The sequence below is a fragment of the Pelmatolapia mariae genome, linkage group LG13, assembly GCF_036321145.2.
Source record: "Pelmatolapia mariae isolate MD_Pm_ZW linkage group LG13, Pm_UMD_F_2, whole genome shotgun sequence".
Classification (NCBI taxonomy): domain Eukaryota; kingdom Metazoa; phylum Chordata; class Actinopteri; order Cichliformes; family Cichlidae; genus Pelmatolapia; species Pelmatolapia mariae.
The window spans coordinates 786,922-858,743 of record NC_086238.1 but is presented as its reverse complement, the minus strand read 5'-3'; the positions used below and the strand labels follow the sequence as shown (position 1 = coordinate 858,743).

General features: G+C 38.0%; 5 protein-coding genes across 6 annotated transcripts in view; 1 reads left to right on the top strand and 4 right to left on the bottom strand.

Moving 5' to 3' along the window:
• Positions 1-6,056: 6,056 nt before the first annotated feature.
• Positions 6,057-11,056, bottom strand: mtx2 (metaxin 2). The gene is made up of 10 exons (XM_063491868.1): positions 10,898-11,056; positions 9,726-9,773; positions 9,602-9,648; positions 8,795-8,867; positions 8,418-8,494; positions 8,206-8,298; positions 8,054-8,092; positions 7,851-7,976; positions 7,498-7,574; positions 6,057-7,120 (listed from the first exon to the last, which is right to left on the bottom strand). Exons 1-10 carry the CDS (start codon positions 10,935-10,937, stop codon positions 6,961-6,963), a joined length of 780 nt encoding a protein of 259 aa, XP_063347938.1. The 5' UTR covers positions 10,938-11,056; the 3' UTR covers positions 6,057-6,960.
• A 5,951-nt stretch (positions 11,057-17,007) lies between these two features.
• On the bottom strand, positions 17,008-18,380 carry LOC134640223 (homeobox protein Hox-D4b-like). The gene is made up of 2 exons (XM_063491869.1): positions 17,945-18,380; positions 17,008-17,318 (listed from the first exon to the last, which is right to left on the bottom strand). Exons 1-2 carry the CDS (start codon positions 18,378-18,380, stop codon positions 17,008-17,010), a joined length of 747 nt encoding a protein of 248 aa, XP_063347939.1.
• An 18,671-nt stretch (positions 18,381-37,051) lies between these two features.
• On the bottom strand, positions 37,052-39,190 carry LOC134640267 (homeobox protein Hox-D9b-like). The gene is made up of 2 exons (XM_063491943.1): positions 38,509-39,190; positions 37,052-37,296 (listed from the first exon to the last, which is right to left on the bottom strand). Exons 1-2 carry the CDS (start codon positions 39,188-39,190, stop codon positions 37,052-37,054), a joined length of 927 nt encoding a protein of 308 aa, XP_063348013.1.
• Positions 39,191-51,844: 12,654 nt separating this feature from the next.
• On the top strand, positions 51,845-64,903 carry lnpk (lunapark, ER junction formation factor). Of its 2 annotated transcripts, none has more exons than XM_063491598.1 (15): positions 51,845-51,975; positions 53,199-53,269; positions 54,597-54,638; positions 54,843-54,893; positions 54,986-55,122; positions 55,337-55,395; positions 55,969-56,009; positions 57,142-57,225; positions 57,319-57,370; positions 57,542-57,658; positions 57,916-58,002; positions 58,275-58,380; positions 59,038-59,108; positions 59,433-59,603; positions 62,115-64,903. In XM_063491598.1, the coding sequence occupies exons 2-15, from the start codon at positions 53,243-53,245 to the stop codon at positions 62,315-62,317; spliced, it is 1,248 nt and encodes a 415-aa protein (XP_063347668.1). In that variant the 5' UTR covers positions 51,845-51,975; positions 53,199-53,242; the 3' UTR covers positions 62,318-64,903. The 2 variants fall into 2 exon arrangements, with proteins under 2 accessions (XP_063347668.1, XP_063347667.1); XM_063491597.1 differs by having other exon boundaries at positions 57,898-58,002.
• Positions 64,904-66,712: 1,809 nt separating this feature from the next.
• The window catches only part of chrna1 (cholinergic receptor, nicotinic, alpha 1 (muscle)), an 8,150-nt gene continuing 3,040 nt past the window's right edge, over positions 66,713-71,822 (bottom strand). The window contains exons 2-9 of the mRNA XM_063491448.1: positions 69,457-69,501; positions 68,982-69,091; positions 68,634-68,829; positions 68,299-68,536; positions 67,963-68,186; positions 67,743-67,857; positions 67,517-67,641; positions 66,713-66,841 (exon numbers count right to left, since the gene is read on the bottom strand). Of these exons, the coding sequence (XP_063347518.1) occupies positions 66,713-66,841; positions 67,517-67,641; positions 67,743-67,857; positions 67,963-68,186; positions 68,299-68,536; positions 68,634-68,829; positions 68,982-69,091; positions 69,457-69,501 (1,182 nt within the window). The remainder of the gene's footprint in view (positions 66,842-67,516; positions 67,642-67,742; positions 67,858-67,962; positions 68,187-68,298; positions 68,537-68,633; positions 68,830-68,981; positions 69,092-69,456; positions 69,502-71,822) is intronic.

The window sequence follows — 71,822 nt, the reverse complement described above, 5'->3', positions numbered from 1 at the left end:
TGTCTGTCTCTCTCTCTCACTGTCTCTATCCAATAAAGGCAAAATGCCAGAAATAGATCTCAATGTCTCATTTGACAGTGAAAGACGTGCTGTGAAAACTTTGTAGTTTTCTGTATTTTACTGAAGCTGAGGGCTGGGATCCATTCACAGTGGTAAGAGTGGATTCCAGCTTTCATGGTGGAGACAGTTTTAAAGCTAGTCATATGGCATAATCCACTTCTCTGCTGGAGAACTGTATACTCTTTATGTTTCAAACACTCATATTTTTGACCAAATTTGACTAAACGCACTGTTTTCTTTTCATTTCACATGCATGACACTGCAGCTCAGTTACTGATTGTGCTGTAAACCAGACCCAGATGTAAAAGGGCCATACTGACTCTGAAGGGAACCAAGAGCCTTTAATAGACTTGTCTTGACCACAACGCTCATCGTTAATCATCAGCAGAATCACTGACTTACAAAACAGTAATATTATAGTTTCTTTAAATGTTGGCAGAAAAAATAATCCAATAACCGCTTGCTAAGAAAGTGGATTTAAAGTGTTGTGGAAGGAACCTTTCAACTGCGGTGGAAGATTTCCAACGCAGACTCTTGGCTCAAATCCATGATGTTATTCGTTTTTTGTCCTTGATTACATTCACGCTTACATTGATTTTCCATTGAGTGAGTGCTAGCACATGAAACCATCTCTTTATTTGTACAGAAAATGAATATTAACACTATGTACCTGACACTCCATTCATATTAAAATTAATGCATCTTAAGACCATGGAGGGGAATTATTTTTAACTCATTGTAAGAAAAGACATTTCAGGGGAAGCAGACAGCTTTTACTATTTATTTTAAACACGTGTCTCTTATTCCTGCAGGGTGAGAATTAAACACTGGGTGATATGTATGTAAAACTGGGAATTTCTGAGAGGCATGTGGGAGAGTATGAGTCTGAAACTTTGAAAGGTTTAAGCCTATTAGAGTAAACAACAACCTGCCTGAGACAAATCAGACTTATTGTTTTTTTTAACATGTAAATTCTGACTTTAAGTCTGCTGCAGCAAAGCAAGTTTATCAGCATAAACTGTGAAAGATGAGGCTGAACACGACAACTAGAAGCAGCATGGCTGGTAAGAGAAGACATCATGAAAGGAGACGGTAATAAAATGGTAGTACGTGTGCATGTGTTAGTGTGAGGGGATGGACTTTGACAAGAGGATTATCAACACACAGCTAATCTCGTTATTCCACTCTGATCTACATCACCCCATCACAAAAAAAACCCCAAATACATTTTCTCAATAACCAGATTCTCCTTACATACTTATAAAGTGAATCCACACATATAAACACGCATGATCACCATGGAATGTGATGGAGACACACATGATAAGATGTTTCAGGTATACAGAAGTCAACATACTCTCAAAAGCAGCCACACAGGCGTGTATTGGCAACATATTAGATATGAGTGAGAATGACTACCCTCACTGGGGCACTAGTGTCCTTTATCACTAAATTAAACAACAATGACAAAGCAATTAAAGTAATTCATTGGTTTGTGTGTGTGTGTGTTTGTGAATCAATGCTAAAGTTTTGATGACTAGAGCGCAAATGTAGTGGGCCACACAGGAAAATCCACACATGTTTCATCTTTCTAATGAGTCCTTTCTGGTTTATAACTTCTTCTTCTTCTTCTTCTTCTTTTTTTCTTTTTTTTAGCCAATAGTGAGTTAGCTGAAGAAGATTTGATGAGCTATAACAGCTGGAGCAACATGAACTGAAAGTAAAGAGAAATGCTCTCCTGGTTTCATTCAGCAATGCATTGTCATAGTATGATGTGAACTATGGATTAATGAAATGTACAGTGGTGCATTCTTTCCTTGTAGTACTCGAAGGCTGCATAAAATATAACTAAGAGCTGCCCTTAGCTTACTTTAAGAATCCTAATGGTGCTAAAGGTAAACTGCAGCAGTAAGGTTGGGATCCCCCCTGCTCTAGCATTGCACCTTCATTTGCCAGAGCATCTGTGGCAACAGTCTGGAATCTAGATCCCAGTTATGAGGAATACAGGTTAGTTTTAAATGTATGATTCTTGTGTTGACCCTACATTATTTCTGCTTCCTTGTGTTTTTTGGATTCTGTTTCTCCTCTCATTTGGAGTTTTTCTTGGACTTGCTACCAGCAATAAAGCTCATTTTGTTTGCAAACTCTATCTCCTGCGTACTGCATTTTGGGTCTCCTACAAAGTAGTATGTGAAACTAAATATAGCCTTTTAAAGGAAATGTTAGAAACAAGGAAACCTACCTGGAGAAAGAGGTAGAAAACCCTGGTTTGGCTGCAGGGAAAGGACCAAGAAAGCAAAAAATGAGATGTCGTCTGCCTGTTCTGTAGGTTACAATGAAAGTGCTTACGTTTTACTAAACTATTTCACTTTTTTATACTGTTTTTCATATTAGATCATACCATAAGAAGTACGGGTGCAAAAATGTTTACTTAAGTAAATTTCTCAGTGGCACCAGACAGGGAAATGTTTGCTTAAGTAAATTCTGGTGCATTGAAACAGCTGCTGCAGCTCCTGTGCAGGGTGTTTCAGAATGTGAACAGTTGCAGGGAAACATTTGATCACATAGTTACACTTGTTACATGTTACACTTTTAAGGGTTTAATATTTAAAGCCAATCATCTCACAGAGGATAATAGTAAAAACAACAAAGAAATTTTAAAAATATAATTGATATGTTTCTATTGGTATTTTCATGCTTCAGTTAGTTTAATGTTTTAAAAAGAACAACTAATGATTCTTTATTCAACTCAAAAGCCAACATGTCCACATCTTTTAACTCCAGTTTATAATCTTGACTGTCCTCGCTGAGTAATCGTCATAATAAATAAAGTAATATTTGTAAAATGTGTAAAAGTGCTTCCTTACCTCTAAAGGCAATGAATAAAAACTAGCTTTAGATTTAGGTTTAACACAACCTAAGAGACTGCTAATCAGTGAAGACCTCATAAGTTTAAGTCTATACATCTTTATTTTTAACAATAAAGGATACATTTCTGCACGGACTTAGAAAGCTTTTCCGCCTTTTCTCCCTGAAAATCATTGCCTGCAAATAGTTTTTGTTTCTTTCCATGAGTGTGAAATGTGAGTAGAGAGGCAGAGTTTCCAGCAGAGCTGTAATGGCAGCGAGTCTTGGCAGAGTGGTAGTAAATTGCAGTGAATGTAGGGGGTTGTGTCACGTCATATTTTGCAAAGTCAGCCACTCAGTCTCAGTGAAATTATTTTTTGAAGGGTGGGATGATTCTGTCATGTTAAAATGTAACATTCACAGATTTATTTGTCTCTCTCTCTCTCTGTGTGTGTGTGTGTGTGTGTGTGTGTGTGTGTTTCTCACACCCATATACAAACCCACAGGCACTTAGCTCAGTGTTTGACTGCCTGAGGTCTCCAGATCACTTAAACCACCCCTATGCTTTGACACCTGAGAAGACATGCTGATCCAGTTTATGTGAATGAGATTAAAGAATTACTGGGTCACAGCATCAGAAACTACACATTGCATTGATTCAACTCAGTACTTGCATACACACACACACACACACACACACACACACACACACACACACACACACACACACAAACCAGCTCATACACACCAGATGCAATTAACATGAGTGAAAAAACAACCTCTTTCACAGAAAGTCCACATTATGCATCATGACTCACTCTGAAAATCAAGCTGTGTAATTATCAGCCTCCAGACGTATTGGCTAATCTGATATCACAGCACATGTACAGATGCACATTCACATCCTTGAATACAAAAATTACATTGTCAACTTCTTCCATGATGGGACAATGATTCCCATGATTTGGCAATGATCTTCATTTTTACCTCCCTCCCATCACCACCCTCATATTAACTAATTGTGCTATCCTTTAATTTAATCTATCAAAGAGAATGCTGGAACAAATCTATAAATGTATAAATCGATCAAGAATATTATCAAAAGAAAATGCATCGCCTGTTCCAGGCCATCACATGAAATCCACAGCTGAAAATAATAATTCTAAGTGCATTTGGACTGTACAGCTCCACCCATTCAAATTCCTCAGTGGTTTGAATTTGAGTACACACTGACCCAGCATGATCAAGAAACATAATGATAACCAGTGCAACCAGCTGTGTGACTTTCTTTCTCATAATAAGAACCAAATGTTTCTCTCTCTCCAAAACTGAAAAAGCAGTTAAACTAGACTCTCTTGCCATTTGTTTCATCCTTTTTCTTCTTCTTTCAGTTTTTTTCCTAACCGCAGTTTGAGAAAATCCACGACAAATTTGCTTTGACAAGCTGGCCCCAAATCCCTTAAAGCCCTGCCACTGCAAGATACTTTGGAATCCCAATGCTGCCCCCTTCTGGACAAACTTTTTCAATACAATTTGTAGCTCGGGGTAAACCTGCTTTAGTGATATATCTTGTCCATGTTTCAAAAATATATCTGTATGCAGTTCCTTCCTGTATGCAAATATTAAGCTTGTGTGGGAGGACAAATGCATGTTTTTCAGTTTTCTGTGCACTTTTATGAGCGTAGAATTTGATTAACATCGTTTTGGTTTCTAATATTCCTCTGTCATGCTTTTGACTTGAGTTAATTTGTGATTCAAAACTGACTGTAGGTGTGGATATAAGACTGTGTTACCCTGTGATGGACTAGTGACCAGTCAAGGCTGTACCTCTGCCCTTCAACCCCAAACTCATTGCCACAGATTGAACCTGAAAACCCTTTGCCCCCTCTAATGGCCTCAGGCATTGTCTCCTTGAAGTGGAAGGCCAAAATAAGTTTGGACATAGCATGAGAACATTTTAAAGGTAACAGAAAAGTCAGAGATGTGTGGACTCGGCTGTAATCTTCCTCCCTGCAGGAGAGTAGAATCAAGGGCCATCAGGGAAAACTCTGCTCGTCTGGTGTCACCAGTTTTGACAATAAGCCCATTACTATCTCTGCACCATAAAACATTCTCGCTGTCCACTACTGTTGTGACTCTATTTTAGCTTAAAATCAGTTGATTCACATTAGAAATCATGCATTGTTTACCCTTTTTCCCTCATAAGCTCCAAATCTAGAGCTTGCAGTTGGGCAGCATGATAATAATGTGAATTGCTCTTCTAAAGATGTGCTTATGATTAGATATGTTATATTTGTTGTATTTTGTGTTGCCCTCTTGGCCAGGTTTCTTTTAAATCTCTGTGAGACTTTTACCTGGACAAATAAAGGATAAATTTTCATAACTTTTATTCACACTGTGGTTTTGCATACATTACATTTTTTCCTTAGAAATGTTCAACAATAAAAAACAAAACAAAAACATGAGAATATTTATAAGGACCTAACTACAAATGACACTGTAGGTCTGCTGACAATTTCTCAGCATTCCATCATCTGTTCAATTTCCAACCAAAACAAATTCACATTACTTCAGTCTTTCACTTGTATGGTGTTTTAGGTCTATTTTTAGAGGTTAATAATTAATCAAAACCCTAATATAGCATTAAGAAAATCTACAAATAACTGCAGACTTGACTACATGTCTTCAATAAGATGTACCTTTTTTGTTTTACCATGTATTTATCTCTGTCTGGTGCCTGGCTGATGACCTCCAAGTGTGCAGCATTTGGTCGTTGCAGGTCATTAGTCATGATGCCACAGCTCCTGGAAGTTCAAGGGTCAAAGCCCGACCTCACAGGAAACCTGGAAGACAGACACTCGCTCTGCCCGTCTGTCACGCACTCACAACCTGTTCAACTCGAGGGCAATCAGAGGTGATCAGACATTACCATTGAGCTTGTATTAGACCCAAAGGTAGAAACAGACACCCGATAACTTGGCAGCATGTTCCGTCTTTTTAAACTTCTTTCAGATTTTGTTTTGGCAACATATGAGGGATTAATCCAATAAAACCCGATGCTAAAACATACAGGGGTACCTAATGAAAGAGCCACTATATAGTTTTGTGTTATAATTTCAAACAATATCAAACAAACTTCCAAACACGTATTATTTGGGGGAGAAATGTATTGTGGCAAGTGTATTCCATCATGTAGGCACTTTCTATTCACACAAGTAAAACATGGAAAAAAATAAGGAATAAATCATGACTATGTTCATGCATTTTGTACAGAATAAAAAGCAACCTCTCTCTGGATTTTCTCTCTCCGTTTCACATTTCTTGCAAGCTTTGGGAGTGCCCTGGAGGAAAAACACAGTGAGCCATTTGACCTCGGACGTAGGTCAAGTGGAGTTCTGTTTTCTGAAATGCAGCCATGTCACGAGGCTGGGAAATCCACACCTCGGTTTTCAGCGAGGCGGTGGGTGTTTAGAAACGCACCCATGCACTCTGACACATGTAGACACCACTTCCGTGAAAAAGAGTGTAAAACATGAAAAACCCAAGTGTGTGCAGACATTCTGCTGAGGTGAACTTGATCCTGACAACAAATCTGAAAGATTTAGAAGTCTGATCAGCGTTTAATCCTAATCTTTGATGTTCATTTCAGACTGATTTAAGGTTGTATATCAGCTTTGATATTTTTTGTATTCACTTTTCATAAAGCTGGATTCTCAACGTCTTCCACTAACTGTGATGATCACAGTTACTAGCATATGTGGCATTTGTTCTCATAATATTTTGAAAAACACATTTAACTCAGGACATTTTCTTTTACATATTCTTAATACATTATGCTAAAAATTATGCTTACTTTAGGACATTCATAATTCTTAAACTTCTGGAGATGATGTATGAACAGGAAGCCAAAAGTGAAGGAAAAATAGGAGAAAGGACACGTATGCAATTTTTTTTAGGCATTTCAGCTTCTTAGGGCTACAATCTGGGGAATGAGAGAAGGAAAGAATGTACGAGAAGAGGTGATAGAGAGACAGATATGTTATTTTCAGTCCTTCAGGAGCTCTTGTCTTCAAAGTAGGTCTGTTCAATGCGTCTGCAGAAGGACAGAAGATTGCTGTAGCTCTTGATCCTCTCTGCCAGCTCAGTGCTGGTCAGTCTAGTAGTCAGTATAGTGAAGAGATGGCCAAACACCAATGCATCCAGCTCCGTAGGCCTATAACACACACGCCACACACACACGGTTAATGACTGGCACTCCTTCAGCTTTAAGTATAATCAGAAATGAGGTGTTACAGACACTGGCTTCACTTGTAATACTTTGTTTTAACACAAATCAAATATTGTCAGGGAGTACAGAACAAAGCTTTTCAGTTGATTACGAGATCATTACAATTTTAAACCACAAGGTGGTGCTCAAGGAAAACTGCTTGCAATAATTAAAAACATTTCTTTTTTGGTGTGAACGCCTATAACAGGGGTTGGAGAAAGGATTCTGGAGAACTCAGATGTAGATGTGTTATTCAGTTGCTATAAACAAGACAAATGAGAAAGCGATAACCAGAAACATACAGATAGAAATAAAATACATACTGTTTATTAAAAAAGTATGACTGTGTTCCCAGCCTCTGAGAGAGAGCCTGGCAGCATTGACTCACATCTTCATAAACCTGAAACACATGAGGACGTAAAGACTTTTAAAACATGTTTATTTACTTTATGTTTTTTCTAGACAGTCTGATGTTGATGATCAGACTGGGTTCTTTTTCCTACGTACACAAATAAGTTATACTTAAGGGCCCTCAAACAGTCTAAAAGATCAATTCTGTAAAACTTTGAAGAATTCCACCTTTAAAAGAATATCATATGAAATTATTTTTCTGATTGCAGAAAGGGAATTGTAGTGCTGGCAAAACATCAACTTTTCCCTTCAGGTCATCGCTAACCTGCTCCAGGGTTTTCCCTCCCCAGCCAATGGCATTCATCTTCCTGCGCACCTCCCACTGCTTCTGGTAGGCGAGCATTTTATTGAGAGGCCATGAGTACGGACTGCTGTATCTGGGACGAGAAATCTACAAAAACAGATACAGCTGATTAGGAGGCTATCAAGACTTTGAGAAGTTTTTTTAAAAAAGCCTGGTGTACACACCTCAGTGGCTGTAGAATCATCACACCACTGAATGTACAACTGCAGAGAGATGAGGACATGTGTGAGAGGATATTTCTCAGACACATTCATAAAAACTGTATATGTGCTGAAGTTCTAGTATCAGTATGTTATGGTTTTTATGTTTTTCATACCTCAGCAGTAAGCAGCATATTGTTGACCAGCTCCATGTACGCTTTCATTTCAGCTCTCTGAACGTCATCTAAGCCATCGCTCAAAGAATGACCCTAGGTACCCAAAAGAAGACAACAGCAGAAAGAAATATGAAAACCTGCTCCTCCACTGGGAAAAACTGGAAGCAAATTTGCCAAAAGAAACAAACAGCTTTCATCTGTACAACACTTGCCTTAGCTTTAGTAAATTGCACAATCGGCCCCAGTTCTGACACCACCTGGTTGCCCACGTGGATAAAGGGAATTTTACCTATGGACACAAACATAAAAAGGCTGGGCATTAAAATCATCACATTTAATTCAACACAAAAAGCTAACCTGCAACAAAGTAACTTCCAGATGCACCTACACGAAACCTGGAAGCAAACTTAGCATTTCATTTTATAGTGGAGCAAGACTAAAATTTCTAATACAATCCTAACTAACAATTTTCAAACCAGCTTACAGTGTACAGTTGTGTAATGTTTTAATGAGCAGTATGAGTGCTGAGATTCACACAGTGTTGAGATCAGACACCCAGAATTTGTCTCTGAAGCAGCATGTTACTAACCAGAAGGTGACATGTATTCAGCGTTTGCTCTGCAGACCACCTGAACTGGCAGACCACACATCCTCAGGTACGCCTGCACATCAGAAACGGGACAGAATTAAGCAGCTGAGAAATAAAATCACTAGGAGGACACTAGCCTGTAATGCCATGAGGTTGGGTTTGCATCTCCTCCCAGTCTCAAATAGTTCACCTGTGGGATGAATGTGTTAACTAAACATACTGTGATAGTAAATGAAAAATATTACTTGTGGTATACTTTGATATGCTTTAAAAAAAATCAGTTAACTTTATTTTGCAGCACTGCAGATTTCCTTCCATGAGTAAGGTCAAATCCAAAGTCAGAGTAGAGGTCAAAAGGTCAAATACAGATAATATCAACTATGCATTTCATACTTGATGCATTTAAAAAATATATATATATAATAATAATAATAACAAATATATATTTTTTATTTTTTTCCAGCAGTATAACAACCTAATACCAGTATCTTATTAGTTGGCAGTCAACTAATAAGATACCAAATAAGTTGACATTAAATCGTTGACAGCAGCCAATGTTCATCTGTTATCTTATATCAGTTTTGTGCTGGTTAAATGTTCAAAATTGTGCAATGAAGAACTGAAAGCTTTTATACGAGTTCAGTTTTCATTAATTAAATAATGAAAATAGTATTAAATATTTGAATTAAAACCACTAAAACATACAGAAGCTTTCCTTGTTTCCTGAGCACAACAGGCTGAGTAATTAACAAATAAACATTACATTGAGCAAGGTGTGTAATGTGTGTACATGCATGTTTGCTTTACCTGAACAGCGAGAGATGATGCGCAGTCTGACAGGAGAATCTGATCCTCTGCAAAAACAACAAAATATATAAATAGTTATATTGCTATTGACATTATGTATTGTGCCTCCATTTCACTAACTCACCCTTCAGTGGCTGGTACAAGGTTGCATTTTCAGGCCACGGCTCAGCAGCTGTCAATGTCAGAAACAGACATGCAGGCAAACACACACAATTATATGGTGATAATGTGACTCATTAACCTATAATGTTGCTTGTGGGATCGGCTGTCAACATTCTTTTACTAATTGTTCTTCGTCTACTTTTACCTCTCCCTTTAACAGTCATCCCGGTGGATCATCTGCCTTCATCTCACACCAACTCTCCTCATGTCCTCCTTTGCTATATCCATGACCATTCGTGTGGTCTTCCTTTTTTTTTTTCCTCCTGCCTGCCAGCTCCATGTTCACTACCCCTCCTCTGCAAATATCTAAACCATCTCAGCCTCACCTCTCTAACTTTGTCAAACTCCTTAACCTGATTGTCCCTCTGATATACTTAGTTCTAATCTTGTCCATCCTGCTCACTCCCAAAGAAAACCTTAGCACCACTGACCTTTGTTAGTGTACCGTCTACAGACCATACATCACAGCAGGTCTCACTACCATCTTGCAGACCTTCCCTTTCACTCTGGCTCACTTTGTCACAAATCACCCCTGACACTCATCTCCATCCACATCACCCTGACTGCACCCTCTTCTTCACCTCTACTCATATAAAGTTAATCAATAAAAGATTATAAAGAATACAGACACGGGGCGCACGGTGCTCACTCATCGACCTATGCTGTTACACCGCCGTCCTTGCAGTACAGCCTCCAGCCACCGGGGGAATCGCTGAGCATGTCTCTGTTAAAATTGATAGATTTGAGCCGTTTTTGTAACGATACGGGGTTGTCAGTAACTTTAGCCCTCTTGAACTGTTTCCGCTTGAATTCACCGTCCTCCTGCTGATTTATGGTTTTAACAGTAAACAGAAATATGGCGCTATTTACATTAGAGTCCTGTGTTACACCTGCCAAGCAATCCACGACATGCAGAATGACAGAGTGCCTTGGGGCTTTTCCAGGCCAGTCAGCCTTTGTTTAAGAAACCAAGAAAAGGCGAACAAAGGCAGCTATAGTAACAGCTAAAGGTCCATATATATAAGTAACTACATTTGTAAGGAGCTTATGTTACTGTGAACCCTAGCTCTTGCTAGCTAGCTGGCTAATATTATTCATAATCAATAGAAAAACGGGGTGAAGTCAACATATTACCTGCCATCTGCGACATGAACGCCTCTGCCGCAAGAGACATGGTGCTGCTGTTGTACTCTTATTGTTAAATAATGATTAGAATAATGAGCGATCTGAGCAACAGCACTGCTTGCAAGTTTAAGGGCAAGTACTTGTTCTGCAGTCACTGACCGGTCCGCCTGCGATTGATGTCCGTAAGAGAAACGGTTGCATTAATTTTTAGTTCCACTTTATGGACGCGCATAGAGGCTAATGTAGCAATGTTGTTATATTTAACTAGGAATAATTGGGGCTTTTGATGCATGGAAAAATACATATTATTAAAGTAGCATTTTTAATTTGGGTTTAAGGGAAAGAACTAACCGCACAAAAAGTGTATATGAAACTGACTAAAACAGACACACCATGTAAGAGAGACATGGACTCAGAGAAGCATTATTTGAAATCTGTGTGATAATTTTGTTACAGCAAACATAGGATTAAAAGGATAATGTCCAGGGCAGAAAACATACATTTGGAGGGTAAAGTCAGTAAAACCTAAATATGAATGGATTTTATCATATTTGACTGGTGGTGTGGGGTGGCTGTGGCTCAGGAGATAGAGGGCAGTGGTTCAATCCCACACTTCTCTAGTTTGCATGTTTAATTAAGTATCCTTGGGCAAGACACCAAACTCAGGTTTGGTGCGAATTTTAGGTTAATAGCGTTTGTAATATTCGTGCATTCATCCACACTCCATGGCTGCTGCTACCTAGCAGCAAGTACAATATCCTTCTTTGACAAGTGTAGATTTTTAGCAGAACTGTATTTATGTGTGTTTATACCTTTATATCTGCAAAGTTAATATACTCATTATTTTGCCCACTATTTTATTGTTGCTGTCTTATTATATTTGCTTTTTTGTTGTATTGTTATTATTTAATTCAGAGGAGTTTCTTTAAGAGTTGCCTCCTTCCCACCAAGTTTATGAACACAGAAATTAAAATCTTCTTACATATATAGTCACTTCAATTGAAATGCAGTATACAAGGCACAAACAGGGGTTGTGCAATTCTAATGAGCTTGAAAATCCATATTTGATATGACCACCTTTATTCTTCAACACAGTGTGAACTCTCTTAGACTCTATTAGTTTTAGACTTTCTTGTAATTTCTTTATTCAGAAATATTTCTCCAGCCTTCTTGAATGACACTCAAAATTCCATTTTGCATGTTGGTTGCTTTTTCTGTCAAGATGATCTCACATTGCTCTAATAATGTCGAGGTATGGGCTCTGGGGAGGCCAGTCCATGACTGATAGTGTTTCATTATGTGTTTTTTCTATCTAGACATCCGTTTACTGCATTGACAGTTTGTATGGGATCATTGTCAAAAAAATTAAGCTGCTGGCAATCAATTGCTTTCCAGAAGGTTCTGGATGGTGGATCAAAAATGTACTGTACTTTTCTGCAGTTATAATTCCATCCATCAAGATCTCCAACATTACTGGTTGAAATGCAGCCCCCAAAAATGACACAGATGGCGGTAGCATCTCACTGTTGTACCTGTCTCCTTATGATCTCTGTTTATACTGGGGATGAACCTAAAATTTCACATTTGGATTCATCACTCCATAAGACATAAGATAAGAAAATCAGTGATTACTGATTTTCAGTCCAGTTCTTCAATAGTTTGACATACATCAGCCTTTTCTTCCCAGTTTCCTTCCATTGAGATCATTTGTGCAAACAGATGAATCATCTGAAAGGTCAGATGCTTCTTTTGCATCCTGTGTCAGTTGATTTTCAGATACTTTTCACCTGCGGGAGATAGTTTTTAATTACACACTGCTCAGCATGCTGAGACATCCCATGTTTTTGTCTAATATGTGTTTGGGAATTGCATTGTTGGTGCAAAAAGACTAAATGCCTAAAAATGCTATTTAAAACGGGTTCTTTGATACACACCTTTCGTCCCTTGTGAGATGACTTTTTACTCTTAAATGATTAATATGTCAGTGTTAAGTGATGTAGAAACAACAAAAAGAAAAAACATTTCTCTAAAAATAGTCAGGTACAAGGAAAACGACTGAAAAGGCAGATGATGTCCAAATAAAAGATAAAAGCTTTATCTTTAAAAACTTACAAGAAAGTCACAGCGACTGTACTTTATCTATTTAAACATTTATCTTTTAAATTTTGTTTATTAATCCAGACTATTTGCAGAAAAATGCTGCTGCATTCGACCATATCTAAACAAGCCTGTGGCACACCCATGTTTCTGTGTTTTTCTGTAGCTATGTTATTGTCCACACCCTAATAAGAAATGCTTCACTGTTTCATTCTCATGACATTTCTCACCCTTTCCTGTTTTAAGCTTTACAATCGAACACGTGACTGTATTTAAAGTGACCTGCCATGCTCTTAATCTTGTGAGAAGTATCCAACATTCATTCCCGTCTTAAGTCTTACTTGTAGGTAGATGTAGTCGTACATTTTTACTGTTGTGTGTTCACAGTGCAAACACAGGTGGACAAAGTAACTGAGACACATTATGATGCATGGATAGATGTAACAACCCAAAATTGTAACCTTTGCAAAGATGTGTATGTTTCTGGTTCATATACCTTATTATTACTAAAGCTAATTTAGTATTGATTACATTGTATTATACACATTTCTGTTAAGGGCTAATGATAAATATATCCATGTATTTCTAATGTAAATATTTCCATGTTTTCTTAACTGGAAAAATATTATTTATCTTAACCTGAAAAAAATTCTCTTTCAGACTGTAATACTTAATGCTACCAGTCGGGGGCATTCCTGTTTCATCACAAACTAGAGAAAGATAGGTAGGTGTACACGCACAAACACATGCATATCTACAAAGTATGCTGTTCAGTATTATTGCATTCTGTTTCTGTCCATTTAAATGTACATAAAATATATGAATGTGTGTGAACTTGTGGTGTGAAATTTTAGGAATAATTGCATCTCGTTTGTAATTACGTGTGTGTCTTAGTGGGATCAGGTTTTGAATTCCAGATGTTTGACGTGTTTTTGTGGTATTCCCCTGAGTAACATCTCAAACTGCAGACATGCAGAACTTCAGAAGCTTTTCTGTTTTTAGTGAAGATCTGAACTTTGTTTGTCATGATTGTGGCAGCTCTGTGGTTGATCTTCAGCGTGTGATAGATAATCCAGGTTGCTCCGTGTCAGCCCCTTTGTGCCTATCCTGCACATGTAACCGAGTCTCCAACGGAAGCCACCAATTATTGGCACTCAGCGCTCATTTCTCTTACATATTGTTACGGGTCCGAAATTGGTGGAGAGTACAAAACCAGGACAGTCCAGAAGATTTGGGTCAGAGCAATCTTTATTGAAGTTCACGCGCGGGAAGACAATCACTGCATACATCAGCAAGGGTCTTCGCCAAAATTATACTTCAGATTGCTTTTATATCATCAGAGTATTATGACGCCCCCTCTTGCGTTTACAATCACATAATTTGCATGTACAGAACATTTATGTATTTTAAGAATTAACTGCAGACACAGGAGTTCCCCTTTTGGCATCTTCTTCCAAAGAAGGCAATAAACTCAGGCCTCTGTGGTCTCCAGGGGCTGGTCTTCTCCACTCGTCACCTGTTGTCAAGACAGAACCTCCAGTGCAGTATGTTAACTGAGTGCCTTCAGGCCTCTTCTTAAATCTGTTTCTAAGTTATATGTATATATGTGTTTTGTAAGCATGTGTGCAATCTTTCTTAAGCTCCCCATTTCCTTACCAATGTATCACCCAGACATAGCGCTGAATGAAGCTTGTGACCTTTATTTACCTGGGAAAGCTTCAACTCTTTAGGTCATAGAGCTGCACTATGTGTGTAAAGATATAACAATATAAAAATGGTTATGACTGCACCTGTGAGAGATTAATATGGTGTCAGTATGTTTAAATGTTTCAAGGCCATCTTAAAGCTATAAGCTATGTGGTTAATGCTATGACAAAGCTATGAAATCTATTGTGATAATGAAGCAATTTTCCTTTATCCTCACAATATCAACACACAAATACACACAGCCATGATTCCACTACTTCAGGGGATTTTACTTTGATTTACGTTCCTTTCCCGTAAACTTACTATACACATAGGCCTAACCGCTAATCTTGATCCTGGCACAAACAATTTCACTTAAATTGATATTCATACTAAAATTCGCGATTTGGACAAACAAAATCTACGAGGAACCCGAATTATTGCATCTGGGATTTATAAACTTCTAAACAAAGATATCATCATAGACAATACTTAAGTCTCTTAACATTGTAAGCTGGGATAGCTCGGTAGGTAGAGTGGTGGCCCCATGAATCGAAGGTCAGGTCACCTACCCTGAGGTACCCCTGAGCAAGGTACCGTCCCCACACACCGCTCCCCGAGCGCCCAATGGCTGCCCACTGCTTCACAGAGTAAATGGGTTAAATGCAGAGAGGAATTTCCCCACGGGGATCAATAAAGTATACATCATAATAATTTACATCCCAAAAAATTTTTAAACAGTAAAAGACACAGAATACCCACAAATTTAAATATTTTAACGCCAAATTTTCTCCTTAGTTTCAGCTCCGTTTAATAATTCCTCGAAAATTAGAAAACTGTAAAGATCAACCTAAATCCACCCGTGGGACAGCGTGCATGCATTTTAAAAGCTTGTCAACGGAGCCATGATGCACTAGACATTAGTCTTGGCTTATCTATGAACCCCCGTTAAGTTGTGACTGCGACAAAGACCGTGCTGCTTAAAGATGACACCGTATTTTATTTATTTATTTTATATATTTATTTATTTTATTTTCTTAAGCCGAAAATGGATATCACGATTTCGCCTTTAATTCATGGTTTCTAATCACACGTCACTTCCGTTGATTCTCTCCCGACCTCATCTTCCCCTACCGCCACAAAAAAAAAAAAAAAAATTAATCGGTCCTTCGCTTATCCTCCAACACAGACAAATATTCACACCTTTAATGTTTGAATTTTTTTATTATTATTATTTTCTCATCTATTTTTATCAAAACATTTCCACATATAAAATTATTACAGGAATACACTTTTTTTTCAAAAGTAACGAAAAAATAACGGCGAAGATGCTTGCTATAAAGAAGGAATAAAATATGCTTCTAATTAGTACAAATTAAACATAAGTACTGGCGTAGACTATGATAGATATCGATAGCATATTAAACTGGAATCAAAGAGAGAACATACCTATTTATATGCAACATCATGGTATTTCACAGAGGGCTAGTTTAATCCTCTCGGTGCGAAATCAAACAAGTTTTTTCAGAAAAAAAAGATCTCTTTGTAAAACCCTGTAACCCTGAGAAAAGAAGTTGGATTTACAGTCAGGTGTGTGCGTTAAAAAATTGTACCTTCATTTTGGCTCTTTTAAAAAAAAAAAATTATAAATGTGGGAAATAAAATCCAAGAAAAAAATATGGCTAATTTCCTTCCAAATATGAATTATTTTTGGATGCTTCTCTGTACAAAATCAAAAGCTAAAACATCATTTGTGCAGTCACTCAACACGCAATTTGGTGTTTCTGCTCTTCTACCTACCCTCTAAGCGCCAGTTTATGTAACATTTTGGTAACGTGCATATTCATAAATTAGGATTTTTCTGCTTTTAGGTAGCTGTTCTATAACCCTGTATTATGTTTACCCTGTGGAGAAAAGAAAACCCTGATTCATCCTGGTTCCACGCAGTCACGAGTATTTTGGCACCGCAACAAACGAGCACTATGTTTTTGCGTCTTCACTGGATGTCTAAATATGAAGCAATTCCCTGTCTGCACCAGAGAGATGTCCGGGCCTCCGTGAACTTAAAATATATTCATTCATTAATTATGAGATTCAATATGGATGAAACCTCAAAAAAGGAAAAAATTTAAAATGCTCCAAAGTTGAAGTTAAAAACAAGGGAAAAAATACATCATGGAATTTATAAACTTGTGTTCGTCAAAGCTGCAACTTTAAAGCAGGTGAGAATTGTTTGAGGACTGCAGTCACCCTGGATAAATTAAGCAACATCAGCTTTGGAGAATGAAGGTGCTACCATGGCTGCTTCGACTGCCACACTCTGCGCTCCTGTGTGTTCAGACAGTTATCACCGTCTTCACGCTGTCGCTGCTGCTGTTGCTGTTGTTGTTGTTGTCGGTCGCTTTCTTGTTTTTGCTCTTTCCTTTGGTGTTGGGCAGCTTGTTGTCTTTCTTCCAGCGCATGCGCCGGTTCTGGAACCACACCTTCACCTGCCGTTCGGACAGGCAGAGCGCGTGGGCCACCTCGACTCGGCGGCGGCGCGTAAGATAGCGGCTGAAATGAAACTCCTTCTCGAGCTCCAGGACCTGCTGTCGCGTGTAGGCCGTCCGCAACCTCTTTGGCTCCGGGCCCACGTGATTTGGATTAACTGTAAAAACAAAGAACAGAGGTGGTTTACAGACGCTTTAAATTTATTTTATTTATTTTACAGCTTTTATTTTGTTTTGTGTTCAGTAATGATGAGGATGGGCCTGGGTGAAGCCCCATATTAAGAATATATTTAAAATAAAAATGAGTTGATCTTTTAAAATTCTTATTCCAGATATAATCACGTAGCCTTTTCTGTCGTAATCTTCATTCGTGGTGGTCTGGGAAGAGGCCCAAGAAACGATTTTGACTTTTATCTTTAAAGGTTTGTTCCGCCGCAAGCGTTACACATCAGATACACACCATAAGCTTGCTTGCCCCCCTCCACCACACACACACACAAACACACACACACACAAACACGCTGTAGCAGGGCAGGGTCATAAAACTTTATAGGGGTTGTAATTCTCGCTGACTCTCTCTGAGATCGTAAATAACTCGACAACAAAAAGCGATGCTCACAAATGGACAAAACACTATACAAAGAAAGAAAGAAAGAAAGAAAGAAAGAAAGAAAGAAAGAAAGGCCAGACAGATAAAAACATTAACATGAGAAATACACCAATGTTGTGGAGAAATGAAATGGGGAGTGAAGATCGACTGATTAAAACGTTCAGGCTACCCTACCATGAGCGACGTGCACTTTCTTCATCCACGGGTAGACAACAATGGGCGGCTTGTCTTTGCCCTGGCAGGCCGTTTTCCTCTGCACCTGAGCGGGCTTTGCGCAGGTCATCCAGGCCTGGCACTGCAGGTCACCCACGGGGAACCTCTCCTTCACGGGCCCGTCCGTCTCTCTGTAGACCGGGTAGGTTGCACCTTGATGCTGCGAGGGGTCCTCTCCATCTTGCCGGCGATGCCCCTGCAAAGAGTGTTGATAACCGGTTTGTTGTTGTGTATAGGGAGGCGGAGGGGGCTGCATGGACATATAGCCCCCTCCATAACTGCCACTGTCCTCGGGGTTGTTGTAATACCCCCCTTGTTCATTAAAATTACTGTAATCTTCTTCACATGGCGGGAACTGCGGCTCAGCATATTTACAGCTCACCACGTAGGACTCCATGATTGATTTATAGCGAGGCTGGTAGGAGAATACTAATTTTTCTTTCTCTCCCCTCTCTCTGTCTCTTTTTCCCCCTCTGGCATGAAGCCATCCTGCGGCTGTCAAATAGACGGACGGCCGCTCGGGCCACGTGACCCTGCGGCCAGCCAATGAGAGGCGACACTTTTGGTTGTTTATGTCAGACGTAATGGGATAATTTGGAGGAAAAAAATGTTCATTATAGAACTAATGAAGATTTGCTGGCCGGGTAAGTTGCTACGGTTAGGTGTTTGTGGACACTGAAAAATAATCCTGACAGTCTAAAGTGTTAATATGAGTAATTCAAATCTATCTATCTAGCTAACTATCTATCTATCTAACTATCTATCTGTCACCCTCTGCCACACAGCCCCTATTGAAGACGCACTGACTGTAGATTTATGACTTTTAGCTGACTGACTTTTACCCCCACAGATGGCCGAAGCTGAAAAATTAATCTGGCCCATATTGAGGGACGGCGGGGCCATATTTGGCCTTGTGGCCAGTCAAAGGATGGACAACAAAACGTGGCCGGTCAGAAAGGCCTCAAATAAAAGAATGGGATAAAAGGTTCCCAGACAGTGACTAGTAGTTGGCTTTGTTCGGCCGAGGTCAGGCCGAGGTGTCCCTCTCACCAGCACGGCTTTTAAAGGAGGGGGAGAAAAATGCATTACTTGGCTTTAAAAAAATGATGCTAAATCAAGCCGAACGAGAGAAAAATGCGACGGCTTAAAAAATGAAGCTTAATGCAAAATTGGGTGAAAAAAGGGTGAAAGAGATAAGTGGGAATATGCTAAATGTGTGCCCTCACACGAAGAAAGAGAGACATAATGAGCGTCATTGCGCAAGGAATTTTGCTCTTTTGCTAAAGTGATCCCTTTAAAAATGGTAAATCGCAAATGTCAAGGTCTTAATAGATCATCTTTACACCCAGCAATCGACCATTAATCCGTATGAAATCCTTCAAGATTTCACGAGGATTTCTTTGGCTGCAGCTGCTCTCCGAGGATTTGGCAAGACTGATGCGCAGCCAAAACCTCAGTTTTACTACATGAACTACTTTTACTCCTGCCTATAATACTCCTGTAAAAAGATGATGGAACATATTTAGGCATTAAAGAGTTCCTATGGAGGATGTAATGCGTTTGAAGCCTTTGCCATGGCTGACAAAATACAACTGGACTTGTGCATCTTTGGGCTTAATGGCTCTGATCTAATGAGTCATTTAGACAAAGCAGCCCTTAAAGAGTGACTGATAAGCAACCAAATAGGTAATAGAGTGGCCAGTTCTTTTTTCTTTCTGTCAGAATATTTTTTTTTCTGTGTCACGATCTAGTGCCATTTAAATAGGCAGCTCTTCCATTGTTGTTACATTGGATATTTTTCAGCCGAAGCGTTTGTAGCTTCAGTTTCTATCAGACAGTTTTTGTTCCAGCTGAGATAAAGGGAAGGTGTGCACAGATTTTCACTGAAGAGTTACAGATTTACTACATTTGTGAATGGTCTGCAGAGGTGGTGTAATCAGGGCAGCAAACAGAGTTGCATTTTTTTTCATAAGCCAGGGCTTTATCAGCTCTACACCCCAGATCAAGATACTGCGCTGTGGTTCTTGTTGAGATGCTGCACTTAATATTGATTTTATGATTTGTGACTGAGCAAACCTTTACGCTACCATGCAGGAAATTAGATCCAGCGGCATGATCACAATTCATGCCGTGAAACTCAGTATGAGCAAACCATCCTCCCCGATTTGCCAATCCATTTGTATGCAGCAAAGCACAGAGTCACTTCACGGACACTTTTCTGTGCTTGACACTGCACAAATGTCAAATAATCCTTCTAATCTATGAAAGTGTGGAACTGTAGGGCTGAAGAAGGACACGTTCCTTTAGCAAAGCTAGAGCACAGTAAAGAGTCATCCCTTTTTCCTCCCCTGTCGTGGATTTTGATGGATGGTTAGTCATCGCCCATAGACTCCCCAAGAACCCAATCTGTGACTGAGGCAGCTCCACACACATTCGGTTCTACAGGGTATATATAGGCGAAGGTTCACTTCATGGCTGGCTGCTGATGACTTCTTTTTGTTGTTGACAGAGATTTACACTCCTGTGCCCTCATTCTGACTTTTTTCATAGAGGCCATTGTGTTGACTAATGCTCTGCGTAAGAATAATTACAATGCCCAAAATCACTATTCAGCCAGTCCCTTCTTTGTAAAGATGTGCGTGTACCTGTTGTTAAGTGTCATTGTATAATTTATTGAAACCATTAATGGTGCTTCAGCATGTACCTTCTGACATCAATAACTCATTATAAGGTATACCACATTAATTCTGATACATGTGTGCAATTACTGTAAACTGGTGAGGCCATCATCCACTAGCAAGCTCAACAAGAACATCCTGAGACTTCAGACTTCTCCTCGGATTAAATAATCATAATGCTCTCCACACAGGCACGAATTGATTCCCTGGATCCAGAAGGTTATCTGGAGCTGGATTAGTTTATGATATTTTCTTGAAAACTACAAGGCAGTGTCTTCTAATTATTCGTATATCATTTTAATGTGTACTTTTTAAAGATATGCTGCAAAATGTTTCATTTTGTCCCACCTAATATTGGTAAATGTCCTTGAAGTTAATTACTTCTAAATTGGCTCTACAGTTTAACATAAAACCATAAATTCTAGGCAGGTCAGCAATAATTGGCACGAGGTGAATTTCAGGTTTATGAAATTGGTCTTGCTGCATGAAAAATAGCTCACCTTCCACTGGAAAGAGGGCAAACAGTTGCCCATAAGGTAACTGCAGCTGAGTATAGTTAATGTGAACTTGAGATGGTCACCTTGTCTTAGCCACATTCTCATTTGTTAATTATTATACAAAGTGTCAGAGTTACTCTGATATCAATTTTATCGTTTGAACACAATTCACTGAAGTTCTGCAAGTGTGACTGTGAGCCTGACCCCGCTTTCTCTTCCATGTCTTTACTGAGGCACACTGTTTTGGCTTTCTGAGGTAAAAGCTAGCTTATCAAAAAGACTTTGTTACAGTAGAGAAGTTTGTTACTGATGACCTCACTTTGTTAAACAAGTATGCCACATTTCTTTACTTTAAACATTAGAAATCAACGAGGAGGCGATCTGTTCTGTTGCACACCAGCAGTTAAAAGTTGCATCTCTTTCATAATTTAGCCGGCCAAGCTTTGATTGTAGTATAACTGCCAAATTGCAGGTGGTCTCCTGCCAAGTTTGCTGGTAAACAAACTACCAGCTGCAGTGAAACTAATCCACATTAAAATAGTGGCTGGGGGTAATTTCCAAACTTGGCCTCGACCTCAGATTTATTGGACTGAACTGAAAATTGCAGCGCTTCAGAGAACTTGGCCCTGAAACTGAATCTAAATTTCTCATTAGTTCCTGCTGAAATACATTTATGGTGGTCCACAGCGCCTCTAAATGTTTACAGCTGAACATCTGCCGTCAGCTGCCAGTGAACGCACCACAGTTTATACCCAACTATATTTGAATTCAAGTTGTGCACTTGCAATTGACAGCATTAGTCATCATGTTGACTCTTTTTGCTTGTTAAATTTTGGGTAAGATGTATGTGTTACATATGTATTGATTTGTCTCACGTGTCAATGCTCATGCTCCACTGAAGGCAACATTATCCACGCCTTTTTTTTCCATTCCCACACACTTCACCTCTTTATACAGTAATGTATCATTATGAATATTGCTGACGTCTGCATTGTTTTTCGAGTTGTATTGCAAATTTGGTCAAGATGCCACATAGAGTTTCTGTTTCCATTTCTTCCCCTAGGCGATTTTCTGTGCTCTGGCAGACGCTCATTCCTTGTGTTTACATGTTCTAAATTCCCATGGCTGGTTGAATGAGTGCTTGATGACAACTCCGGTCAGAACCATTTGTTGCGAAAGCAAAAAGCTCGCGTTGCATGGAGTGAGAAGAACAGCAAAACTTTATGTAGAGCATGATTGGTTTCTCGTTAAACAGTGGGAAAGCTAAACAAAAAAAAAGAGCGAAGCAAACACTGATCCATAACAATTCTGATTGATTTTGGGTGAAAAATGAAACTGCAGAGTTTAGGGCACCTTTCTGCTGATGTGGAAAATACAAATGGTCAAAAAAAAAAGAGTTCATTCACGTTGAACTATTAATCCCGAGTTTTTTGTTTTGTTTTTTGACTTTCATTTTTCACAGTTATTCTTGCGCTCCGACACTGGAGTCATTAGCTTACACCTTTGAATGGTGTTCCCTAGCTCTGAACTTTGGTGGATTTCTTTTACAGACAACAACAACGGAGCGATGCTTCGGTTTCTCAAAGAGCATTCTTCTTTAAGAATGTAGCCTAGCTGCCGTCAGGTCGCCAGAGGGTCAATCAGAATCGTTGACCGCTGGTTCACCGTTTCATTAGTCCCCGCGCTGGACAGGCCAACGCAGGGGCTCGAGGTGGGGACCACGCAGAGTTCACGCGGCCTGCGGGAGTCGCGAGCCTATTGTTCCGTGGGTTTCTCCCTCCCTCTCTCCCTCTCTTTCTCTCTCTCTCGCTCGCTCGTTGGATAGTTTCCTCCGATATTAAGGGTTAAAGTGGGAGGATGCGTGCGTGACCGTTATTTGAATATGATCCACTGATCTAAAAAGGGATTCTCTACCACATGTATGACTTATTGCTACTTTGGCAGCGGTTTAATCAACCTTCTCGTATCGTTTTTCCATTATAGGTTGATTATTGATTAACGCTGTAAATCTGGTAGTATAATTAGACGTCTTTAATGTCCCGGTTCACTCCGGTTGTAGATTTAATTCAGTCCAAGATGATCGCCTTGGATACTCTCGCTGCAGACTTTGTGTTCATGTGATACTCCGAGTACGTAATTTTTCACCAGGCTGTCTTTGCAGATCTGAATCCAACACTCGGGTCTGCAGATGATATAACCACAAGCAGCAGTAACATAAGCACTTATCCGTATAAACAGCCTATTGCCTTTTAGAAGATCGCATAAATAAATTCTCCTCTCATCCCGAGTTTGACATGAAGCCATTCAGTTGTGGCTTTTCTTTCTGGGGTCGTTTCACTTTTTCATCTTAGACAGGCTGACCGCGGGCTCACCCCTCCACCCCCGGCCCTGTGCCGGGTCAAAGCCGAGCTGAGAGCTGCTTTAACCCGGTTTAGACATTAACTGCGAACTCCAGCCCCGCATGGGAACCCAGGCACCGTCTCGAACTGACCAGTGCGATCGAGCAAAACCCGGAAAATCTGGCTGTAAATTAGTAAAACTAACTGTAAAATTAAATGCTGAGGGCAGTTTAAATGAGCAAGCACTAATGGCAAGACTGCAAAAATATTTTTGGAATTAATTTATTATCTATAACGCCGGAAACGATCGTTTTACATTTAACAAGATACACTTTATTAACTGTGAGACTAAAATGATTTACTTTAAAATTGTTTCAAATATGGTCATTTTTCACTAAGAGGGAATAAATCAACTTTCAGTACAAAAACAACAATATTGACCTCATAATTCTAATAAAAAAAATTATAAGCTTCTTTTTTAATTGATTTTTTAAGTTTGTAGTTTCCATAAACGCATGCGTAAAACTACAATTATATCAAACTACATCAAAATAAGACACCCCTAGTTTTAAATCCTCAAAAATCACACAGGCTCCCGCAACAAATGAAAATAGCGCCCATAAATATCTGTGAACTGAAAAGTTCTCGATGTAAAGACGCTGCACCAGTTCGAAATGGTTGCCGGATTCTAAACAATTTAATTCTTTAATTTTACGGAAAAAATAAAATGACATATTAAAAAATATATACAGTTAAGCCAAAATAAGAATAAGTAACACACACACACACACACACACACACACACACACACACACACACACACACTGCTTTTGTTTCCAACTATCCGTCTTCAGAAGACTGAACTCACTTTTAAGTTAAAATATGAAAAAAGATGCCTCAATTGCAAAATTTGTTGTTGCAGCTTAGTGAGGCTCCCCTCTCCGCAGTCGTAACCATTATTTAGTTATTTAAAAGATTAATGTCCCTGCTGCCATGTATTTTTTAAATTGTCATGCCTCTCTGGAACGGAGTGCCCAGCTGTGAGTATAATCAAAATTTTCCCCTTGCCATAAACCGCTGGGTTATAGTTCTCTTCTGGCTTCTGTTTATAGCCTATAGGGAGCGGGGCTTGGCGTTAGAGAGATAGCTGTAAAATTTAACATCTCAACAAAGACGCCATAACTCCTGTTATCTGATTGCGTTTATATATCCATGCAAACATCAGCCGAGCAACGACAATAGTAAAATCATTTTGAATGCGCCAAACAGAAGTGTAGTTCCCAAGCAAGCGACTGGTTAGTTTTGCATTATTGCACTTCTCCAGCCTGATTAAATTATTCCACAGGATATCAATATTAATATTATTATGATTTGTTTTATTATTGATAATAATAATAATCTAAATGGGAGGTTATATTTTCGAAATGTACACAAGCAAGATAATCCTCAACATATGGAATAAAGCCGCCTCAGAAAGGATGCAGGCTACCGTTTTCCGATTTAGGAACACACACACATATGCCACATGGAAATCGTAAACCCACACACCCACACACACACGAGCACGGATATAGAGTTTCATGTTAAGGACTTCCTACAGAGCACGTTAAAAATTCTGACTACTGTTATCTTTCTTCCAGAATCAGAGGAACAGCTTTTCGGCATCAATCATTTGTCCGCAATGAGCTAAATGCAGACAGCAACATTAAACCTATATGATCCTAAACAGTCCCCCACTGAAAGAGGGTTTTTTCTCCTTGAAAGAGGTGAAAGTGGATAATTTTATTTTGAAGAAAATCATATATATCTATATATATATATATATATATAGATATATATATATATATATATATATGAAAGCAACTACCGATATATACTGTGTACTGGAGTATATACCGGCAGTTTCAATATTAGATCTGAGACACTCAATATAAAGCAAACAAATATTTCTTCAGAGTCCATGTTTATTCTTTCTACTAAAACACGCCTTAAATTGAACTAAATGGGAAAGTCAACATTTTTCTCACAAATTCGATGTAAGTTTACTTTCAGTCCAAACTTATTTATTGCTTCAGTTAATTCGATTATATATTGGACTACAGGTGGCTCTCTGAACCGCTCTCTCACTCTACCAAGGGCCCTCGGGGGTCTCCCGACCACCGCTTTCATTCGGAGATCACTTCCCCCACCCATGTCCTTCCTGCCCCCCTGCCCCATAGTCATAACTTCATATCTGCGCCAAATATGAAAAACGAAACACACTTACTTGCTCTGTCCTGCTCTCGCGTTAAAACGCGATCGTTCGTTAGTGTAGTGTAAAATCCCGTTAGAGCGGATCGAAGCTGAGTGTGGGGACCGTCTCCGTTGTTTCTCTCAGCAATACAAAGCGCATTCTGTTGATTTCGGACAAATATCGGCTACCAATCCCATCTGGCCGCCTGTCGGCTATTCTCTCTGAGTTATATTTTGGGGCTTGTCAAAGCTCCGGCAATAAAACACACTTTATTACCGTCACGTGCTCAGCTTTTTTTTTTCTTGCAACTCCCACAAGGGTTCATAAATTATTAGGCCCTGCACCAGAACCACTTTATTCGATAATGGCGCCAAAGGAAAAAAAGGGGAGCTTTAATCTCTGGGGGTTGTGCTGTTGGAGATTTAAAAATTAACCGTTTTGTGGTCTTTTTTTTTTTTTTTATAGAAATGCGTTTTCCTTCTCACTTAAATGTTCTTTGAATACGGGTTTCTCAATTTATTGAAGCTTCAAATCCTTTTTATCTTTCATTTCTAAAATATATTGATTTTTCCCCCCATTTTCAATCTAACTCGTTTTTCTACCATTATAATTTTCTTTTAACAGATACATTTTCGTGCATAAAATACTTTGTGTGCGTAAAATGGGGAGTCCGCATGCTGTCACTCCCATGAGACTCTCATGTGGTTTGCACTGCAGTGCTTTCCTCTAAAACAAGCAGAGACTGAACGCCTTTTGCATTTTCCGGATGTGTCTGGAATGCTGTTTGGAGCATTTGTTTCCTGCTTTGATTTCCGTAAATGGGGAGCAATAAAGCCATAAAAGTTGCTCTGTGAAAACAGACTGGACACCGGTATGCTTGCTTTAGCAGCTATGCGGCTGCTGGGCACAAACAAGACATTTAACCAAATGTTACACAAGAATCTCTCTAATGAAGTAGCAATGCTTCAAAAACCTAATAACCGAACTTACTGCTACTAATAATAATAATAAGGAAAAATATGAATAATGGTACAAAAACAATGGTAACACATAATTGAGCCTAATTCAACCACACAGGCTACTGGTGCGTACAAGCCAATAACACTTCAATAAAACGCATTTCATCGGTTCTTTTAAACATACCGTTGTTCCTTGTCTGGCAGATTTTATTGATTTTAGTTTTGGGTTATTCCTCCCTTGAAAAGATGATGCACAATACACTCAAATATTCAACATCTTGCTAATAAATAATTATGAATCATATTAAGCCAAACTTTCACTGATCAACGGCGTTCGTACGCGTTTTGTATAAATCTTTCCATCACTGAAGCTTTAGTGGTGCTTTTAAAACCACAAGCCACTTGACTCCCTGATTTATAGCACCTTGGCTTGGCGTCTTGCCTAATGACTCCTCCTAGCAGCTGTAACATAAAATCACATCCAGACCAAACAAAATGATCCCGGGACACTAAGCGGGAGAAAGTCCCCCTGCTCCAGGTGCATTCAATGTAAGTGGGAGAAAAGAACGTCATAACGGGGCTGGACCGTGAGGAGGATGAAGATGGTGTTGCTACCCCAGTCTGAATACCGGCTGTTAAAAATCCATAGAGCTTCAATTTGTGCAGCTAGCTGAGGCCATTGTTTAAAAATGTCATCCTTGGGTCTCTAGCGCCATCTAGTGGTCAAACGACACCGAATAGCGCCAGCTCACATGTATTGGAAGTCTGAAAAGGATACAGCCTTTTCTTATGTTAGTAGTTATATATATATTTTTTTAAATGTGCTACAAATTTGATAATGCTCTTGGGCTTTGTGTTACTGGCTTTTAAAAGCCATTCTCTTTTCTGTCTTGAATGAAGTGGGATTAAACTGTCTTCTGTATTTTTCTATCTATGTGTGTGTGTTAGCACAGTGATAGTCCATAAAGGTGGATGGATATTTTGCAGTATCTGCAGTGTGCGCTGCAGTGTGCATTGCCGATTTCCTGGCAAATAGGACCCCCTGCTGGTTAATAATAACATTAGCACTCCAGGCCTAGCAGTTCCCCCAAATTGGTCTATGTTTTTGTATCATCAGTTTTTGTCTAAGTTAAGAAAGTTAGATGACAGGATCAATAAGGCAATCACTGCTTGTAAATAAGTATTTGCATTCAGTGATAATGGCCAATTTAGCCGAGCTGTGTGAGTGCTGGGAAATAAGGACATTTTATAAAGAAACACATTGTTATTTAAATGCTCAAGCATGAGCTGAATTTGTAGAACTGTGCCGAACACCAAAGACGAGCCATGACGGAAGGACTATTGAAACAGAAATAAACACCAGCCCGCATGATCAAGCCTGAAATTTGATAGTGTTTAAGCTACTTAAACCTCGACGTCTGCCGAGGAAAACTGTGAAATGAAGCCCTCTGGACAAACCTGCAATCTGTTTTTGTCTTCAAAAACATCCAGTTGAAACTTGGGTTTTTGCGCCGCACTGCAAGGAAAGAGAAACGGGCATGTTTTATACCTCACACACACAAACTCATCTCACACATCTTTGTCATTCTTTCTCAGGCTTTCTTTCTGTCTGTCACAAGCTTTAATTTAATGTATGCCTCGTTCTCTGCGTCACTATCTTCCCTATCTCCTTTTGTCTCTTTGTTTCTGTCTTATACGCATTGACACACACACACACACACACACACACACACACCCAGAGTCTTTGCCGCATTGCAGTAGGTTGTAAATACTCAGTGCCAGCTGAGCTTGAGTGAGCAGCACCAGTGAAATACTGTCTTTGTTTCTCTGTATCTCCCACACCCCGCCTGCTGCCCTTGTGGAAAAAAAAATGTAAAATTCAAAAAAGGGAGAAAACACTGTCTTTCTGTCTCTTTGTCTCTCTGACACTTGCCCTCATAAAAAGGGACATCAGCGAAAACAAAAACATGGGGGAAAGCATTCCTTCTGTCTGATTCTGCCCATCTGATTAAGTACACTTACAGGGGAAAGAAGGAGAAATTGAATTTCTGACATAAAGACCTTGAAAGGTATCAGCACTGAGACAGATAGCAGAACAAGCACTAAAGATAACATGCAAGAAGATGATATTTTGTGATAATACTGCCAGATAATCCCCTGAGAATGAAAAAAAACTTTGCTTTCTGGGGCTATTTTTGCAATTTGCCTCAAAAGAGCCACCAGGTGTCCTGTTAGCGTTGCACCCCAGTGGTTCATGGAGTCATTTACAGATAAACATTGCATTGATGGCTGAAACAGACAAATATGTATGAACATTGGGCTAGCATATTTATATGCATGTGCACATTGTCATGTGATCTTAAAGAGGTATGTTAAAGACTCAGAGGAATCAGGCCTTATATCACCGTCATGTACATCATGTATATTTACAATTATATTATTGTTTTACAATATAAATTTTAAATGTATAGTATTTATATAGATTCAAATGATGCATTTTCATATTTGATTTAAGGGAATTAACCCAATTCAGTTATATGCAAATATGAAGAATGCTGCTTCTCTCTTTTTCCCTTATTTTTTTTTAATTAATTTTTTTTACAATAGTATTAATATTTGGTTTCATCATTTGGATAAAAAGAGTTAAAGAGGAGTCTGTTTCAGTCTGTTTCTTGTGTGTATAGACAGACCCTGAAGCATTAATACCATCATTACAAATTCAGTTATTTAGTAAGGGTGCAAGGTTTTGCACACAGTGCACAAAGTTAAAAATTTCTGCAGCATAACATGAGAGCTTATTGAACCTTGGATATTAGTCGGCAGAAAAACATAACTACTGTGAGGACTCAATTACATTGCTGAATTACATTCTGGATAGTTCTAGATAGTAAAGAATTAGTCAGAAGTAGTACCTGACATCATCAGTCTACTGGACTCCATTTTCTTCCGCAGCAATCTGAAATAAGCAGGAAAAGAAAAAAAAGAAAAAGAAAGGATGATTAAATCAGTCAGAAATCAGCGCAAATAGCACGAGGCTTGTAATAGGCCTACACACAATGAAAAGAGTCTAAAAATACGTCTCATTTTCAGCACTGCTTTCTTGACAGCCTGTTGGTTAGAAACTTGTCTTATATGTGTAAACAAGTAAACCGTATATATGACGTCTTAACGTTCAAACGAAACATTTAAAGAGTTATTTAAAAAAAGACCTTAGGGTGAGAACAGTATTGCAGAGAGACAAAAATAAAAAGTGAGAAATTGTTTACCGTCCATGGAGGCGCGCGGATGCCGAGAAACACTTCTGTGATGTCGAGAGCGCGCGAGGCAAAGCTGTCTGCACACTGCACGCGCACACATGACAGCGAGCGGCCAATGGTGAACAGGGTCAGGTCGTAAAACGCTTTTACGACCTGTGAGTTGTGCAAAGAGAAAATTGGAATTTGTGGCAGTTGGGTGCAAAAGAGAGCCGCATTTCCAAACAAACAAACACGCGCAGGCAGGGCTCCAGATAAATCTAAGAAGCAGTTTTAAGAAGGTTTAAGCCATTATTTATTTAGACCACCATCATCCGATGACCACCTCTGATACTAGCTGTTATTTAACCCTTAAAAATATAAATGTTGTAAGAAAAAAAAAGTCAGCTCCTTTAGGCTACATTACACTTACAGAACAAAACGGAAGGCCCCAGAACCTTCAACTATCTTGTAACTAGAATTTTAGCTATGACGAGAACAACCTGTCTTGATACACAGTTTATTTCCGTGTATTCATGTCGGGTTCGCCGCAACAGGAATATCAGTGTATTTTATTGGAAGATTGGAGTAATTAATAACTACCACAATTTCGGCCCACATGTTAAACTAATGCAGCCCAAACTTCGTAATATTATTAATAATAATAATTTTGCCTTAATTAAATTTGTTGATTAAATCATTCGTGAAGCGTTTTAAACTGGCATTTTTTTTACCCTTCTTCGAAGACATCTACACAAGTGCCTATATATTATTATTACTGCCCTTCAAAATACTTTGAACTCTGGCTGGACTTCAACCTAATAAATAAAAATAGTTTTAATAGCAACTATAAACTTTTTTGGCGTCAGTTTAGACGTGTGAAGACAGCTTAACTTCTCTACTGAAATATTCATATTCCTGGCTGATATTGAATAGCCGCAAAATATGAGTGGTGCACTAACTTTAAGTAATTGTAATAACAGAGCTGCTGAAAGCATCACGTGTACTTTTTTATTTTTAGTTTTTTTGTTAAACATATATATATATATATATATATATATATATATATTTTTTTTTTTTTTTTTTTTTTTAAACAAGACAAAACAAACAAAAGTAAAACACTAATTACATTCATGGGAGATCTCCAGACCTCCTTGTGTTGGTGAAAAGTACAATATTAATAGTGTAACATTAATAGTTTAGGCTAATATTGATAGTATAATAGTAATATTATAGCCTACAACGCTTTGTTGCAGAACAGCTCTCATATTTACCCTGATTTTCTGGTTATTTCCTGAAATAAAATAAAGTACATTTTATAAGATAAGATAAGATAAGATGACCTTTATTAGACCTTTATGACCTTTATTAAAAAGTTTATCTTGGTATCTGTAGCAAATTTAGGCTGACCTTATGCTATGGATTAGATAAATTTTATATTTGGTTAATGTGATAAATACTGAATTATTACAGCCTAATTATTCATAACGTTCAGCGACATCCTCTGTCTGTCCACAGAGAGCTTATAGCAAGGGATAGAAAAAAAAACTAACATTGGTGACGTTCATGTCGCAGTACTTTTACTTTGGTTACATCGATTTCCTTTTTATACTAGCCTGCTTATATAGGGTAGGACAATACGGAGTCATTTCATAGATATCAGCAGCCAACAGCGTAAAAGTATCATAAATTTATGTGCTATTTATCCGTGTTGGATTGTAAATTAGGGTGTTATGTAAGTAAAGATGTAAGTAAACATCCAGTCACATTAATCTAGTCATAACGCTCTAGTGCATTCATTTTTGGTATGTAATAGTTAGTATTTTACAGAGTGAAGAAACATAACTTGTACAGTGCGTTTTATTTCTATTTTATTACACTGGAAGTCATCATGGCTAGCATCTGTATATTTGGTGTGTTAGCGCCCCCTCCTCCACACACACTAATAAACTTAATAAATTCTGATTTTAGAATCCAGAGAAACCTCACACATTCATCTCTTGATTCAGAATTCTGTACATGCGCCTTTATTTCAAATTTTATGTCTAAAACTGGTTGTAATGGTTTTAGACATAAGCTGGACAAAGCTGAACACGGCTTGTTGTTAAGCAGTAAGGTCGATATTTCTTTTCTAAATGTGTATTTTGTAGGCATTTTGTTTTTCCCTCTCATTTTCTTTCTCCTGCTTTAAAATAAATAGTGTCAGATCATTTGGAGCACGTTTCAGTAAAAATAACCCTTTTTTTATTCTATGGACTTTAAGGCTGTGATCATAAACTGCAGGTCGAAATGACTACAGAGGCTTCAATTATTGCTTCACCTTTTATTCTGAAGAGAAAACAGAGCGGAAGTAGCGTTACTATCCCCTTTGACTATTAAATAAGAAACATAACAGGATTAGAAGAGGATTAATTTATTTAACAGGGTGGATGAAATTGATTAGAAACTCGGATCACGAAGTAGCTGTTTGAATATTACTGAGCTGCTTTTTTCCTTCATTGTCTTCCTCCCAAATGAAATGTTCCATTATTATTATTATTATTATTATTATTATTATTATTATTATTATTATTATTATTATTATTATTTTAAATTCTTCCACAGGTCGAGAAAAGGTTATTGCCTGAACAGTTACAGCTTTTAACATGTCACCAGTTGAATACTACAGGTTGGACGTTTACAGCTAGTTTCCCAGACATGGATTAAGTTGTCTCAGACTAAAAGGAAATTTCAGTGAAGATGTCCTCTGAAAAAAAAGGTTCTTTGTCTAAGACTTAACTCATGTCTGGGAAACTACACGTTAATGTAGTAAAATGCTGTAGGGCAAGCATCTGAATGAGATTTTGCCTGTGAAGAAAGCTGACGTCAGAATCTGAGATTTGGACTCAGGTCCACAGTAATAAATATCACACCATAGAATTGCTGCTCGAGTGCAAATAGCTCATGAAAGACAACACCTCCGCCCAGTGGACATAATGAGTAATTACACATGAAAAAGCAGCCGTGTTTTTTGATGTTTTTCTGTTTATGAGGAATTTAAAATCAGCTCGTGTCTTGAATTTACCTAATTCAAAAATGTTACTTTAACTTATCGAGGCCACCTTGATTAATAAAACTGATGTATAATTTTTAATTTATCTATTTAGTATAAAACAGAATATTCATGTCAGGCCGCAGTAGGCTTACGTGCTTTACCGTCTATATTTCTTTCTTCGTAACATAATAAATGCAAGTACACATCACTTTTCTACATCAATCGTTTGCATGCAGCTCAGCTGGTGAGGCCCTGGACTCTGTTAATGGATCATTTTGAATCTATTTTTACCATACTGAAGAAATGTGATGGGGAGCATGCAGCACTTAGACAGTTGTAATGATTTTAACGTTTCTACGTGCAATCCTATCATCCTAATACATCCGAATTTCTGCAGCACTTTAAATATTATTCTTTTGGAGGCTAATTACATGTAAATGCAGATGGAAGAGTTTCGTTTGTGATAGTTTTATTAAAAGTGCACATTAAATCAGAACTTTGGAGGCATTTACTTAAAAAATGTTTTCAGGTTGTTATTATTATTATTATTATTATTATTATTATTATTATTATCTTTTTTATATATGTTATCTACATTCAGTGCTGTTTTCGGCTACAGTAATTCTGATGGATTTGTCCGTGTGCTCTGAGTGAAGTTTTGAGATTTAAATGGTTATAATACTTTTTATTCTTGTCCATCAGCTATTAAAATGGATGCATATATTCTTTCTTTTGTCACTCGTCTGTGCTCCAATGCAGGACCAAATTATTTTTAATACTAGTCCATAGAAACCAATACCTGTGCCCAGAAGGCCTGAATGGTGTTTGCAGCTCAGACGGCCATTTCTTAACTTTAAAAATAAGAAGAAGGTTCTGCTCTAGCTGAATAAAATCAGACTACTGCTGATGTTAAAGCTTCTTGTTTTTACCAGTACGGCTAAACCGAAGTTGGAGATAACCTAGCCTAAATTAAACGATTACTTCTGAAACAGGAAAAAATACACCTCATCAAGACTCACATGCTTTTTGGCAAATCCGTTTTAATTCCCTCCATAATGAAATTTCCTGTGTTTTGTGCTCTCGCTGTCTGTAAAAGACGTGACTGGAGCTGTCTAGTCTCATCTGCAGACAATGACTTTAACATTTAGAAGGACAGTTGAGGCTCTAAGGCAGGAAAGGGTGTCCAATAAAACCATATAGTCACGATGACTGTCTGGGCGAAATTACTTTATGGCACCTCTCTCTGCGTGTCTCTCTGTCTTGAGTTGGGGCGGAAAGTCACGTTTATTCTCCAAATGCATGCTGTTGGTTTATGACCCTGCAGTAGGATCAGCCCTGAGAAGATTATATAGCCGCAATAAATGAAGGAAGCTACGAGGCGCTGCACTGACTTTGACAAAACAAGGAGGCAGAAATGTCTCTCCGTGGGCTGAAACTCCGAACACATACCTGAGAGCAGTGAAACACCTTGACGGTGGAATATAATCATAATGACAAACATAATAAATCGAGTTATTGGCCTATAATCCTGTTTAATGTCAACCATGAATTACTGCCTTTGTTTCCCCCCCTGTAGAATCAGCCGCAGGATAATAATATAGGATAATGCTGTATGTAAGCCTTTTTATTGGGTTGTATTGCGCTATTTAATAAACGACAGCGCAATTTTAACCTTTATGAGTTTTAGGCTACATTGATCAGGGGCTACAAAATATTTTTTTTGCAGTAGTTCTATAGCAGGATATTTTTGTATGTCCTCAATGTTGCCATGTGATGCTATAAATATTATTAATATGCCTTTAATATCAAGTTAAAAACAATCAAAAAGAAAAAAAAACTGATTTGTGCGGACTAATCCGTGCGTAAAATTACCAAGTCGCCAAAAAGAAGGCGCAAATGAACACCGACGCTGTAATCAATCTTTTATTTTATTTAGAAAAATCACCATGAGCAGCATATTGAACCTATAACCTAAATGACAGGATGAAGGCCTTATTTGATCACACTTCGTCTCACAGTACAGCACAGGCCTGTCGCTGTAGGCTAACATAGCCTGTTGTTCTTCCTCTTCTCTCAAGGAGAATGTGGACAAAAACGAAAAGCACCAAAATACCTTTAAAATCCCCACAATGTTCCCGTTGCCGCGGATGTTATAGCAACTTACATTGGAAAATGGAAATCGATTGTGCGTTGTTGTAAAACGTCTTAAGAGGACAGTAGCTGTTTATTCTTACGGGAGGAAACAGCGAAACAGAAAATCTAACAATCAAACTGCAGTCACACCATAGCTTAGCCATGACTGGTGTGTGTGTGTGTGTGTGTGTGTGTGTGTGTGTGTGTGTGTGTGTGTGTGTGTGTGTGTGTGTGTGTGTGTGTAGGCATGACCATATCTGCATTTCAAACCCACAGTAACAACAAGTATACACAGCAACAATGACAACAACAGCAAGGACAACAATACCAACAAATATGCCCCTATAAGGCTACATGCAGAGTTTATAAAAACAAAACAAAGAAGCTTTATTCTGTCTTCAGGAGCAAATTCCTTAAAAGCTCCTTTCTGATTAATAAGGGAGACCAGGATTGGTTGTAACACAGAGAACTTCTCCACTAAGAGCAAAGTGAAACACGTTTCTGTACAGACCTGTCAGGCACCTGAAATACAGCGAGAAGAAGAAGTGGTGCTTTGCTTCTTTTTTTATGTTGCTTATTGTAAATATATAAAATCTCGTAAATTTAGCAAATGCACTGTGGTTACAAGTGTATTACATGTAAAAGTTTGTGATTATGCAAAACCTAAATCAGTATTTTTAACTATTATGACCCACGCATTTGTGCAGAAACTTCAATGGAGGACCAGGAAAAGACAAGAGCGCCTTTTAAACCCAAACAAGAGGTGGTCCTATTTAAAATGCAGTAGACTAATTTTATTTACAGCCAATAAACCAAAGCCTCGAGTCACACATAATGTGTTAGACAGAAAATATTCATCTTTAGTCACTTATTAGCCAGTTGGACATTAAAGTACAGCTGACCCTGGTCTGAAAAAGCCACTGAAGTGGGACAGATGTGAAAGTATCACATTTAAAACACATTATTACTTTAGCATGATCAATTCACCTCTTAAGTACTTGCGATTTTTAGATTTTTCACATGTGTAATCTTGGCGTTTTCAAAGATACATTTGGTTTTGGTGTGTTTTCTAAGGGTAATTGCATTGTTAAAAGAGCATAAAGAGAATAACTCCAGCCTTAGCGAATGTGTCTTTTATCTTTTAGTAATGCCAACCCAACAGTATTAACATGTTTCACGTAAATATGTTAATACTTACATGCATCAGATACAGTCCATTAGCCCGAATCCTGTTTGCTCCCAAAAAATATTTCATTTTAATCCCATACAAATATTCTGCAGCTATTTTTCAGGTTATAACAAGCAGGTATTCAGCCATGAGATTACTCATGGGGTTTATCTTTGATAGTTTTCCCTTGTACTTTAGTCCCAGCTGGCACATTAAACATAGTTTTCATGAGGATGATAGTTTTAGCCTTAAATCATAAAACACCATTCCCATTTTTTTTGTTGAGAGCACAGACAGTTTAAGTATTACGTCTGGAATGTTTCAAGCAATGCCATTTCTGAACATGAGAGATGTACATCCATATTAAAAACAGATGTGTTTTAAAATGAGTAGTCTTTGATATGAGCTGGTATGTTTGTGATTGGGTTTATTGACCTCCCTGTAAATGTTAACACATCATTATTTACAACTACCCCGGGTTTCAGATTAGCTGTTTTCTTTTTAAAACATGCAGATGGAAGAATTATGCGCCAAAGTACAGATTACCTAACTTTTTTTAAAAAAAAAAGACATTAATGTGTGTGTTACAGCACATCCCGGTCTCCCCTGCAGAGTTTTTCACTGCAGTTTTCAAAGGCAGCCATGTTAGCTCTACAATCCTTTGCTTAGTCACAGCTGATCTTGCCAGTTCATGTTAGAGATGTTGGCCATCACTGAGCACTGTGTTTCTTTTATCACCACCACCTCTTCACCTATCACAGGAAGAAAAAAAAAAGCCCCAGCCTCTAAATCCATCATTCATTCATACTCCTCCTCTCCCGAATCATCAGCTTCTTCATCTTCATCCGTCTGTTTTGGAACCAGATTTTGACCTGTCTCTCTGTCAGATTTAAGAGTCCTGCCACCTCCAGGCGCCGATCTCTGGTCAGATACATGTTGTAGAGGAACTCCTTCTCCAGCTCCAGGGTCTGGTGTTTGGTGTAAGGACATCTCTTTTTCCGGGTCGATTTGGCATGGATCCAGCTAGCTGATGGATTTTCTGCAGGAAAAGAGACGAGAGTTGCATAGGTTTTTACTCACACCAAACACCATGTATATTTACTTTCCTCTTGTTTTAAGCATGTCTTTCTGTGTGTGTTGTGAGGAGTTCAAAGACTGGCATAAGAATCAAAGAAAACATTTTGTGGAGCAAATTTTATGAGCCCACAGTTTTTGGCTCATTAGAAAAAGAAACACTTCCACACCTTTTTTCACATACTCCTCCTGTAATTTATGATAAACCCGTAATTTAACATAATGTGACATAATTTAAAACGTGGCCACATTTGAAGTTTCTGTCCTTTTCCATTTGGAAGGACAGTGAGCTGCTATAAATATAGCAAAGTATACCCAATAAAGATGAGCCTAAATCTCAGTACGAGAGGAGACAGGGCTGAAAAACAACCACAGCCACACTCATGCTCATTTTTTAGTAAGGATATTTTTTAAACATTTACCATTATGAAAACCTTTGCTAGCCTGCTGTTAATCAGAAGGCAACACGTTTTTTGGCTCTGGTTTGGTAGTCGTGCTCTCACAACACATTTGCTATTTTGCATTAAAAAACTTAAAGCACTTAGGATTCTTGTATCATTAAATTAACTTTAGATTGGCTAAAATCTCTCATTTTAACAAAAAGTAGATCTTTTAATGAAACCCAGATAATTGTTTTGTTTATCCTAAGATAAAATATATTAATGTATCTCTACTACTACTACTACTACTAATAATAATAATAATAATAATATTAATAAAGCTATGAGTCTGCACTCTGGAGTAAGAGTCCAATAAGGTGTTTTAAATGGCATGGCATGCTTTTAGAGCATAACATGACTATACTGACTATTTTAGGCAAAACTAGCTTGGAGTAGTATTTGCAAAAACGGGCTCGCTAATTCTCCTACTATCAGAAAAACCTTCATGTGCAAGTCAACCTGGGTTTTCATATAGCTATTGACAAATTGTTAAATAACAATATCACCTTAATTATTTTAATGGACAATAAAGTTTTATATTTTACAGTTTACAAGACATTTATAGGCCCATAAAAGTCACACACTCACTTCCACAGTCCTCCCCTCTCTAACACACACACACACACACACACACACACACACACACACACACACACACACACACACACACACACACCTGTGTATCGCCACTTCTTAAAGCTAATAAACATTCCTGAGTTTAGTGTATCTGTGTTTACCCGGGTCAAGCTGCTGCTGCTGCTGTGTTTTTCTCTCGTCGTCCTCTTTCTTTGGCTCAGGCTTCCTCCCCAGTTCCTCTACAGTCCCAAGCCGCTCCAGGACCACCTCCGCCGGACTGGCGAAGCTGGAATCTTCGGGACTGTCGTGTGACGGGGGTGAACTCTCGGGCTTAATTGTCTCATACCTCGGGCTCGGATTAGAGAGGTCACCCTGTGCTGGGAGACACGCGGGGAAAGTGGCCGAAACTTGCGACAGAGCGGTCTCCGAGGTGGGGCTCGCCCCTTCCCAGCAGCGTACGAACCTGCTGTCCGACGCGGATGCAAGGTGTTCGGCGTGTGTCTGAGGCTGCGGGCCGTAGTAGGGGTGGTGGCTCAGGAGGTGATGTGGATGAAAAAGGCCGGGGATGGACGCACCGGGGGCGGATTGCAGCTGCGGAGAAGAAGAAGTAGAGGAAGTGGAAGTGTTTGTCCAAGGAGAAAAGCCATTTAAACTCGACTGTTTGTTGGAAAAATGAGAGAAATCCGGGATGTGTGAGCCGGGGGTCCCCTCCTCCTCCTCTGCTCCCCGGCCTGGCTTTGCGCAGCCAGCCGTCGAACCCTGCAAGCCTCCCGGGATGAAATGTGCACCGTAAGGCTCCTCGGTCTGGAGACCCATCATGGAATAATAATTCGTTAGCGACATGTTTATTTTATTATTTCAATAAAAAGACACTTAAATGCGACTGTAAAACGTTAGATGGGCTGGTATAGTGGCTTACATCCTCCCCTAAAATGGTAGTAATTTTTTCCTGCCCTTACTTTCTCCTCGGCTGCCCATTGGTTACTCTGCGGATCACATGGTTAGACTGTATTTAGCCAGTATAGAAGATAAATCAATTCATTCTTTTGTTTTCAGAAATGTGATAGCACGCCTACTGCAGATGGACCTGAATGTAGCATATATATATATTTAAAAAAAAAAAAACTTGGACTCTTTTTAGAGGCTGAATAAAAAGTAGTATTGGGCCGTTCGTATGCCCGTTTGAAGAGAGTGTAGGTGCTTCTGCCTTTTGCACTTATTTAATGCAAAATATGACTTACACTTTATTAGTCATTATGTCATCACAGCCTCAGATTGTAACAGGACTGATTAAAACGGGAGGGGATGGGCTTCGGCTTTCCTTTGTGTGAATCGTGACTCATTTAGAGCTTAGAGTGATTCTCCCTTGAAGTTCATGTTGAATTGCGTGCAGCTTTATTTTGCTGGAACTATTACCCAAGATCAGAAATAGATTTGTATCAGTTCACAAGTTCTGTGCTCAAATTAGTTACTTTTTTCTAATTTTAAAGTGTCGAGTGTTTTGTTGTTGCTGTGCTTTTGTTGTTTTCTTACTAAATAAACCAAATGTAAGAAGAACATTTGATTTATCCGTCATTTTAAGCAGTAGAAGGAAAACAGTGTCACAAATGTCATAATCTATATATATATAGCAGTGCTTGTGCATAAAAGTGAAATTCCAAGTGCCTTTCTGGTGAGGGCTCTTATATGCTAGGTTAGGCCAGGAACGTTAAACAGTAAGGATTCATTTTGGCCCACTGACTTTTGAGTTCGGAAAAAGTGTGAAAAGCGTGAAAACTGCAAGAACATTTTTCAATATATTACACTGCTATTTCCAGGGTAATACTGGTGGCGTTACACAGGAGTGAAAATAGATGGAAATTTAAAATTATCTCTAGATTTAGTCAAATTGTTGGAATAATAAATAATAATAATAGTAAATCATACTGTTGGTTAAATACAAAAACTGTACATGTAAAGGTTTGTGTCTTTATAAATCCACAGTTATCAGCAAATGTTATTGTGCATCTAATGACTGCAGGCTCAAGGAATATAAGTAAAAGTTCCTATTGTCTGGCAGATTTTGTGGGGGAGGGGTTGTGGTATCTTAATTGTTTCAGCTTTTCAAAAATCATAAGAGCCACGTGAATGTTTTCATCGTGATATTTTAGTTTTATTCATTAATTTTTAAATAAAGGCTGTTTTGTAAAGGTTTTACTTTCTCGCCCTACTTCAGATCTAACTGGTCTTTATGTGGCCCATTCACTAAAATGAGTTTGACACCCTTGGGCTACACCTTGATCGTGCACAGCTAGCGCCATCTTCTGGCTGAATGAGAAAAATCTGATTGAAAGCACTGCAAGGACTCCAAACTTTGCAATTAAAGAAGGTCCAAAGGCTTTCACTAAAGTCATTAATTACTACAGCTAATAATATTCAGATAAAATAAGATTATATGCTTGGAATATAATTTCTTGAAAATAAATAGACACTTTGAGAGTCACTTCCAGCAGGATGAAGAGAGGTATACGTGAGCAAAACAGTCCTTTATGTTATACAAAATATCCCAGCAATCATTTATAAATCACTGCAAAAGTGATTTTAAGATCTGAAAATCTTGTTTCTTAAGGGGTTTTATGAAAATACTGACATGGAGAAACACATGAATCAGAATTTATGATTTAATGACCTCAAACCTCATTCGGACCAGAGAGCCTTCTCAATACCTGAATGAAATTCAAGGTATCTTACTCTAGATGGCAGTGTAATAACGGCTCCTCTGTTAATGGGCGGGGGTGGGGGGGGATCCGTCGGTCTGAGGATGCTGTAAAAGAATGGAGAGTGTTTGCTGTGTAAAAATTAAAAGTCACTCAGGCTGCTCTTTAAATTTATATGACAGATTGTAAGATGTGATGTTAAGATGTTGGCACCATTTCCCATGATGCATTGCCCTAACTGATGCCAAGACGTTTTAGAGATGAGTATTAAGAAAAACAATTAGTGAAGTGTTGTTATTACTATCAGGCCATATTTTACATGATTACTGCCCTGGTTTGTCATTCATCATCTTTTTATTTACTTGTGTTCCCCGTATTGGTAACACTTTGCTTGTGCTTCTGCAAACAACTATATTTTGTGTCTTATAAACATTATAATGGACACTAAATGCAAAATACCTTATTCAAATGTCCCTGTTTGTAGATTTGGAGTAATTGCTAATATATTTCTACACACACTCTTAGTATTATCATGGTTTTAATTCTTTGAATAAAACAGAATTGTAAATTTTGGTCGGTGTTAGAATATTACTATATTAAAAATAATTTGACACAGGACAACTACAACTAAAAGATGAGCCTGGTACCAAAATGTATCTTCATATGATCTTTCATATGCTATAACTTGTTTCAGCAGCCATATATCTCAAATGCATCTTTTCAAGTTTCCTCCATCAGATAAAACATCCTAGGTACCAATACCTATTTCTATATCTTGCTCATAGACATTAAATTTTTTATTTTTCCTGTTGGAGCTATGATATATTCCATGATAATGGAGCTCAAAATTGCTTAAAAATAGAAAAAATGAGATTTTGGCTTTTGATTCGGACACTTGGTGAGTAGGTTAAACTGACTTCATTGTACTTAGGGACAGAGTTTAAATGTTTTTCTTTATCTTTTTCTTTTAATCTGTGAAAAATTCCCGTATTGAAATTTTGAAGGCTCCAAAATGTTGGAAAAATAAGACAAATGAAAAAGTGCCAAATTTCAACCATATGTACTTTGAGGTCCTGTGGAAAATCTTCCTTGTTTAAAGGTAATATACTGCATGGGTTGATTAAATACACCAACCTCATTCCACATTTAAAAAAAATTGAAATGTTGATTTTGAAGGTTTCCAGTAGGAACTTTTTTCAGAATTGTTTGATTTTTTCTTTAATGAAATGACTGACTATTAAAGCCCCTGCAAGTCTACTTCTACACTCCTTTCATTTTCAATATTATGTAACTAAAAGTTTGCAACAACTACTAGTACAACAGCATCAAGTTCTTACAAAGGTAAAGCACCCCAAAAATAGTTTTATTGGGGGTAGCTAGCTTTAATGTCTTTATTTCCAGCCAGAAACGCAATCTCTCCTTTGTCTTTCTTTAGACATCACTCACAAATACACACCCGTTTGCAGTCCCACTCACACACAGATGAGGTAAATGTTTGAGACAAACAAAGCGAGAGGCAGCAGACTGTCTGTATTGCCCCAATAAAAGTCACCGAGTTGAGGAAATGGTGGTTTGTGGCCGTGTGGTTTGTTGGGATTTGTTTGCGGTTCAAGGTTCATTAGCAGCCTTGGACTCACTGGGTGTTTCTGCTGTCTGGTCCCATGTTGTTCAGACTCAGCACACCAAGGTGTAACAGAACAAAGAACAGAAGTCTGAGAAGTTCTTCTTTATAGATTTTCCTTTAATGCAGTACTTCTTCTCTTTGCTGTCGAATGTTAACTTTTATAGTATTTTAGACTGCCTTACATTTCAGTTACAACAGGCGTTTTTAAAATTCAATCAAATCCATAGTCCAGTATGGTTGTCAAGCTCCTTTTTCTGAGTACCCAGGGTTTTTTCAGAGCTTGGTAGAACATCAGCCTCTTCTATTACTCCTTAGCCATAGAATAACCTTCAGGAAATACTAACACTAAATAATTTTGGTTTCTCTGGAGTTCAAATCTCTTCCAAAAACTTCTGTAACTGAACAATGACATTTGCATTCCTATGTTAGATGTTGTGTTACTTGCCTTGTTGTTATTTATTTCTGTTCTCTGCTTTTGTTATACACTGACAAATTCCATTTTTAATGAAGTAATTTTCTGTAATATTTTTAACCAGTGATTCTTTTAATTTTAACATTTACAGAATATTTAAATATACTTAACACTGTTTTACACATTTTGTAACCTTGTAATATTGTTCATCCTTGGCCAGGTCTCCCATAAACAACAGATGTTGGAAACTTTAAAGCTATGAAATTAAGTCATTAAACTGTCACAAATCAACTAACATCTAGGTTGTCACATCAAACCAAACTCTTTATATTCAGCTTCAGTATACTGAGGTTACTGACTACCATTTTGCCTAAACTGAACTTATTAGCATTAAGCAGGACATTTTTTATGAATGCATACACATTAACATCAAGATAAACACCAACTTAAAGAAAATAACATCAATATCAAATATACATATTTTTAAAAAGATATTAACAGAAAATTCAAAATATATTTTGTTTTGTTTTGCTTGTTTCAAATGCAAATGGGTAAAACTTCATGCTTGCTCACATGGCCTCGTGTTCAAAGGACGTGGCCTGAGGCAGAGAGAGCATTAATGGCTTTGCAGTGAAACCACATGACTTGAAGCTGGAGTTAAGAGAAGCATTCCAAAAGGTTTTCTCAATGGCAAACGTAATAAAATCTGTGTTGGTACAAGAGAAAAACACCATGAGCTCTGGGTCTTCCTTTGGCTGGGTTTGTGTGTTACCCTCTATTATGTCTCTTACCACCTGCTTATAGGTGTCCAAAGGTTGCAGATTATTGTCTTTTAGTTCTTCTTCCTCACCAGTTCAGAACAGGTAGCCACAGTCTCCTGATTCTTCTCTTCATTCTGCTGTTCTTTAACCAGATTTTCACCTGAAAACAAAAAGATAGCACACAGTTTCATTGTTTTAAAATTATGTTTTCTTTGCAATGTACTGAAATAGAATTAATTTAAAAACATGAGCATATTGAGACATATTTCAATATGTCGCCATTCTACACACACACATCTAACAAAGATTCTCTAATTTATATGCACAATTTTCATTGCTTTTGTCCGTTTAACTCCTGGAATATCAATAAATATCAAATATATATATTGATTTGGCTAATTTCAACTGTGGATAAATTGGTTATCATTAGTTTCTCATTGTGAAGGCTACACAATATTCCCTGCAACTGAACATTTAATAGTAACAGGACAGCACATTATTGGTAATCATTAAGTCACATAGCTTTTTGCACTTTGCAAAGTTAGTAATTACTAGATTAACAATTAGAATAGGTGTCTTTTTGTTTTCATCAGTACATTAACTGATTAATCATCATATTGGATAATATTCCATTGTATTTGACATATACTGATATGAGTCTTAATAACATCCAGATCGGATGGTTAATAAAGGCCAGTCTTTAAGCAGGTACTCCGCAGATTTAAAATCTATCTTTAAAATATAAAAACAGTAATAAAAAATATTATACGTTTATAGTGATAATTGAATCCGTAGCGCTTTACTCGTGTGCGTCACGTATAGTTGCGTTTTGTGTGTATCTAACAGAATCCTGAACACAAAATAAAAGTAAAAAAAATTCCAGGTTGAATTTCACAAGTTGAACAAAACCTCATGGGTGGAGAGCAGTCATCATCACGCCACTCTTAACACAAATCTTTGCCAAGATGTGTGTTAATTACATGCAGCTGCACAGCATATACGAGTCCTTCAGCCAGAACAGTGTCCAGAAAAGACTTCACAATAACGAAGCAATACACATCATATAGTACTCGAATTTAATTTAAATGTACGTTTAGTGATAATTTTACTCAAGTAAATTTTACTAGGTTTAAGGTGAAAGTCATCAGTGAAGCTTTTAAAACATGTAGTTTAAATGCATTTGGACTCTTGCAGTCCAGTAAGCTGCTGACAAAGATGGCATATTTGCGCCTAAAGTCATTGTTGGAATTTTTTTTAATTTTGCAATGAAAAGTGGGAAAAGTGAAGAGTAGAAATGCTATTCAATTGTATTGAAATAAACTATCAAATCCAGTCATGTGACCGTTAATCTTGAAACCCTTGTCTGGTGTGGAGATCGTTTTATACATTCTCGTACTATAATTACGCCGTGACTTCAACTTACTCTTAAAATGACTGCCGTTTACACTGTGGCCTACTCTCCGGTGCAGTCTCCCTCTGGGATGGCTCTGACCCCGCCCTCCTCTCGTATCTCCCCTGCAGTGACAACTCCTGCACTCGGACTGTTTCATTTCTTTCTCGTGTTGGTTCCCAGGTGTAAATTCCCTTCTAGGAATCAGTCCTCGATGTGCCTACAGCCGTCTGATCGAAACCATCTTCTGTTGGATTAGCGAGGAAAAATGGCGGAACATCATGTGTCCTTTGGAGAAATCCTTGGATCTAACGTCTTTGCTTAAAAATAGGTTTGACGCGGGCACTGTAAACCAAGATACTCGTGATAAGCAGCTTCCCCGGCAGCTTGAAGAGAGGATGGGAACAGATCCGCCTCCTAAAGGGTCAGTTTGGGCCACATACAGCCCAATTTGATGTAGAGTGAGCTGGACCAGTAAATGCTTAATACTGTACTGGAGAAAGTACACTTGTTTTGCACTAAAAAGTTGAACAAAGAGGTCCAAAGAAAGACACTCCTTACCCCACTCCCTTGAAAAAATCATGTCACGGAGCACTTAAAGTAAATTAACCTTCTTATTTAATGCGTAAAGCATTTACTGAGATGTCTTTTGAAAAGTTAGGGTGATTTTAAAAAATATAACTTTGCAGATTCACATTCTCCGTTTGTTTTGTTATAATTTATATAATTTACAGATTGTAGTGGCTCTACAGAGGCACAAATCCTTCACACATAGTTTTTGTAAGCAAAAACAATATTATTTTACCTCTTTATGAGCAAAAAAATAGATATAGAAGGCATAATTTTGGAAATTCATCTATTAGGCCAAAATGGACAAATGGCGCCTGCTCCCAGTGTTTGACACCTTTGCAGTTGCTTCTTACACAGGAGTTACAATTAAAATGAACTTGTAGTTTGAGTCTCTCTGGGATGTTAAAACACCTTCAAAGATAAAACTGTGAAATAAAACAGAATAAAAAGATCGTGTTTGCATGTGCTCATTACCCTCAAGACCACAGTCAATGGCCCTCAGAAAGGAAAAGCTAGCGTTTGACCTTGAGTCTCTTTAAACTTGGTCTTTTGAGTATAATTAAGTAATCCTACAGGATGGGCTGGATGTTTTTACACTAAAGCCACATCAAATAAGGCCTAACAAACACCTTGTAAGTGAATGTCATAAGAAATATAAGGAATTCTAAACTTTTAATTCCACACCTGATGTCCAAAACAAATTAGAATTTTCCGTGGAAAAAACCGAAATAACAAATCTTACTAGAGAAAACAAAAACACAGATGAGAATATATAGTGAAAAAAAACTGACTGTAGGTCTTTGATCTACCTGCAATAAGTTCCAGTCCTCTTTTGGACCCTAAAAGAACAATCAAGAATGGTTTATTAGATCATTTTTAATGGATGAAAAATTATCAATTACCAACAATCAGTGGTTGTAATAATATTAGCAGTAGCAGTCTCACAGTATAGTCACACAGTGGAAGTAGGAACTTATGAAATATGCTTTTTTTTTTTTCAACTGATGGATGTCTTTTTAAATAGTGAGGAGTAAGTTCAACCCATTCTGCTACTTTGCCTATTGTAAAAACAGTATGAGGTGACAAGTTATTGCCTAATAAATATACAGAATGTATCTAATCACTTTCATTGAGCATTCACTTATTATGACAACATCTCACTATGTGCCTTCAGTGAAACATGACCAGATTTTTCTTTTTAATGGTCTCACTGTAGTAACTACTTAAAATGTATCTAATTTTGACATTTAGCCTACGGGCATTGATTAGAAAAGCCTTGTTTAAGGAAAGTGACAATAATACGTGGTTCACAACTTCAAAATACTTTACATTGTGAGCATTTGTGTTGCTTTCACATGATAAAAGTGTAGTAAATATCCCTTATATTTCCTGAATACTTTCCTAACTAAAGCATATACTGTCAAAAAATGTAGATCTGTAAGTCATTTTGCAAAAGCATACATATTCATATCAAAATAAGCAACTTATGATGCCCCCACTTCATTGCCTCAAACAATATTGAAATTCACAAGGACAAAAGCTGGTCCTTCTGTAGAAGCATGGAAAAATCCCTGGACTAAACAACAGCCAAATCATGAAAGTATTGCACAAACAAATCCACCACCACTCTCTTGTTTCTAACCTTGGCCTGCTGCCTTAATCAGCTGAGGTTCAATACATCTGCAGCTGTTGTAGGAGAAGACAGAAGGCATTATAGGCAGCAAGTGAGGAAACTGCACCAGAGGTGTGGTTTACTGATTGGCTGATCTTTTTGTGAAGGCTCTTAAAAGGATCTATAGCCTCTTATATGAGGCATAAATCGTGAATAGCTTTGCAATGCAATAGTACAGTCCCGATATATATATATATATTATAAATATAAGATGTGTAAATGTAGTTACTATTATGTTGACAGGCCTGCTTTGAAAAAAACTATTCTGATCAGTTTTGGATGGTTTGTGATTATGATGTGTACAGATCAGTTACTTTGCTGGTGAATTGACCGGGTTCAGTGGTAACCAAACTAACTAAATTTGCATGAAGTAATTTTGTGCAAAACAAATGTAGAGCAAGCTGATGCAAGTTTTTAAATGAGGCAAAACATCCTTGATGACAGAAACCACAAAGGACTGGTGTATTTTAATTTAATTTACCGAATAAATATATCCAGTGAAAATGATGCCCACTGCTCACCATTTATCCATATGTTTTGACATTTTTCACTTTGTACAATGTGTGTATATTAAACGGTAGTTACTATAGCCTCTGTGGACGTCTAGGACACGCGTGATAATGTCTGGCATGCAGAATAGGCTTCTTTAACACTTTCTCATCCCAGAGTGCCAAATACCGATGTTGGTTCTAAATGGCAGCTTACAGTGGTCATGGTCGTTACCTTTGGTAGTGCGTATGTTTTAGTAAAATTAACATATGGCTGTGTATTTTTAGTAATCTTGTTCGAAAAATGTAGTTACTCTAAACTGCGGTAAGAGAGAAAAAATAGAAAAAAATATGTTAGGGTGTGAAACGGCAGTTGTAAAAACAAAAACAAACAAAAAAACACAGAGAATGAATGAAACTTATAGTTCACTAAAAACATGTGTTGTCTGTCCTCCATCGATTAACTAACCAGATTTTCATGTACAGGAAATCCACCCACGCCAGGAAAATAATATCTCGTAAATTCTGTATCTCCTAAATATCCGTAAACTTATTATTATTATTAGTAGTAGTAGTAGTAGTATTGTGAAATATCGCGCAATTAATATCTTGTAATAGTGTTTAGGACAGTGTATTTAATATTTTGTGTTTTGATATGTTGCGACACAAAGCATTGAACATTTTGGCCTCGCACTTCATTCAGCGAAACAGATGCCCAAAACTAAAGCAATAAATAAATAAACATAGGCTATATTAAAATAAAATAAAAATGATGCGGGTAGATACATTATTAAGGCAGTTTAGTGAGGGTCAAACAGTCGAAACACTAAATGTAAATAAAACCAGAAAAAGTATAAGAGACGAAATTAATCAGCATGTTGCCTAATGCCCTAATCAGTAATGTATGAAATCCTACGGTTAGAAAGGTAGGCGGAGTGGCGTCATCCAGAACAAATATACGGGCTCTGCGTTGGACATCGTCCGTAAAGCAGGTCTTTATTTTTTAGTTACACACACTGACTACCAAGTCCAAAGAACGATCTATCCCCACCACACTCACTTCGAAATATTCGCCTTCTTCTTGTCACGTTTCGCTAACTGAGGGGAAAACAAACGTGCAGGAGGCCTCTCATCCTACCTGACGTGCACCCGAATCAACGTCGCCTGTTCAAAGTCGATTGTAGCGCAGCTTTTAATGCAAATAAGGACTTTAAATGAATGAAGTTGGAGAGGAAGCTGCAAATATCGTGGAAATCATAAAAGATCTGATAACAACATTTAAAAAAATTTCTCGTTTTTTAAATTGTATTTGTCGAGTTTTACTTTTTTGTTACATTGTTTCTGTATTTTTAGACACGTACGCAGAATCTGACATTATCAACAATTACCCAAGCGATGAAATCCCTGTTAAAAAAGCTGTTTCACACATTTTTTTCCTAATTCTCTTTAACATAAAAACATCTCTTTTCTTCCTTCATCTAAATAGAGGAAAGAAAGATTAGTCTAATTAAAAACTCAATTAAATGCGCGTTTTATTGTACTGTGTCTAAAATTGTCAAACACGAGTGATTATTGTTTGGTGACATCCAGCTGTCCCGCGTAAATTAGCGTGTGTGTACTCTATGCAAGTAGGGCACTGGAGAGTTGGAAAAGTCCCTGTTGCTCATTTTCATTCAGTGTTTAATTTATTACGGGTTAATGAAACGGAAATAACATCAGCATCAGGATTACTCATCAGCTGTAATATATACAGCATAGGCCTATCTTTGTGTGTGTGTGTGTGTGTGTGTGTGTGTGTGTGAGAGAGAGAGAAGAGAGGCAGAATTTTATTAGGCCCATAACTCTAAAGACTCCAGAGGAAGCTGGAAGCATAAAAGCTGAAGGCCAAATCTCTGCACACTGCAGCCAAATCTGAAACAGCTCGGCTGAGAGCTGAGAAATAAATATTGTTGAGATATCACAACTTCACATTTCCTGCGATGGGATAACAGTGAGACACCACGGGAACTTGTGATTAAGATGCTGAGCTGGAACCCAAATGGTTTCTTCTTTTTCCTTTCTTTCTTTCAAGCCACTTTCATTTACTAAAGGTTTATATTAAAAAGAAGAAAAAAACATAATTTAGACCTATAATGGAGGCTAAATGTATAGATGTGCAATTTGTTCAGTTGTTTAGTTTAACACCTAAGCATCTACATATTCTCAGTCCTACTGGTGGGTTTAAAGTCCACATCATACAGTAAAACTGCGACATCTAATGGCAAGAGTTGGAATTACAACTTAAAGTTAGCCTGCAGCTTTGTCGGCCTTCAAGGTACAGATGCTGACAACAAACTGGGGAACTACAAGAAAAAGGCTTGACTGGCACTGAGTTGAATGTTTACATCTGTAGTGTTGTTATGGAAGAAAGTAACGTCTTATTACACAGCTGAAATAACTGTTCAGTTTTATGCTTTTGGAAACATGGCATGATGCAAGAATTTCAAAAGAAAATACTCTCCAGTGCTTTAGTATTTTTTTTTTTTAGCTTAGATGGTTCTCCTAACTTGACAAAAAACGAGAGAAAAGGCTATTAGAGCTGTAGCTGTTACTTAAAAATGGAGACAAAGCACCAAATACAACTCCAGTTTTTTCTGACGTTCTTGGTTACACTACTAAATTGACCTCCAAGTTACAGCAGTAAAGATGCCCCAAGGGGCCCATGTATATGTCATCCTCTCACTCAGCCAGCTGAGCCACTGTTTTAGCCCATTCATCCTATTTCTCCAGCGAATAGTATCCGTAAAAGCCCAAACAATCCATCTTCTTTCAAAGAAGAAATCAAAGTCCAAAAGAAAAAAAAGAGCGAGCTTTGTAGAAATCTGAAACCTCTTTTTGAAGACTCCAAACATAATCTTTCAGGTACCATTAGACCAACATCTGAGTGTGTACGATACATTCCCCTGGTTCTGGTTCCCATTATAAAATTGTGTAGTCCATCTCCTTATATTATGATTATTACCTCTCAAAATAATTTACACATATGCATATATTTGTATTGTACTATATGTTGATGATACCCACATAAAGGCAGACTGCAGATATTTGTGCTGATCCTATAAGTCCTCTGGTTTTTACACTGAGTGACAGATATCAGTTAATTAACAGAGCAGACTTCTAAAGCGAGAATGGCTCCTTTGATGCACATTGATTTATTTATTTATTCACCCATTCATTCATTTGTTTTGCAGTAGCATCAAATTAATTGATAGATATGTATGTTTTTCTCTGACAAATCAAATTATATGTTAACCTTTAAATGCACAAGTGGGTCAGAAAAAAACCCGCAGCCTTACCATAGTTACATATGTCAGAAAGAAAGCTGTTGTACATCTGAGCACAATGCATCACAATAAAATGGTGGATGAAAATACCAGAAAGGTGAAAAAACACAATTAATCACATTCTACAACAAGACCAAAGGAGGTGTAGTCCTATGGACCAGATGGTTGGAAGCTACACCTGCATTGAAATGGTCTGGAAGGAAAACCAGTGTTAAGTGAAAAGCAATAGATGCTACTTTGAAAACACTAGCAGTTCAGAAAACTATCAAGAAAGTGTTCACATCCATGACTTCATGAAAGTACACCAGCATATCCTATACAAGCCATATACATGTTAAACTTATGTTTTTAATGTAATTTTCAATTATTGTGTACCAATCTGCCTTTCTTGTTTTCATAAGTCCTGTTTTTTTTTTGTTATTAATTTTTTTAAAAGACTGTTTAATAACGTTAGATAAAAAATAAATTTCACAAAATGAAACGAAAAAGACTACACCGCACAGGACTCTGGGAAATGGGTCAGCCCAGCCACGTCACATACGTTCCGTTACGTCTCAACACCGCGCCAAACTCCCTTTCTGGTTGGCAGTTGAAATGTCAGTTTAGGTAGCATTAGCAGACAAGATGCGCTTGTTTCTGCGTGAACTTTACTGAATGGTCAGTGAACAGAAACACCCAGACATCGCGTAAATGTAAGTTTCCTGTGTGTATTAATTTGAAAAGACCACGTAAAGATGAATATTATTATCACAGCGTGCCTGCTGTTGATGTCGGCACCAGTATGTTGTTATTATCGAAGCTAGCTTAGTACATCAGTTTACGTACTTTCTTGATCAGAGTTCTGTATATGCCCCCAAAAGTAGTGGTCATGCTAAAGCGTAGTTTTCTAAGGCCCTTCTTTCTTCTGACTATTTAGGTTACCGTGGCTGATTTGCAGCAGTGTAAAATGAGCAGCTAATACTAGCTATAACTACCTTACGTTAGCAGGAATACAGCAAGTTATATGTTTGCTGCTGCTGTCAATAGGAAATATCTTCTTTAAATAGCTAGGAAATACCAGTTATAAATCTCTGCAGCATCACTAGCAGTTATGTCTTGTGACCGCCCAGGGACTTGACTCCAAACTCTTAAAGCTAGGTCAGCTAGCAAGCTAGGTACTCAGCGGAAATACAGCACAGTAGGAGCTTTATGCATGTTGCTGCGCATTTTTGGAAACTACAAACTGTTTCCAGTTTCAGAAATATTTGTAGCGGTAACAGCAGCCGTGGCTAGACCCATCTCATGATAGGGTCTGACCATTTAAAAGTGAAGAGGATGGAACTTTAATACCCTGCTATGCATTACATTTAACCAGTGAGATACTGAAAATTGAAATAAGAAAGTAATAAATTACATTTATATAGCGCTTTTCTAGGCAGCCAAAGCGCTTTACAATTTCACTATTCATTCACTCACTGGTGGCAAGCTACAGTTGTAGCCACAGCTGCCCTGGGGCAGACTGACAGAAGCGAGGCTGCCATATCGCGCCATCGACCCCTCTGGCCAACACCAGTAGGCGGTAGGGCACAACGACCAGGACAGAGAGGAGCAGGGGGATCGAACCGGCAACCTTCCGGTTACAGATGAGCTTCCCAATCCCCTGATCCACGGTCGCCCGTACTGATTTGCTAATATTTAGCTACCTTGTTGCATGTATAAGGAGCCATAGGGAGAGATTATGAATGTAGATCCATTGCAACAAGAGTTGCCATTGTGTTTGATTTTGTAGGCAGCTTCCTAAATCCTGTTATGATGTAAGTGCATAAATGTCTAGGTCAGGCTCAAACGTGGAGTTTAACATCAAAAGTTGTGTAACTGTTGCAGCAAAGACCGTGTGCTTTGTTTACCTGTAACGTGTTGTTTGTGTGTTTCTTAGTGAACCAAAGAAATCAAAGCAAAGACTTGTGTAGTTTCAAAAACATGGGGGCCCTAATATCTCGATGGAAGGTAAGTGAGTGACAGAAAACATGTTTGAATACAAGAAAATGAAACAGAAAAATTCAAAATGAAAACCGGATTTTGAATAAAAACATGACGAGAAATGTTCTTGGTTATGATAAATCATAGAGTGACTGGCATTTAAAAAGTTGATTGTATTGGATTGAATCCAAGTGATTATTTTGAAGCTAAGTTCACTGAAATGAACCACATGTACTGAATTTCCAGTCAAATGCCTAATCCCAATCCATAAAAACCCCAAAAAACCACTTAAACTTAAAAAGCTTGTCAACTTTGTCCAAAATATGGTTTAAAAGATTTTTTTAGCTCACTAGTCATACTCCAACTATGCATGCACAGTTTTAAGTGACTTGTTGTCAGCCTTACATTCAAAATAACTTAAATGACTCATTTCTAAATATATATATATATATATATATATATATGTGTGTGTGTGTGTGTATATATATATATATATATATATATATATATATATATATATATATATATATATATATATAAATATATATATATATATATATATATAAATATTTGCCTATCTTGTTATTTTTACTTCACAAGCCTTGAATAATTAAGTAAAATGCTAATTCTGGATGCTGATTCTCAGTAAAATTTTGCCTTGTGTGACTCAACTGTGAGACAGTTTGATATCTATGAACAGATTGAGCTTAGCACCCAAGCTAGGTGAATTCATACACTATATTTAGACATACTAACCAAGTCAAAGGGAATGAAAGAGGAGCAGACAGGCAGCATGAGAGACTTAGCAACAGTGAAGGTATTGATTGTTGTTCTCACTCAGAAAATCAAACATCCCATTTGCTTTAAGTTTCCTTTGACTAAAATATTTAGTTAATCAGAAGGGTATACTATGAAGGAAGTTTAGCAAAGCCAGGATTTCTTTGCTGGCTTGACACAACCTAAAACCACAGTCAAAGGTAAGGGATATCACAATGGGACTTATCAACTTTTTAAGCGGGCTTTCTGGGTTCTGCTTTACATATAAACCATATTACCCCAGCAGAAAATCTACATTGCACTTAAAACATGTTGTTCTAGTCATAACCTGTAACCTATAACCTGACTCCAGTCAGGTTATGTGTTAAGCACAAGTTACTACAGTGATTTAGCGAAACAAGAGACACTTTTGTGAGACAGAAAACTCAAAGCTCAAAATAGCATGATAAAACCATTAATCTCGCTTTTTTTGCAGACCCCTCTGAAGATGAACTCTTGATAAATCAAAATTGAGTCTTTATTGGCAAATCAGTTGATTACGCTAATGGTGATTTTCTGACTTTTATCCTCAATCCAGGCAAAGCCAACAACAGTTGAGCAGCTGGAGAACCTGGACAAGGTACTGACTGTGTATATTTTTTTAACCTGATTTTATGGATTTGCACAATGTTTCAATTCCATTTAAGGTTTACTAAAAATATGATGTAGTATGCCATCTGGAAACACCAACCTACAACAAATACAACTACAAACCTGAGTACATTCCATAGTTGTAGGTTTTTCTTTTAGTGTATACATAACCTTTAACATGTTTCTCTTGTAGGAGATTAAAGAGCTGGAAGAGTTTAAAACTAAAAACCAGCGTCTGCAAAAGGTAATGTCAACAAAACATTAAAGATCTACAGTTGTATTCTTGAGCTGTCCTTTCTTTTTTTCGTTGATATATTTGTATGTATCTGTCTGCAGCTATGGGTTGGCCGTTTGCTACTTTACTCATCTGCCCTTTACCTGTTGACCTCCCTGATCGTCTACTGTCTTTACCTCCCCGAGCATTGGTTGCAGAGAATAGCCATGGCCCTGCCTTTCTTCATATACCCTGTGCTGTGAGTGCCAGTGTTGCTTTTCACAATAATTCACAGCTTTGTCTTTGTTTTTATTTGGTACAGATAACTTTCAATGTGTCAAAGTAAAAACGAAATTTCATATTAGGTCTTATTATTTTCCATAAGTTGTGAGCAGAGAAAAGGGTTTCTGAATGTGACGAAGATGATGAAGACAATTTTCTTCTTTCTGCATTTCTTTCTGGCTCTTCAACAGGGTGTGGTTCATCAGAAAGTTATTGATTTTTCTCTTCTCCAAACGCACTGAGAGAAACAGTAAGTGATCTATCAGTCTTCCTTTGCTTGTCTGTCCATTAAACTCAAAAGCACATATATTATTTTCAGGCTTCTGTTAAGCTAGAAGTTGTCTCTCATAAGATACAATTGGGTTGGATCAGGAAACTGCTGCTTCAAATCTGTCTACCTACTGCTCGCGCTGTGCCTCCTTCTATAATTAATTAGGTCATACTCATAGTTGAGCACAGGGAGGCTCAGGCAAAATGGCCTGCTGAGCAGTGGCCTATTGAAAAATGGCTTGAGGAGTAATGGTTGTTGACTACATGATTTGAAGCATTTCATTTTGATTGTCCTTGCTTACAAATATGTTTTCTTACAACCTCCTAACTTTGCGACTCGAGTCACACTCTTATTGTTGACAGTACATACTGCTTAGGCTACAAAGACAAAGTAGCATAATTTGATCCTGAGATATGTTAAGATACTAGCAGAATCACAAATTGAGCATATAAGAATTTAAACTGTGTTTTATTTCCAGAGCACGGGTTGATGGAAAAAGGAGCTTACTGGAAATGATGCCAGTTGACTAAAGTTATTCATTCTTCATTTTAGGTGAAAAACTCGAAGATTTAAAGGCTGCCAAAAAAAAGATTGTAAGTATTCAGTCTTTCACTGTAAAGGCCATTACACACTGAATGCATTGCAAAAAAACAGTTTGAAATTACAAACTTTTCACATCTGAACTTGTCGTGTAACACATATGAATGCATTGCGTTTTTGCTGGAAATTCGTCCTCAAAATATGCACTGTGAAAAAAATACAGTCAGTATTAAGCGACGATGAGCTGGTCCTGATGCTTCTAAAGAAGAAAAGGAAGAAACAGATTTTGGGTTCAACTCTCAATTCTCATGAGAAGGCAGCAGCAGAGGGAATTTCATTTTTTTTAATCCAGGAGTTGAAGCTGTATCACAGTCGCTTTCGCACATATGTCGGTTGGCCTGTTTTTGTTGATGGCAGAGTTAGGACTGAAGAGGCAGAGAGATAATTTGAGAGAGCCGATGGACCTGAAGCAGCTTTTAGCCGTGTGTCTTAGATAAAATAGTTATTTTATAATTTGTATATTCATTACAGGTGTGTATTTTGAGCTACAGCCTGCTTATTGCCAAATACAGTGGTCTGATTGGTCAGATCTGTTTATTTGAATCTGAAAACTTGGGTGTTACACGTCCAGTTTTATTATTTTATTTAACTGTGATTGAAAAATTGTAAGTTTTCCCCCAGTTTTGTCTGTTTGTTTTTTTTAGTTATTTTTTTATTTCTCTTCAGGATTGCAGTGGTATGCCAGATTAAAATTTCCACTCAATCTCCAAACCCTCTGTGGTATAAGTTTAGAAAACAGCTGGGTCTGTTCTTTTATTTTGTATGTTATTTAGTTTCACGCCTTGAGAAGCAGAAAGCATCTTCAAGAAGAAAATCATTCTGACCTTTTTTTTTTTTTTTTACCCCTAAGGCTTAATATGTGTATCTGCTAAAATCTCAGATGAATTTGAATCTCAGTGACCTCAGCCTCAAGCTCAAGTTTTCTGAAAATCTTGTGAATGCAATAACTCGAGAACAAAGCAACATAGTGTTTTGAAATTGATACCATAAGTGTATTTACTAGGAGGCTGAGGGGTATCACTGGCCCCATCAGTATTTTTTTTTATTCCTCGAGCTACTTCAACATTTCTTATCCTGTTGAGCCTGGATGTTATAGCTTAGATTTCCCTTTGTTTGTCTTTCCAGCTTGAGGAGGTGATGGAGACAGAAACGTACAAAAATGCCAAGCTCATCCTGGAACGTTTTGATCCTGAGGCTAAGAAGAAAGCTGTGAGAGCTTTTCACTTGATGTTTATTTTATCTGTTTATTTTTGTGTTGTATTTTTATTTTGTTTCACATTGCTCTGCTTTGTTTTGCTGCAGGAACTTGAGTCAACTCCAGTGCGTTCTCCGATGACTCCCAGGCCAGGACAAGGTACCCCATAATTCTGTACAGAGTGTTACTTAATTTTACTTGGAAAGTTTCTGATCAGAAGAGTGGAGCTCTTCAAAAGAGAGAGAGAGATTTCTGTGATGGCATAAACAAATCCTATTCATGCCTTTGGAAAGGACCAAATGCTTCAATGAATTTCTTCCCCCTGGGCAGAGATTCGGCAGAGAGGGGTGGCAATGAGACCGATGCCAATGGGCACCCCGCATGCAATGGTCATGACTCCTCCACCGGGAGCACGTCCCTTGCTGGGGCCAGCAGGCACACCTGTGGGTAAGCAGACAAAATGAGACACTTTAAGTATAATAAATGATCCTAATATTTCTGAAATCTCATGCCGTGCCCATTTGTGATGCATGTAAAAAGAATATTCAGCATCAAAATCTATATGAAGTTCAAACGCACAGAACTAAGTCAAAGGCAGCTGTAGTAAACAGCAATGCCAGCTGCCTTTGACTTAGTTCTCTTAGATGCCAGTTTTGTGTCCATCTCTTGTGTCGCTCTTCCAACAGAACGTGTTCCTCTCTCAGCTCCAGGAGGTCCACCAGACAGATCTGCTCTGTCTGCTTCGGTCCTACAGGGCGCAGTACCGAGGACTCCCTCCTCCCCAATGCTAGGTAATGTCTCTAAGAGCATCTTAGCTTGAAATCATGCATCTATGCATGGCAAAAAAGAACTTCTGCAGTGCCTGATTTCTCATAACTTTTCAAAGTAGTAATTTGGACATCACCACTCTTAGTGTTTATACCGTTTATACTGTTTTGAGGCTGGCAAAAAGCCCACAATCTGTTTTTTTTTTTTTTTAACCCAATCTGTTTTTTTAAACTTACAAAACAGTGTATTTGTAATGTGAGTCTGTATTAATTTCCATGTGTGGACTTATTTACAGGTATGCACCCTCCAGGTCCTCCGTTAGCTAGACCCATCTTGCCCAAAGACAGGGGAGCTCTGGACAGAGTCATTGAGTATCTGGTAGGGGATGGACCACAGAACAGGTGAGGATCCTTTTTTGAATTTACAGCCCTTTGTAGAATTGTCTTATTTCAAACTGATGGATTAGGCTCTACAGGAAGTGTTGGGCAGTCAATGTCAGCCCAACACTGCCATGTATTGAACTGTACTATAATATAGAATCAAAATAAATGCATTCACTCATGGTAAAGGCAACATTACTTTATTCCTTAAGCTCTGCAGCTTGTACCTGAATGATCTGCATGGAAATGAACACCATAGCAAAAAATTACACAAGGGTGAAAAGCTAGGCTGCTCATTTTATCTATTGTTTGTATGGTAAATGTGTTTTTAAAAAATGTAGTTACAACAGAAACTGTAAAACATAAATAAAATCAGGTGATGCATGCCAGGTTAGCTGCTTCTCCAGATAGATTGCTGTGGGAAGTTATCCCGCCTGAAATAGTTTATAATGAACTCACACCTGTTTGCTCTTCGACTGCACTTATAGTATTCACTATGTTTGTCTGTTGGAGTTATACCATTTGGAGAAAAAACATCATGGGAAATCATGAACTGAAAAAGATGAGGCAGGTTTTTGAGGTGTATGTTTTTTTTTTTTATTGAATAGCTCCTGGAATGCAGCGATCATTATTCTCTTTGCCTCTATATTTTTCTCTGTCCTGTCTTGTTTCTTATAGATACGCGCTGATCTGCCAGCAGTGTTTTTCTCATAATGGCATGGCTCTGAAAGAAGAGTTTGAATATCTAGGTAAGCTCAGAAATGCACTACTGCATTTTTGAAGATGTTTTTCAGGTAAGACAGAAGTGATTGGAAGGTTAGAGATATAAAAAATAAAACTGTCTTGACTTCTCAACAGCTCACTGAAAGCTCAGATTCCTGGATAAAGTGTTTCCATGATAAATAGGTTTTCATGGTTCTGAAACCATCTTTATATGTTCAACACGTAAATGGTACAGTCCACAAATTGATGAAAACCTGGACATTCACGGATATGTGTACAGAACTTAAGCAATCTAATTGCCAATTCTTTTTTGTGTGTGTTTTGCTTTCTCTCTGTCCTCCTCCCTGCAGCATTTCGTTGCGCGTATTGCTACTTTATGAATCCAGCCAGGAAGACTCGTCCTCAGGCCCCCCGACTTCCAGAGTTCAGCTTTGAAAAGAGGCTGCGGGCTGAATCACGTTCACCTGGGCCATCACCACGTTCTGGGACAGATACAGAGGAGAGCGCGCCACCTTCTGGAGGTACCGGAACACTGATCACACAAATGACACAGTTGTGTCACTCTCACCTAACATGCTAAACTCTAACCAAGCAAGAACTAAATGTTAGGACCAGTGCCAAGACTGTTCTAGTTCACTTATCAGAACAGAAATCATTGTTTTGTTTTTTTTATGAATACCTAAGTTTTAAAAAAAAAAGAAAAGAAAATTTAGTCTGAATGTAACCAAAGATAATAAGTTGGTTTGTATTTAAATCTAAGAGAATGGGCACACAGTTATGAGGTTCCATTTATGCCAAAAGTGTTTAGCTGTGAATGTTGTTGAACTGTAGTTGGTGACAACATGATTTTGACAACCACACATTTGTGTTGTAGTTTGGATTTGTTGCATTTTCTTTGAAAATTGACACTGAATTGTAATTTGTGATCCTGACCTCAAATTTCAATTAGTTTTTTTTTCTAGAGCATTGAACAAAGTCAGTGGCAGATTTTTAACCATTTAAAATTTTAATACAAGGCCACAGTCCAACTGAACAAGACTTAATCGAACTTTTTAGCAAAAGTATAGATAGGAGATGTTCCACCTTTGCTGGTGGGGCAATGAATGACATGACAGAGAGAACACACACTGTCAATAATTTTGGGACAAATGGCACCCCGTATGCAGTCTTACACTTAGACTCTCCTGTACATCTTGGCTATTTCTTCCATGTCCTAACACCTGTTTTAAATGCTTCGCTGCAATGTGCCGGTTGACCTTCTTCATTTATTTATCTTTGATTTTTTTCAACGTTAATCCTTTTTTAAGCTTTTTAGTGAGCAACAAGTCAAATGAGGCAGCACACGGGCAAACTTTGAATGTCACCACTTTTTATTTAAGGGGAATACACTGTGATTGTAAAATCAAGAAATATAATTCCAATGAGCAAGATGGAATGAGTTTCCTGTAACCGCTTTCTTGCTCAGTTCTCATGAAACTGCACAGTCGAACTAATTGCACAGAATTTCTAGGCTACGTGTTTTGCAGTTTTTGTTCATGAGGTAATTGGGCAAGAAACTTCTCTGCACCAAGTAGAAGCAGAAGCAGTTCAGCATGTATTTCAGTCAACAGTTGATCAAAAGCTGCATTCGTGCAAGTTTCACAGTACATTTTCTTGTGACCGGTGGGTTTAATAGTATGATTTTGCTTCTAGCAAAAGCTCCAGCTCCGTGGAATTTGGTCCACAGTTTCCAGATCCAACAGAGACCAGAGACTCGACCTCTGCGGAGTCCAGGTTTCCCTGCCCCTTCTCTCCCTGCGCTGTGCGAGCTGGCATAATTTGAACTGATTTGATTATCGCCAGATGGGTCCATCTTTCTTTGCTGTAGAATTCATAACACTGTAGAATGCAGCCAATCCCAAACTGCTACCAGTAATCAGACTAAAGCAATGATGGGTGTTAGCTGGTGATGGATGTCACCAGACCTGGGTCCGATAGGAGTCATAAATGGATTTTATCCTGCCTTAAAGAAATTTTAAAGCCAGACTGCAAAACAAAATAAATAGATAAATAAAAAACATAATGTGACATTTTTATGCTTCTGCTGATCCACTGATCCTGTATTTCTTGAGCTGAAATTATCCTTATAGATTATACATTTAAACAACGTGACTTTGATCTGACTTATTTGACCCAGGTTTGGTATTCACTGAGTGTGCACCTTCTTCTTAACTAAGTAATTTTTGCTTTGGAGTCCATGTAGAAACGTGAAAATGATCGAAAAAAAACATGCCATTGTTCCTGATTTAATTCCCACTCAGCTCAGATAATATTAATATACATTTTTGGGGCAATTTTAAATTGATGAAATATCCAAGGACTGGTAGGTGCTTTCAGTCACCCCATTGGAAAATTTGACCTAAATTTATTTACTCTGCACTTATGCCAGGAGATGTGCTGTGTCATGTAATCATTGCCAATCTCCACCTGAACTATAAATCCTCCACAAACAGGAATCAAATCTTCCTTTTGCCACAGTCTAGTTCTACAATACATTTCTGTGTAATTGACTGAATTTACACCATCAGATTTCTTTCTTCTTCTTCTGCTTTTTTTCTAGAACTCAAGTGGGTTTGCCCATCACTAAATGAATCATTATACATCACAACGTTTTTCATTTTCGTTCCTAAAATGTAATAACATGTACTTGAGGTCTAGATTCGTATGCCATAGCCTCTGATGTTGATCTTCCTGGCCCTTTAATTGATGGAAGAGGAGAGGTTTCTGGGTGTGTTAGTAAAGCTCCTTACATTGCTTGCTCCTTCCAAAATCTGTTTGTAGAACTCTTGTAAACTCTTGTAAGCTTACAGAATGTTAACCTTAACAACAGGAATGCTGCTAATTTCCTTTACCATTTGATCCAAGAAACCAATCATTTGTTGTACTGCAAACTCTTCACGTTACCCCAAAGCTTGCTCTTTCTCACGCCTCCTTTCTGTTACCTTTTTGCTTCGTGGTTATATACATTTCTTCCTTGCATGTTTTCTCCTCAGATGAGAAGGAGATGGGAGATTGTGAAGGAATCACTAAAGAAGTAGAGAGCGAGCGCCCATTAGAGGAGCAGGATCAGCTGCAGCAGAAGGAAGAAGAGAAAGAAGAGGAAGAAGAAGAAGAAATTGTTGAGGAAGAGGTGGCTGAGGATGAACCAGAGCAGAGTCGCAGCAGCCCCTGTGACACAGGAGCTCAGCCATCGTAGTTTCTAAGAAGCCAGAAAAGGTCCACAAGGATGTGATTGTTCTGTCCAGGCAGAAGGTGATGGTAATGGCCAGGAAGTTATTGATATTTAAAAGCAGCATTGATGGACAAGGATTAGCATCATCATTATTTATATTTATTAGTGAAATTGTCCAACAGTATTGCCAAAAATGATGCCAACATATCTTGGTCATGAGTTTGATCCGATGACTGGGAAGGAGTCAGATTGAGGGTTGTAGTTTGAATTTTAAGGCTATTTCTCTGTTGTGTAGTTGGTTGATTGGTGATATTGCTCTGTAGGTGCACTGACTAACTTAAAGTAACGATTTACACTCTAAGGTCCTTATAGGGTTAATGTAATTGGATGCTGTATGGTTTTGATAAGAAAAAGCGTTTTAGATAGAACTGCTGGTTCACACATTGTTTTTCCTCAGATGAAATGACGTTAAAAAGAGGATTGCTGCTGATTAAAATGACTTCCTGAAGTGGGTGAGAATGTCAGATAGTTGTAGCAAAAGGTCAACACAAACACTCCTTATCCAGTGTGGGAAACACTGGATTTTCCTACACTATCCAAACACTGACATGCATAACACATGAAGTCCATCTCAGGATAAACCTGTTGTGAATCAGGACAGCTTTTGTTGTGTTTACAGTATGTGCATACAAGTATGTTGTATGTTGTTAGGTTTCAGGCTGCTGCTGTGGCTTTTTCATCTTCCATTTTCCATAGAAACATTTATCTCTTTGGATACCGTCTGTTATAGTGATGTTTAGCCAACGCTGATGCATGTATGCTTTTATTCCCATACATTTTAATGCTTTTTGTTTCTCTTTTGTTTTCATTATATTACTGCATCTTTGTCCCGAACTGCCAATGATGAGATATGGGCAGTTAGTTGCATTTAAATCTATTGGAAGCAAAAGTACTGAAATTGAATGCTGAATGAGGGGAGTAAACCAGAGTGTGGCTAATATTGCATCAAGGAAAGGAAGGATGCTTATTACAGAAACAATTAGCTGTAGTCTGTTCACTGAAAGAGGGGAAAAAAAGACTCATTCTCACTTCTTCTTTTTTTTTTTTTTTAGAGGCTGAGAGAATGAATTTAAATAATGTTTAACTTCAACTGTTACGCTAAAGAATCTGTGCTCTACCAATTGGTATGGTATTCACCACTTTTCTGATGCTGATGAAAACGGCTAACATGACTCTCATTACTCTTATTTCCTTTATAATCTGCATTTGTGTGTGTGTGTGTGTGTGTGTGTGTGTGTGTGTGTTCTCTCATTTTGTGGCTGGATTGAAACGAACTGGCCATCAAATCTGGAAAATTTGATTTATCAGAGGAAACATGTTGACTCTATTTTTCCTTGCCATCTTTGAGCAGAATACATTTAACTAAGCTCTTACTTTTAATCAATGTCTGCAAGATATTGCCTGTCAAAAATTGTTATTAGCTTAGTTATAACATTAGTATTTATTAGCTGGTAACAATGAAAAAATTGCTGAATAAACTTCTGTATACTTTGCAAGCAGAAGAAACAAACGACTTTGAGCTTAAACTGCCAGTTTATCTGTATGTTTTCATTGCCAATGGTTTTACTCAGTTAGGATTATAATTTGCCAAATCCATTGCTTTTTTTCGTCTGTACTTCACGTTGTCATTTGCACTGAGTTATATTTTTATTTTATTTATTTGGCTATACAGTGTTTTAATTAGTAAATCAGACATTTTTTAAAATGTACTAATTTAACCTTTTATTGCCATTGTGTTCACAGCTATTTAAGTGTATTCCTTGATTCTGTTTCGGTAAACATTAGGTCATAAAATATTGAAAGAGTTTACGTCTCTGTGTTTACGTTCATTCTAAATGTTCACAGTAGGTACCTGGTGCCATTATTCTAAGTCCTAGCTGTAGCTTAAGGGATGGGAATTAATTCTTCATTTGGCTTGTTGTGTTATTAGGTGGAACCAGGAGAAATGGTGAGTGTCTATGCAAATGTAAATGTCCTGTATCACCTGTGTTGCACAGGTTGGGTCCCAGAGACACACCCTGATGACGTGGGGAAAATAGTTTTGCCAAAAGTTGGCTGGTAGGATTGGGACAGCCCAAAGAATCCAGAGGCAAGAATGTTTTTGGATAAACCTTGGTCAAATGTTAAGGAGAGAACACTTTGTGAATTTCAAGTCTCCTGTCATGACACGTTGAGTATCACTTGAACTTTTAATTTTTTCCTAATCCCGTTATTTCCCTTCATCTGATTGTTTTACAAAGTTGGGGAAAAAACTGGTACCTGCAGCATCTTACTGACTTAATGCTTCCAATATCAACAAACCGTTTTTGGTATTTTTACATGCTGGTGAAATATGTGTATAACTTCATAATATGAGGCTGTCTGTTAAATATTTAAAGAATGTCCCAGATCCTCAACATGGTGTCTCGCATCCTGATGTGTAATGCTTGTTTCTTTTCCGTTTGTAGTTTTGTTTTTGCCTTCCTAAATTTATCAAATGGATTTCTGCCCATGCTTTTTGTCATTAAATTTGCACTTGGAACGCCCAATAAAGAGTTTTTCAACAACAAAGGACAGCAGTGGTTGTGTTTTGTTAATTGTTTTGATTCCTAAATATTACGATCCTTCTCTTAGATTACCGTAAATCACTTTTCAGTTCACTGTCAGACACCACTTGTGATTTTTAGTGGACTTATTAATTATTCAGTCACAGGTTGTGTACTCTAAATGGGTTTTGTGAACAACCAAATTTACTTTGACCATCTTTCACTCACTGCCAGGTACACCTGTTCAAGTGCGTGTTAATGCGTGTAATTAACACGTGTAATCAGCCAGTCACATGGCAGCAACTGAACATTATTTTTCCATTTAATCAGGTGCACACTGCAATGATGACCTGAAGAAGTTCAAACCAACCACCAGACTGGGGAAGGCAGGTGATTTAAGTGACTTTGAAGGTGGTGTAATTGTTGGTGCTGTTGTAAATGCTGATCTATTGGGATTACCCTCCACAATCATTTTTGGGGATTATAGAGAATAGTCTGAAAATGAGAAAATATCTAGTCAAATAATGAGTCGTTACAACTAACGAATGTAAAAGAGCATCTTTGAATGCAAAACACATGGAACCTTGAACCAGATGGGCTACAGCAGCAAACCCACCAGGTGCCACTCCTGCCAGCTCAGAACAGGAAACTGAGGCTACTGGAAAAATACTGGGTGGTCAAATAAGTCTCACTTTCTCCTGCAAATTAAGACAGTATGGTCAGAATTTGACAAAAACAACATCCTGCCTTAAATCAGCAGTTCAGGTAATATCTGATGGTGGTGTAATGACACACTGACTATTGTTGACCCTGGCTGTCCTTTTATGACCACCATATACCTTTCTTCCAAGTAAAAAAACAAAACAACAAAAACAAATTAAACTGGATTCTTGAACATGACAAGATATGAAAACATCCAGTGATTTGTCAGTGTAGTCTGAACTTCATAACACTAAAACAAAATGTTATTTTTCACTTTATTCCACATCTAGAAAAATACAAATTAAAACAAAAAAACAAAAACAAATGATTAACACAGACAGCAGGACTGAACCATATCATTATACTAAAATAAATGGTCTGTCGCAGCTGCACACATACATCAAGCTGTCTTTAGCTTGTTAAAGCACATTGGCCAATACTGCAGCTGTGGTATTTCCATTGTTTTTCACTTAATGGAATCAAAGCTGACTAACCAATCTTAATTATTTGAACCACTTTTACTTGCTATAGGGTAACTAAAGATCTGCTTGGCTTTAAATTAACATATTTTGGAAAAAATTGCTTGATAAAACCTTGCTATTATCTTGTGAGTATAGTAGAAAAAAACCTTTAAGATATTGTCAAACTGAATGTCTGGCAAAACCAATCAATAAAAGTTCCAAGGGGAAAATAATCCAAGACAACATCTGACAATAACATTTAAGAGAACCAATCACACAAACCTTAAATCAAGCTGCCAAATATGACAACATAACAACTACTGTTCGTGATTTTACATAAATGTAAAATAACAGTGTGCGCAATTGTGAGGGCAGCAATCACCAACTGTAGAAATACAAGAGAAACAATAGAACAATGCTGGATTGCTAATAACAAGAACAGCTTTGTGTGACCCAGTATAACCCATCAAGATATTTGTGTATCATCATACCTCTGAGCCTGGAGTTTTTACTGCAGACCTCTTAATAAAAGTAAAAAAATATTTTTGCACATTCAAAGTCAACACGAGTAAAGGCCCTGAACAGAATTTTGAAATTAGCTCGACCTTTGACTGCCTATCTGTGGGTGAGGGACAGTGGGATGAATGCATTCTCCTCCATCATGAAGGCCTCTACAGTGTGTTGAGCTCAATGAGTCTCCCAGCAAAGACAGCAAGAGTCCCGATGATGCACACAGCCATGAACACACAGAGCAGGATGTGATCCAAAACCATGGCAACGAACTTCCACTCCTCTGCTGCCTGCATTAAGACGGTATGGAAGAAACTTTAACTTTGAGCATTCACATATTTGGAATTTACTGATCAGTTGCTGGGACACAAAAAGAGATAAGCTTTTCAATTGAATCAATAACATTGCTAAAAGATGTGGAAAATCAGATTGCCTAATGTTGCCTTGTTATCTGTCAGATAAGATTTTGTGGACTACATTTATTGGCAGAAGATAAGAAAGACTCCTGTCATTCTCATTGGTGTAGAAATGATTAATCTAGAAAGTAGAAGCCAGTAAGCTTAGCTTAGCTTATACATTCAAAACATTATATTAGTTTTATTAATATGAAAGCCAAACTATAAACAACAAGTAGTAGTTTTTTGGAGAACTGTGGATTAGACTGAGTTTCCCCAGATGGGGTGACTTCCTGGGGCCACACAGTTTGGCACACTTACTGTCATTCTAACCTTCCATTTAATTAATTAAAATTAAACCATTAAACCATTGTCTCTTTGGCCATTTCATTTAGATCCAGATTCAGAGGAGAAATGTAAAAAGTTTTGATTACTGTGCCTACACTTGTAGATTCTTTTAAGTTTTAGAGAAGCATAGGAATGGCTGGGGAGTTGAATGCAAGGCTCTGAACTTCTAAGAACTTTTATGGATTGATACACTATCAATAATTCATGCAGATTTTCTCTTACATTGTTAAATTCTTCATCTGACTTCATAGTCTCTGCGATGTACTTCACCCCCTCGATTGCGCTACGAACATCAGGGTTTTTAACAATGGGGGACTGATAGGTGACAGCCGTCGGGGTAGGATTACCTACAGAGGAGAGAGGAAGGTCAACAATTTTAGGACAGACTTAAACTAAAACTGTTCACTAGCATACAATAATGGTAATGGGAGTTGCAGTTTAGCCTCACCTGAGATGTCGGAAATGTCCATGTCAGTAGGGAACAGCCTCTTCTGCCGAATCTCCTGACTGGGGCGCTTCATTGTTGAGAAGAACATCATGTTGGGAATGGTTTCAATGAAGACCTGAGATGCAGGGAGATAAAATTATGATTTTACTAGTCTTATAAAACAGCAACAATATTTCCCATTTATTACAAGTGGAGAGAGAAAAAATACCCCCATACAAACCTTACGGATCCACCCCGGCATGGTGTGCGTACTTGGTGAGCGATGATGTGTGTTGATGACGATGACAGTGATGATGATGGAGGCGATGACCATTACCATTGTGAAGAGCATGTATTTCCCTATGAGGGGAACAGCACTCGAAGTGGAGGGGATCAGCTCCACAATAACCAGCAAGAAGACAGTCAGAGACAGCAGGACAGAGATGGAGAGAGTCATCTTTTCACCTGCAGAGAAAGTGAACCACCTCTAAGTTCTTTATATCTCAAAAATAATGTGAAAAAAAAAATCACTGACAATTGTTTTTTGTTACCTATCAAGCTTGCAGAATGAACGTACCAGAGTCAGTAGGCAGGTAGAAGACCAATCCGGTGAGAAAAGAGAACAGCATGCAGGGAATTATGACGTTAACGATAAAATAGAGAGGCAGTCGCAACATCAGGAAATGGTAGGTAATGTCCAGGTATGGTGTGTCAGGACAGCAAGTGTAGTACACCCAGTGCTTCCACCCTTTGTAGTCTTTTAACACCCATTCACCTGACTCCATGAAGTTACTGAGGTCAGGTCGATCACTCTCCTAAAAGACAGTGGTTCACAAACATTTTAGCGTCACCATGTTCAGCTGTTTTGCACACAGTCTAAATTCCCAGATTAAAAAAAGCATTTACACTCACCGGGTTGATTACGACCAGCAGGCCATCGTATGTCCAGGTTCCTAATTTCATAGTACAGTTCTGTAGGTCAAATGGGAAGTGAAGGACAACAATCTCGCAGTAACTCTTAAAGATGGCTGGAGGGTTCCATATTATCTTGCCAGTGTACTCTAGCAGGACTTTAGTTTCATGGATGATGGCAAAATCACCATCAGCACTGCAGATGAAAAGGAGGGTAGAGGACAGAGGCAAAGGAAAACCAAGCATGTAAGTGGAGCAGCAAGTCATTAAAAAAAACCCAAACCACCCCCCCCACCCTCACCAAATATAGTTTTGTTTTTTTTTAACACACAGAGAAATGAAAATTACTTGTTGTATAACACAAGGTCAGGTTTCCATATGTCAGATGAAGGAACTCTGATCTTTCTGATTCCTCCATAGTCTTCAGGATTCCACCGTAAGTTAACGTCTACCCATTGCTGTAAAGTGAGTAAAAATCTTAGATCATTATTTCACTCCTAAGGTTGTATTTAGCTATGTGATGCCGATTAGAGGATTAAATGGGATGACCAGATCCCAATAAAGTAACTGTGGGACAAACGCAGTGCTTGTGTGGGACAAAGTGGAATGCTGGGAGGGAATCAATTACATTATATTTTAATTTATTTTTTATGACTTATTTTCTTCAGTGCTTTGCATCATATTCATCGAAATCTGCGAAGCTTGTGATTTTCTGGTAACTTGTAACTTTCACTGATGTCCATAGCATTAGGCCAACCTTCAAATGGTGTGCAGTCCCACTTAAAGTTATAATGCATGGCCAGTTGTAGTCACACAGACTTACCTGTCGGAGACGGACATTACTGGTCACAATTTGGTTAACTTCATCCTGGGAAAAGACAAAAAGGTCAAGAACAGGTGAAAACATTTTTATGACAATTTATTTTGTGATGTCTACCCCACATACATGTTTACATGACCTGTATTAAAAAGTAAAAAGTAAAAACAAAACAAAATGATGGTAACATCTTTTTTTTTTTAATTTCTTGCTGGCATCACCCCATATTTTAGTTATCAATCACAATAAAAATAATCCAAATTTAACATCTTGAACCCCAAAGGTTATTTCTGAGGTTAAAAATGATATATAAGTCACTTAGATCACTTCTAAATGTTAATGTTTGGTTCATTTCAGTGTTTTATTTGTTCCTGAGTAAACCGGTTTGGCTGTGATTAAAGTTAAGCTTCATAACATGTTACTCACAGTTAAATTAAGAGGGGACGGCAGTAAAAATTCCGGACCTGTGACATCATCACGTACGCAGGTGTTCCAATTGTACATATCGCGAGTCCGTGCTCGCGTTCTCGGCGGGTACGTACTCCCGTGCGTTCTCGGCGAGTACGTACTCACCGAGAACGCGAGTACGTACTCGCGTACTTGGGCATTGATAAACGGCCATTGTCCAGTAAAATCTCTGTCATCGGGCTGACTTTGGCGATTTTTTTTGACAGAAAATGGCTCCGAGGCATTGTGGGAGATGCAGTTATTCAGTTAATGTAGCTGGCAGCGGTGGAAACTTGTTTTGGATGCAAGAAAGACAGCACAGGTAAGACATAATTCACTGTTTTCTAAAAGTGAATCATAGTTTTGGTCTTCTTTTGCTGCTGGTTTAGTGAATTTTGGTCGCAGTGTGACGAAACTTGCTGTTTTGGAATCTGCGAGATGCCGGCTTTGAGTCCAGGTGTTAATTGTCCGTGTACCTGCCATCAGGTGAATCGAACATTCCTGCTTTGTGTTTACGACATTTTGCGGAATGTGCTGTAATGCGCTTTTAATTGTTTGTCGTCTTAGTGGTCGTAGCAATGTTTTGTATGCCGTTTCTGTGAATACCACAGGAGGAGCATTTCTCAATTAGTCTAGTAGACTATGTAGTAGACTTTATAAGTTCACACAGGAGTCCGAGAACGCAGCGCGATCATTCTACAATTGGAACGGTAATGTACTTGATGACATCTCCATTCCGGAGTTTTTACTGCCATTCCCTCTTAATTTAACTGTGATTCATATTTGCAATGGAAATTACACATGACATGAAAAAAATTACACATGATGTAGATTTTTTTTTAAGAAAAAAAAAATTATCTTAAGCACTTTTGCAAAATTCGCTTTTACGTGTCATCTGTTTCATAATGTCTAATAAGCTTCATACAGTTAAGCACAATCACTACATGACAGAAACACAAGCTTTTCTCTCTATTAATAAAAATAGGATAGGTGTGTGAATAATAACAAACAGGTGAGATGTTAGAACGGTTTTATTTTCATTTTAGTAGACACTCAAAACTTACAAGTTGCTGAGGTTTGGAAAAGAATTAAACAAATATTTAAAATATAATCTGATCATTTTTGGAGCAGGCTTCAGGATCTCCATGTATTAACATGCTGTTTTTGCTCCTGAATTTAAATATTTTTAATGTTAGATTTAATTCCCTGTCAGCTTTTTAAATAAGAACAGAACATTTTACATCAGGTGGTATGACTGGTGAAATTTAAAATACACTGACAGCTCTCCAAGTAAGATTTAAGTATTAAATAAAACGGTACAGTTATGAAGCTTAACTTTAATCTCAGCCAAACTGATTTACTCAGGAACAAATAAAACACCAAAATAAACCAAACCTTAACTTTTAGAAGCTAAGTGACTTGTATATTATGTTTAACCTGAGGTGCGAAAGACCGCGGGGGGTGGGTTAAAAATGATGTACCGGGAGTCCGCTGTTCTCGCCGGTTCTAGTGAGCCTTGACCACCCTGTCAGCTATTGCAGCGGTCCCCAACCTTTTTTGAGCCACGGACCGGTAATAATATTTTCACGGACCGGCCTTTAAGATGTCGCTGTAAATACAACTAAATAAAACCAGTACCGGTACCAAAAAAAGGAAAATTTACTCATAACACATGGGAAAAGACCCAGGGAAACAGAGTTAAAGATAAAAACCATAGAAAAATAACAATAAAAAAAAACAATAAAATCCCTGAAAACCATAAATTTCACACCCGAGCCTCAACTCTCGCGGCCCGGTACCAAACGACTCACGGACCGGTACCGGTCTGTGGCCCTGGGTTTGGGGACCGCTGAGCTATTGAGCTAGTGGGGTAACAGACGTCTCCGAAAACGTCAGAGCAATTTTGAAAATATGCGATGTCTTTA

Bases quoted from the DNA above. Each gene is read 5' to 3' on its own strand.
- LOC134640223 (XM_063491869.1), bottom strand. From the start codon at position 18,380: ATGGAGTCCTACGTGGTGAGCTGTAAATATGCTGAGCCGCAGTTCCCG. The intron at 17,319-17,944 runs GTAGGGTAGCCT...TTGTTTTTACAG, and splicing joins GAAAGTGCACGTCGCTCATG to TTAATCCAAATCACGTGGGC.
- LOC134640267 (XM_063491943.1), bottom strand. From the start codon at position 39,190: ATGTCGCTAACGAATTATTATTCCATGATGGGTCTCCAGACCGAGGAG. The intron at 37,297-38,508 runs GTAAACACAGAT...CTTTTCCTGCAG, and splicing joins GCAGCAGCAGCTTGACCCGG to AAAATCCATCAGCTAGCTGG.
- mtx2 (XM_063491868.1), bottom strand. From the start codon at position 10,937: ATGTCTCTTGCGGCAGAGGCGTTCATGTCGCAGATGGCAG. The intron at 8,495-8,794 runs GTTAGTAACATG...TTGTGTCCATAG, and splicing joins TGAATACATGTCACCTTCTG to GTAAAATTCCCTTTATCCAC. The intron at 7,977-8,053 runs GTGTGTACACCA...CTGTTTTTGTAG, and splicing joins ATGATTCTACAGCCACTGAG to ATTTCTCGTCCCAGATACAG.
- lnpk (XM_063491597.1), top strand. From the start codon at position 53,243: ATGGGGGCCCTAATATCTCGATGGAAG. The intron at 57,659-57,897 runs GTAAGCAGACAA...CTCTTCCAACAG, and splicing joins GCCAGCAGGCACACCTGTGG to AACGTGTTCCTCTCTCAGCT. The intron at 59,109-59,432 runs GTAAGCTCAGAA...TCCTCCCTGCAG, and splicing joins AGAAGAGTTTGAATATCTAG to CATTTCGTTGCGCGTATTGC.